The 72089-nt window shown below is 38.9% G+C and overlaps 3 protein-coding genes, 2 long non-coding RNA genes, 1 other non-coding gene and 1 pseudogene across 11 annotated transcripts in view; 5 read left to right on the top strand and 2 right to left on the bottom strand.

Moving 5' to 3' along the window:
- Window positions 1-7648, top strand: part of LOC143879525 (uncharacterized) — an 11260-nt gene extending 3612 nt beyond the window's left edge. Inside the window, exons 2-4 of one of the 3 annotated variants that reach the window (XM_077381957.1) lie at window positions 1-157; window positions 4085-4870; window positions 6384-7648. The exon at window positions 1-157 is cut by the window's left edge and continues 79 nt beyond it. In XM_077381957.1, the coding sequence (XP_077238072.1) occupies window positions 1-157; window positions 4085-4870; window positions 6384-7400 (1960 nt within the window). In that variant the 3' untranslated portion in view covers window positions 7401-7648. The remainder of the gene's footprint in view (window positions 158-4084; window positions 4871-6383) is intronic. The other 2 variants (XM_077381958.1, XM_077381959.1) reach the window with 2 other exon arrangements.
- A 3936-nt stretch (window positions 7649-11584) lies between these two features.
- On the top strand, window positions 11585-33590 carry LOC143879526 (uncharacterized). The gene is made up of 4 exons (XR_013251305.1): window positions 11585-12046; window positions 13311-13506; window positions 21381-21588; window positions 33242-33590. It is a non-coding gene; the product is annotated as an uncharacterized LOC143879526 (long non-coding RNA).
- On the top strand, window positions 23733-29871 carry LOC143878087 (chaperone protein ClpB4, mitochondrial pseudogene; annotated as a pseudogene).
- A 983-nt stretch (window positions 33591-34573) lies between the features above and the next one.
- LOC143879527 (U-box domain-containing protein 45-like) lies at window positions 34574-38596 on the top strand. Its single transcript, XM_077381960.1, has 3 exons — window positions 34574-35298; window positions 35675-36638; window positions 38387-38596. Exons 1-2 carry the CDS (start codon window positions 34751-34753, stop codon window positions 36612-36614), a joined length of 1488 nt encoding a protein of 495 aa, XP_077238075.1. The 5' UTR covers window positions 34574-34750; the 3' UTR covers window positions 36615-36638; window positions 38387-38596.
- A 10806-nt stretch (window positions 38597-49402) lies between these two features.
- On the bottom strand, window positions 49403-60397 carry LOC143879529 (stromal cell-derived factor 2-like protein). The gene is made up of 6 exons (XM_077381961.1): window positions 59959-60397; window positions 59514-59654; window positions 58786-58926; window positions 50116-50165; window positions 49891-50020; window positions 49403-49783 (listed from the first exon to the last, which is right to left on the bottom strand). The coding sequence occupies exons 1-6, from the start codon at window positions 60058-60060 to the stop codon at window positions 49700-49702; spliced, it is 648 nt and encodes a 215-aa protein (XP_077238076.1). The 5' UTR covers window positions 60061-60397; the 3' UTR covers window positions 49403-49699.
- On the bottom strand, window positions 54537-54623 carry LOC143880538 (small nucleolar RNA snoR114). Its single transcript, XR_013251758.1, has one exon. It is a non-coding gene; the product is annotated as a small nucleolar RNA snoR114 (small nucleolar RNA).
- Window positions 60398-66621: 6224 nt separating the features above from the next.
- LOC143878305 (uncharacterized) overlaps window positions 66622-72089 on the top strand; it is a 6252-nt gene continuing 784 nt past the window's right edge. The window contains exons 1-6 of one of the 4 annotated variants that reach the window (XR_013250930.1): window positions 66622-66960; window positions 67277-67330; window positions 67429-67526; window positions 70448-70537; window positions 70643-70743; window positions 72045-72089. The exon at window positions 72045-72089 is cut by the window's right edge and continues 27 nt beyond it. This is a non-coding gene — a long non-coding RNA (uncharacterized LOC143878305). The remainder of the gene's footprint in view (window positions 66961-67276; window positions 67331-67428; window positions 67527-70447; window positions 70538-70642; window positions 70744-72044) is intronic. The other 3 variants (XR_013250929.1, XR_013250928.1, XR_013250927.1) reach the window with 3 other exon arrangements.

Raw genomic sequence — 72089 nt, forward strand, 5'->3', positions numbered from 1 at the left:
AGCCACCGGCCCAAATAACTTAGATGCCAACATGAAAATTGCTAGCAACGTAATATGTATTTTTAGTTTTGAGGAACAACTGCGAAGTCTATCTAAGGAAAACATGGGTCAAATTAGAAATACAATGATGCAACATGAAGAATTATTCAAGGAACAGGTTCGGAGTCCTCTCCCTGAATTATGAGCTATAATTTTTTACATAGAAGAGTTCTTAAAAACTCGTCTTTCTTTGGATTTTCTTTTTTGTTATTGTTAGGCAAGTGAGGCTGATTTGAATTTCTGTCAAGCATTTGTTTGTCAATTCGACTTGACTCTTTGAAAGCTTAACAGATATTTTCATCAACCAGCATAGTTTGATAATTGCTTTTATGGTGTGTGGAAAACCTCAATTTTTGCCATTGGACTGAACTAACAGTTATATTAGGAGAGGAGCAATGCACTCTGCTTTCCAGAAAAGTATCAATATTGCTTGGTCACTTCTCATATTACTCCCATTTTTAGGCAAAAGGTTCTAATGTCTGTATTCTTCCATATCGACGCAGTAGCTTTTTTTTAATTTTGACTGTCGTCACGATGTTTATTGAATTGTTCAGAACTCATCTTCAAAGATTACTACTAGATCTTTACTTTTTCATTATGAATAGTTGAAGTTTTGTAAGGAATCTGTGTATTCATTTAGAGAAAATAAACATAATATATGTGCTCATTGGAAGGAAAACAAGCTATCTCCATTTTAGTAGAACATTACTAGACAATGATGTTGGAGAGCAAAACATGGCCTCAAATCAAACTATTAATGCCCAAGTGTGAGTCCTTGCAGAAGATTCTGCGCTAGTGGTGTGTTTGGAGGATTCAAAAAAAGAGCGGCCTAGTGCACGAGGCTCCCGCCATTGCAGGGTCTGGGGAGGGCTAGATGTACGCAGCCTTACCCTTGCTTTGCAGAGAGGCTGTTACCGTGACTCTAACTGGTGGTCAAAATGGAGCAACCTTAGCGTTTGGAGGATTAACCAATGGCAAATTTTACCATTAAAAAAAACCAATGGCAAATTTTACCAATTTCCTACATGCTCTAGTGGTACAGGCAATGAGTACTCTGTTGCCTTGAGGTGTAGGGTTCACAACTGGTACAAAGAGAATCAAAACCAATGGCAAATTTTCCATTTCAAGTTCTACACGCTTGCACTAGCGACAGCATGAGTTGGTTGGATCAAGAGAAGGTGCGTGCAAGCCGTGGTGGACTGGGAGACGCCACGCACATGGTCTAAGTAACTATTTGGTGGGCATTGTTGCACAAACATGAACCCATACACATCAAGCTGAGCTAGTGGTCTGCTCATATTGACTAGTAATGACATTATATGCACCAATGGTTAAAAACACGGGCTCGAAGAGAATACGATCAAGGTAAAAATGAGTCAACTCCGTAAGTCAATGATGTTAGATGATGTACAATGTCAACTTTTAAATAACTTGTGCGAGTGAAGAAGCTTTTGATTGACTTGTTTGGGTGAAAATTGGACTTGGATAAGAATTCAGCATAGGTAAAAGGGAGTCGACTAGGGCAAGTCAACGATTGACTTGGAGAGTTTTTAATAGCGGCAGGCACCAATAGCTCTCCTGTTTTTAGTACCTATTTATAGTTATACATACTTGAGGACTCTTCAGTCTTTTCTAGATATTATTTATCACCTTTTAGCCTTCATACAATTACAAGAACTGGTAAAGTATATCCTTTGATACACAACAAAAGAAACAAAGAAGAAAGCCATCATAATAAGCATATAAACAATTTATATATAAGAATCATTATGGATAAATTCTTTTATTAGTTTGTTCTCTTATCGTCTAAGTGAGTGGATTGGTTGTCACACCCCAGATTGGAGGTTGTCGAAGATTCTGGCTCCGCCCTGGGTTGTTGCATTTTTTCTAGATGACATGCTTGGATAAGATTCTTACAATTGACCATTTGCGGAATCAAAAAAGGATCATTATTAATATGTGCGGTCTATTTGGTTGGGTGGAGGAGATGGTGGATCATATTTTTATCCACTATAGTTTTGTTGTTAAGGTGTGTTAGGTTTTTCCTTTGCATATTGATGAGTCAATTGGCTCTTGAGAGACAGTAGAAGCCACCAAACGGCAATTGAATTCTCCTTTTATAATACTAGGGAGCTCGATTCTAACCTAAGTTGAATGTTTCTTTCATCCACAAATTTGTGAGCTTGGAGGAGAGCTATCGTTTCAAGGAGAGAGATTGGAGCCGGCTTGACAATATACATGAATGCAAGAGAAGACAGAGATTGTGATACCTATAGAATAGCTAACAAATCCTACAATTCCTCCTTTGTTGTCAACAAGGGAAGCATCTTTATTTACTTTGATCCAATTGGAAAGCTGTCCTATCCAAAGAAATAATTTGAATGTCTTCTCATTAGGGATGAATCCCCCCCCCCCCTGTCTCTCTCTCTCTCTCCTCTTCAATCCCAAGATGAGTGAGAATGACTGCGTTTGTTTCATTATCTTCACCTTCTAAATTTAGGAACCAAATCCCATGGTAGATATCATGGAGAACATAGGACAGGAAAACATCCTCTTGTTTTTTCCTTTCTATTGAAACTCCCAATAATTTCTTTCTATCCAAATGTCAGTGACAAAAAGGTAAATTTTAAACAGTGGAAACTTGACCGACCACCTATTGGGTTGTTGAGAATCAATTTCAAATGCTTAATGATGAGATTTTGGAGGCACATCCCATAGTTCTTCGGCCTTTTATCTTATTATTTTTTGTTTTAGCCTTTCAACATCTAGTTTGGGACAAAGGCTTAGCTGAGTTGAGTTGAGCCTTTCAACAACCAGCCAATTGGATGGTGGCTTTAAGAGGCTTTAACAAAAATGGACCTGCACTTAGGCCTTGCATGAAACCTCAAAAAGTGCAAAATGTGATAAAAGGGAGTTCTAAGTATAAAGGTCAAATGTTTGCCTTACCTGAAACCTCAAGAAGTCAAATATTTTCTAAAGGATTCATTAGCCGACATCAACTAGTTTGGGACAAAGGCTTAGTTGAGTTGAGTTGAGCCTTTCAACATCCAGCCAAGTGGATGGTGGCTTTAAGAGGCTTTAACAAAAATGGACCTGCACTTAGGCCTTGTATGAAACCTCAAAAAGTGCAAAATGTGATAAAAGGGAGTTCTAAGTATAAAGGTCAAATGTTTGCCTTACCTGAAACCTCAAGAAGTCAAATATTTGTGAGTTTGAGTGAAGGATGTATTCATCCGATACCTCATGTCTGCTTTAACCAACTTTGTGGATCGCAATAAAGTTGGATCTAGCTACAATAAAAGGGATAGTACTAAAAACATAGAAGTTTAATATTCCTGGTTTCTGTAATTCCTTTCTCACTATGCACACCATACTTCTATATATATAACGTTCACATTACTTCAAATGAGTATGTTAGTTCTTTTTCCAGTTCCAATTTATAAGGTCTGTCTCCGTATTAACTGGATCCTGTTATTTTCGTACTAAACAACTTCTACTTAATTATTTCTGTCCAGGCTTGTGTGTTCTGCCAGCTTCTGCCAAAAACTAGGTTAACATTGACTGGGCTTTCCAGTGTTGGCATGATCAAATTGTCTTGTTACAAGTTTAAACCTATTTTTTAAAAATGTTTGTGGATGTTTTTGTTTGCAATTATTAGCTTCTTTTGTTTGAGTCTGACAGTTTATAAATTGGTGAAACTCACACATATTGGGTGCATTTGGATTGCTGGAATCAGAAATTGGGGTCGTCGTTCCCTTTCTGATTCTGCTTGAATCAGAATACCGCCTTCTTGGGCGGGAAACAGATCGTGGTGCCATAAATTTCTACCCACCCACCCACTCACCCCCATACACAGGGTTCAATTCCCCCTCCATATTCATTTATTTGAACCAAATGCAGGAATCAGGCAGAATGAGAATATGATGCTGATTCTGATTCCGGCAATCCAAATGCACTTACTTACATTTTCATTAGGCTTTTTATCAAATATTTAATATTCTCTCATATATTCTGACAAGATACATCATACATCTGTCTCCATCAGGTCCAGGCTCTGCACAGACTGTACAATGCCCAAAAGTCAGCAATGCAAGAAATAAGCAAAATGATACGTTGTCCAGGTCAACTTTTGGCATCTAACTTTGGCATCAATGAAGTTTGTGATGGTCAACTTCATAGCTCTTTTGTGGAAAGGAAACCTTTAAAGGCAGATTATTTTACTGCTCAAAATTATTATATGGATAAATCACATCCATATGAAAGCTTTTCCATGCATACCATTTGTGCAGTCAAGGAGTTTACAAGAAAGAGTCCTAAAAGTGCTCATATGGATGACAAAGAACTCAAGACTTTGCCAAATGATCGTAATAAACTGAGGAGAAAAATAGATCTAGAGCGTCCCCCAGAAGAGTATATGGATGAATCTGATTACCAGATGGACACAGACAATTTTGACATATCAGATGCTAAAACCAGTCTGTTGGGAAGAACTCAACACGCAGTCGAGGGTCCACCCTTGGGATGCAATCAATCTGTTGTTCGAATAGGTTCTCCAAGTTTGAAGAGGAGAGATTCAGGACTCAATTTTATAACACTATCTGAAACCCAGGATACTCATCAAGCTTGCCATCAAGATTTAGAAAGTAAGATTGACGCAGATTATGTCAAAAAGTGCACTGCAGGCATTCAGAATCTACAAAAAGCTTTGGAGCACAACATGTTGCAGGATTTTCCATGGAATCATCTTCCTGCAGTTGGAAACTGTTCTGTTTGTGTGGAATCTAAAGCTTCCCCTGACCAGAATGTTGAAAAGCCTTCATGGATGCTTCAGGTTATACCTTATCTCATTTTCGTTTCAGTGTGTCCTCTGAACTAAAAGAATAGTCAATCTAGTTTGCATGAAACTTTCTATTACCACTGAAAGGTACAAGTACTCAATGGTTGCAGGAAATTACCATGTTACACAGAATTATGGAAACACTTTATTTTATTTCTTTTGTTTTCTGCATGGGAAAAGTGGAATCCAACCTGTCTCCATGTTGTGACCCTTAGGGGACAGATCTTGACCCCTAGGGAAACCAGCTACTTTTTGATGGTTTGTTGAAGTTTTCCCACATGCTTTCTGATGTCAGTTTAGAAGCCAATTAAAGGCTTCCCTGGGAGCCTTCGATTCCCGCTTTCGATTCCTGTTTCGATTCCCGCTTTGGAAACCTTGGTTCAGATGCTGTTGTTAATGCTTCTAGCCATTATAGTGTTCTGTGGGCAGTTTAGCCATTTTAAGCAGAAAGGCCATTCTACATGATGCACCTTTTTCTTTCTTTTCTTTTCTTTTCTTTTTTTTTTGAATGATATGATGCACAGTTTTCTTATCCTCTTAAATGGAGTAATAATTTAATTTCTTAATTAATTTAGTAATGACACCAGGGAGCGCTGTTCAAAATAATACCGTTAGGGATGACTTACTGGGATTCTGCAAATTATGGTCTTCTTTTTCACAAGTTATCACGATATCAAAGCGGGAATTCACCCTAGATTTGGTTTTCCAACACTTTTTTCAAATATCAAATCAGAAACGATAGTGAGGAATTCAGAAGCTTCAGTTAAAGACATGATCATTGCAGGACCCACTTTTTGATTTTACATCCAGTCGGTCATATGCCATACCTATCTGAGAATATAATATTATTGAACCCATTTTATCTTTAAAATTTGCTATCTGCTTCAAGTTCAGGTATTTTTATCATTTGCCAGATTGATAAATTCGTTAGATTTAAATTCTATTAGGCCACGGTTGGATACCTCATATTTTTGTATTTGTATTTGGATTTGGATTTGAGTTTTGGATACAAAATACATCAATCATCCTCATGCTCATGTTGTATGAGGGAGGGAGGGAGGGAGGTCTCGCTGCTGCTGCGGCAAGGTCGAGGAGCAGCGAGGGTGAAGGTAATTGCCACAAATATCGATTTCCAAATAATGTCTTGCAGAAAAGATTTGAAAATCCGATTTATTTTTTTTCACTGTTGCAGCTGATTTGGAAATCTGAGGATCTGATCCAGTTCCAAATCTCAACTGCAAATGTGAGAAATCCAAATCTAAATCTTGTGGGTATCCAAACGTGGCCTAAGCTCATTTGGTGGAAGCATTATGCGTTTTCTTTTCTTTTTTGAAATGGTACTTTAAAAAAAAAGTGGCGGTTCAATTGTGTCCAGAACTGAGGGCATGTTGGTGGAAATGTTATGCTAATGCAGATTTTATTGTGTGTTGGTGGAAGCGTTATGCTAATGCAGATTTTATTGTCACTTGTCTTGCAGTCATTAAATTCCTGTTTCTTGCTTCTCTAGGAACTTTCCATACATGCAAATGCTGATGCAAAGTTCATGGCCGGGTTCCTCTTGCAGGGTTCACTACCATTTGCTGCACAAAGGGTGAAGTGCACACATAATTCAGATTTCCTTGATTCTGAGCAACTGCAAGTAAAAGGTAGTCTGTCACCAGAGAATGCCTGCTTTACTAGTTCAACCCACACATACCAGTCTCTAGAAAGCGGCAGTAAGATTTCTGTACCTCATTCGAAATTGGACCAACAGCTACAACAAGATTCAGATGCATTCTTTCCATCCAATGGGGTCTTGTTTTCTACACATCCTGTCATTTTCCCTCAAGCTTCTGCAACCCATAAATCTGTAGAGTCTGATATAAGAAGTATTCCAGGGTTAACTCTTCCAGAAAATAACTCACTTTCAGATAAGCACAGCTCATACTCTTGGGGTTCAAGCTGTCAAACAGGTGAGGCTGACGTCAATGAGAACCCAAATTGCTCAGGTCAGGGAAGCAATAGCCCGACATCCGAAGGTATAAAAGTTTGCAGGGATGTCTGTCTTAGTAGTGACACTGCCAAGAATGTCAAATGTGGTACAAATTGTGGGCCACTCCCGATGAGCCATGGCGAGGGAAAAATGCAATCGGAACATAAAGAAACACCCCAATTTACCGATGTTATTATCAAACCTTCTCCAACTGAGACAAATCAGAAAGAACCTATTGTTGCAGAACTGAATAAAGAAGAGCCCGAAAATGTTTCAACTTTGGACGAAGCTTGTGAGACCATTGCAGCAAAGATATTGCTTAGTTTTGCACCCTGCAGATCACTGAGTGATCCCAAGTGGCGTCGCTTTCAGACTTGGAAAGAGGCAGAGTCAAGCCATTCTAGTAGAGATAGTACAGGCCATGGCAAGAAGCAGAACCAGTGTACAAGAAGAATCCTGAATTTTAGCAATCGGGTTGGTGTAGATGAAGCTGTAAAATGGACAAAATCTGTCCGTGGAAGGAGGAGAAGGAACACAAGACGACAACGTTAAGCACCAAATGCGAGATTCAGCGTGTGTGAGAAGATGGAAAAGAGAATAGCCTGTTAATTGAACAAATGTAGCTTTTTTTCCCTTTCTTGTCTTTTTATTTTGAATGGCAGCTTCTTTTTTTATCTTTTCTTAATCTGAACCAAATGCTTTTTTGTTGAGATCCACTTGAAAGGAGAATTGTGTAAAGTGATAATAACATAAAATTGTAGAAGTTATACTGTAAAGGGTCTGCTGCTGAAGTTTGTTTCCTTTGTGAGTTTTGTTACTTCTTCAGTGTCAAGGGAAGCATTTCAAAGTGAGTGAAACTCTAGCTAAATTCTACCTTTTTCTCTTTATTCATGAGGATTTTTTTTTTGGAAAGGTATTATTCATGAGGATTTAGAAACTGTTGATAATCTGGACAGAATCAAAGGAGACGGGAAGTATTTTAAACTACGTGAATTGGATTGGACAGAATGAGAATTCCTAAATTTTCATATGGATAGTCTGGTAGCTGATCTGAATAATCTACCAGGCCAATATTAACGTCTTGTAAATTGTAATAACGTCAATAAATTCTACATGTCAACAGGTGATACAGCCAAGCATTTAAAAAAATAAATAAAGGTGATACAGCCAACCTTCATTATAGCCTCAACTGATTGACCTCGATTTGCCTTTTTATCTTATAAGGGTCCTTAAAGGAGGTGCCATTAAAAAAAGGGTCCTCAAGGGGGGACAGTATATTGTGTCTCTTACAATGAAATCTCCACATATCAGAGGTACGTGGACTTTTATCAGTGGTTACCAGTATTGTTGGAGGCCCACTTCTTTGATGGTCTAAGTGATCTTTTGCTTGGTCCTGGTGTTAAAAGGCCCAAAAGGCTTCACCGCCGTACGATCCTGGCCCGACAATTTGTGAAGGTTTCCCCTCAAAGATAATCCAATGGAGAAACAGGAGATCAATGGCTCATATAAGCAAATACCCACTTGGCCAAGCAAATTGTTGGGCGAAGAATCTTCCAACCTTTGTGATTTGGGTAGAAAATGACTCCATAAATCTTACCATTTTGGAGGTTGAAATTGATCTCCGTTGTGATTTTACCCCATGTTCCAATATTTGAATTTCGAAGTAATTTCTTTGTATTAGTCTTAGAATTTTAATAGAAGTAACTCCACATGATAAAAACAAAAAAAACAAAAAAGTAGAAAAATCCAGCAACTTATAGAAGCACCATACACCAGCTGCAACTTCTATTGCTGGCCTTTGACATTTAAATACTTCCTACTGGAGGGGAGAGGTTGAGGAGCAAAGCGGGTGAAAGAAACTGCCAGTTCTGTGGATTTCCAATTACTTATTTCCTCATCATGTTTGGAAATTTGATTTTTTTCACTGTCCTGATTTGGAAATCAAAGGATTTGACCCGGATCCAAATCACAACACAAAATGGCTGCAAATGTGAGAAATTCAAATCCAAATCAAAATCTTCTCGGCATCCAAACGGGCTCTAACTTTATTCATGAGATTTTCCATTTTACCAAGTTACTAAACTTTTGAGTTTAGTCATCCTAGTATTCAATGTTAATTAACTTCTATGTGAGGAATATGATAACTTGGAAAGTGACAAGCGGAGCAGTTCATTCTTTTTCTTTTCTTTTTTTGTGTCTAAATTTATGGCTGCTTTATCAACTGGACCACAATTATGGTCAGTTCCTGTAGAACTGGGTTGGACCGGACCGATCCAGTTTGTAGAATATGCTTAATTGAACTATTCGGATATGCCTATCATTTCCCTATTGATTGAGCTATTTTTTTTTTATGGTGACCAATTATAATGGATATCATCTTTACTATAAGTTTGTAGCCGGTGGCCTGCCCCTTATGGATATGAAAGATCTACAAAGAAGAGCTTTGCATTATAAATAGCCCGAAGTGCTATTCAACTTCGGTAGTTCTCTGTTATGGTGGCTTAAACGATTCTTTTTATATTAGTTTTTTAGGCCCCATTCGTTTCAGATTGTGACAATCGATGGTGAGGGCCCCAACCGATTATTGGCCCAAAATTATGTTTGAGCCTGTTCGTTTGAGACTGTGGCAACCAATTGTCACACCCGAATCGGATTATTGGAACCAAACTTAATGAAATTTTGGGTCCAATAATCGGATTGGGGGTGGCAATCGGTTGTCATAATCCCAAATGAACAGGATATTTAATTTTGGGCCAATAATCAGTTGAGGGGTCCTCACCATCGTTTGTCACAATCTGAAAGCTGTGGTCACAGAAATTGTCATATATATGTTACGCCGAAGTATTGTCTTTATTTCCATGATGTCGTTTCTCGATAATTCTTTATTGTTATTTCCTTTGTTACTTTTAGTGTCGCTTTTGCCATGTTAGCTTTTGCCATGTTAACGGAAAGCTGTGGTTACCTTGCAGCTGAAGCGCTCGAAGGAGGAGGGACATAGTGAAATGGATCTCCTGTTCAGAAAGGAGGTTTTTGATGAGCTTTACGAGTGGTGCTCTGAAAGTCAGGATGACTTAACGTGAAAATCACTATATTAACATTTCTGAGGATTAGATGATCAGAGCTTGAATGTTTGACTGTTGCTTTAGCTTTTTTTTTTTTTCTGAAATGGATGCTTTAGCTTTTATCAACCGTCCATTTGTAAGACATTAATGGTTCATTGTCCCCACTAGATGGGCTGCACATTAGACATTCCTAGATCAAATTGTTCAACCAATTTACACGATAGAAGGGTTCTGGATCCCACAAACACCAGGTGAGTAGGCTCAGATAATCATGTTTCTGGGAGCACTGATGAAGGGTATTTTAGTCATTCAATCCGAACTGAGTAGTGCACCAGCCACTGCTGAGTAATATACCTCTCTGACTTCACTTTCATTAAACAAATTCACAGAATCTTTGTAATGTAGTAGAAGGGATTTGCTAGGGACAATCGTAGGGGGGCATTTTGCGACCGGCTGTTGCATGTGAGAGCAGCAGCGTCCGCTTAAGTTAAATGAATGAGACGTAAGCCCTTGTGGCTGTGAAATGCCTTTCTGCGATAGTCCCTAGCAAATTATAAAGGGTCAAGGGGTAGATTCATTATTAGATTATGGTGTCGCCGCAGTAAGACAGTGGGTGTAATCATTTACGCAATGAGATATCATCGCTTAGAGGAGTTCTCATTTGATTTTGTTCAAAGAGAACAAATAAGTGGTGATCACTGTTAACAATTGGCTTTTGGGTGACAAAAAAAAGACTTGTGTGGACAATCAAGACTGCTGATCCTGATGCGGGGAGCTAGTAATTAAATTAAAGCCAAAAAAGTCACGACTAACCAAACCGGATAAGTGAAGTTGATGGGGATGGGTTATAAGGGAGTGGGCACGCTCCCTCTTATCCCTAGCTTTTAGGGGTGAGTTCTACCCGGTTAAATTCCCAACACTCCTGAGGCCAGCGCACATGTATCTGGTGCGTATTGGGTGCGGGTGCGCCCGGTTCACTGGTATGCACCTAAACAACATGTGGAAAATACACGCCCCTGATGCGTACAGGTACGCACCCATTCTCACTTTTCAGTAGATTTTGTCTTATTCAATTAAGGTGGTTGGTCTCTCATGCAAAAGTTGGTTGTGAAATGGCATTTCTGCCAAATTGGCTAGCAAATCCGATCATAAGTTTGAGTCCAATAATTTGTTTGGGGCTCACATCTGTTGGGAGTTGGGACAATCCCAAGCGAATAGGGCCTTAAATTGAAGTCCAATAATAGGTTTAGGGTTAACAATCGGTTGTCGTAATATGAAACAACCAGGTTATGTTATTGTAGAATGGTTTGAAAACAAAGAGGCTATGTCATAATCGGTTTTCACATTTAATTTTTTAACTTTTATAAATATATAATAAAATATAAAATTATATTATATTAAGCCTACCCCCAACCTACCTGTATCTTATTTAGAAAAGAAAAACACGTATCCACACACCAGTATCGTGTCGTACCCGCACATTATACCCGTATTTATGCTTCATTTTAATGGCACATTAGATTAATGATTTTTTTTGGGGCGATGATATTGTCACCCCCCCTAAATTACGCATTCGCTCCCCTTTTGGCTTGATTTGACGTCAAAAAGCTTTAATAAGGGGGGCGAATGCGTACGCAGGGGGGGTGACAATATCATCGCCCATTTTTTTGGGGGAGTGATAAGAGCATCCCAAAATGACATTCATAGGGCCCACCTTAGTGGCTGGGAAAGGCTTAATGGGAGTTTACTATTTAACGAGGAGAAAAGAGGTTCCCAAAATTCTTTCTTGTTCGAGAGATTGAGATGAGGAAGGATTTTTGAATCCGAAAGACAGGGAGATAATTTTTCTAGAGAAGAGAGAGAGAGAGAGAGAGAGAGAGAGAGAGAGAGACTAGGGGAATAACAAAAAAAAAACCCTAATTGCATATTCTTGATTTGAGCAGAGGTTCTTGGTTCTCCTCGAAGTGGAATACGGTCTGTGCAAGTGTTTCCAGGCTTGGTATCTTTCAGTACCTCTGCAGCGTCGTTACATGGAGTGAATTTCAGAAGATCGAAGAAAACATTGACATATCTGCGCCTTCGTCGCCCGTTTTCACGAAATCTGTGTTAGGATTTGTCAATATCTAGCGCTCCTTGGTAAGCCTCTGTTATGCAAAGCACAATAAACGTAGAATTTAGAAAGTGGAATACTGTCTGTGCAAGTGTTTCCTTAGATGAACCATTGATTATTATGGGCAACCTCACACAGGTTTTATCTTGTGGTAGGGCTTTTTAATACCTGTCTCCGCAGTGAAAGACATATTTTACTTTATTTCTCATCACTAATGAGAGATTGTTGTATAGCTTTCACCTATTTCTCTGGAAGCTGTGATGTATACATTCTTCATGAGATGTCGCGTGCTCAAGATGACATCAAAGTCAAATTGCTTACTATCTATGTAGTTGTTCTTGAGGAAATGTTATCCTCTCCTGTTGGTATTTTTCACAGCTGGAATATTTAAAATCTTCATTTCTTTTCCTTACAAGATGGTTTGATGCTTGTCATGTCATATGCATTTGTTTTTCTATTTGGTATATGATTGAACTTATATAAGAAGTGATAACTAAGACAGTCTGGTGTACTCTCCAATGACATTGATTCTTTGTACTAAAAATATGTGGCTGAAGTCTCTAACATGCAAATACTTCCAAGTACAATATCAATCATGATGCTATAATCTATTATGTAATGATGATTTTCTAGCTTTTAAATTCTTTTATCTTCAAATTAGTTTCCTACAAAGGTTTTCAATTGCTGGGGCTTTTACTTTGGCAGCACTACCTATTCTCATTGAAGAGTTTATCTCGAGCTGTTGTTAGTGATTTTTATATTGGTAATAAGGTGAAATTCTTTCATGGGTTCAAATTAGTTTCCTACAAAGTTTTTTCAACTAGTGGGGCTTCTACTCTGGTAGCACTCAGCTATTCTCATTGGATAGTTTATATTGAGCTGTTTTTAGTGATTTTTGTATAGGCAATAAAGTAATAATCTTTCATTGTTGCACATAAGTGTTTCCTTATAATGTATATCTCCTGAAAAACTCCTCCCATAAGTTGCCACATAATTTTGAAAGGTGATTTTATTTGGTTGCTTAGAATGTAAATTCTTTATGGACATGTGTTTCAATTAATCGATTGTATGCTTATAAAGGTAATAAATATCCTTTGCTGATGGCTGAGATAAAAATCTCAATTATTTTTTAGTTCTACCTCTGCTTCTTTTTCAACTCGATAGTACACAAAGGAGAGCTAAGAGCTTTCATTTGCAATGTTGCAAGTTTTTTTTTTCAAGTTCTATTTCTTGAATTGCTTTTGTTAGTTTATCTTGTATCCTTCATGCACTCTACTCTTCTTAATGTAGATTCTGAAGGAAAATATGAAGCACTAAAGAAATATGGAAATGATTTCACAGAACTTGCTAGACAGGGTAAACTTGATCCTGTTATAGGCCGTGAAGATGAGATCGGGCATTGTATCCATATACTATGCAAAACGATAAAAAAAAATCCTTTTGTTACTGGCGAGCCTGGTGTTGGGAAAACGGCAATTGTTGAAGGGTATGTCTTTTGATATTCTTTTGTATTTTCATTGTTTGGAAGGTAGACTTCATTTGTGGTTTTTTTTTTCTTTTTCCATATGCTTCTTTTCAAAACATGCTTGAGAAAACTTACCTTTTGTGCATAGTTTGCATTCTGTATGGGCTTAGAATACAATGTTCAGAGTTTTTGCAACACTGTTAAAAATTTTGAACTGATTTAAGACCTTTTGCGAGGATAGTTTCATGAAGATTTTCTATTTCTTGACCAATTTTCTGTTCACCATGAGTATTTGCTGCAAACTTGATTTCGATACCTAAAAAATAATGCTAGTCTAAACTTCATTGGGATTAGGTGATTTGCAAGGGATCCCCCATATCTTAGATTATCAGCTTTCTATATTGGTTGTTTCATAATTCACCTCTTTGGGTCTTTATTAGCTTGCCTTCCTCTGCCCCTATTTCCTATCTAGCTTCCCGTTTGAATAAATAAAGATGCTTTTCTAGTTCTTGTGAACCGTTCTTATTGATGGGCTTTGTACAATGGACGAACTAAAGTTGATGGCTGGTTAAGAATAAGAGTATGTGTGATTGACTTTCTGCTGGAGAAGAAAGGAGAGGCTACAAGTCCCTAAGTGGGGACCGTTGATTCTCCATTTATGGGTATTTTAGGTATAATTATTGTGCAAGGCTTGTAAGCCCGAGTATGGGCTTTGTCTCTTTGGAGAGAGAGGTGGAAGATGTTTCAACAAGAGGAAAAGGGGATGGAATGTGGTATTATCGAGTAGTTGGAAAAGAAGAAAATCTTGATAAGGGTTGCCAATATAGTGAAGGGGAAAGGGGGCTGAACATAATCACTAGATGGCTTTTGGACAGGACAGCCTAGAAAGAGAAATATGAGCCTTGAAAGTGTGGGTGGATGCCAAATCATTGGCATACAAGAGATGTTTCCTACCAAAATGTTTTGTTGTTCATGTTCGTGACGGTGTTCCGATGACGTTAATAAAGACAATGATCATGCTAGTCTGGAAGAGGACTGCCTCAGTCCCAATCAAGAGGCTAGGAGCGTGTCCAATTCTTTTTGTTTAACTGTTAGAGTCGGAGGTGAACTGTGCTGTTGTAGGTTATATAATGTCCACTTTGTATATTTGGGGAGTTGAAACTTTGATTTCGTTTGATGAATGGAAGGATTTTATGTTAGAAATAGATCGTTGTCTTCTAGTCATTGGTCCTTGGAATTTGATTGCATGAATATTGAAGCAAAAGGTCTTTTAAGCCTGTGTCTTCAATTAAGCTGGTAGTAGACAGTGTTTCTCAATCAGCGTACATGAAAGGAACATGAACTTTCGGTTGCGTCAAGATTGGCTCTTGGGAAGGATTCTAGAAGTGTTTCCAGTGCCATTCTTGAGCATAGCTTGTGATGCAATTGAAGTGGGCCTACGAGCCCCTAAAATCCCTTATATTTCCATGACAAAGAAAAGTTGCTGGATATGGGGTTATTGTTGGCATCACTGTGTTGTCAATAGAGGGCCCAACCATAGTCTGACTTTCCAACTTGAAGAGTGCTATTTAATTTTTAGGAGAATGATAGTGATTTTTGGGGTTCTTTTGATCAATTCTTGTGGGGTCTCTATAGTAGACCACTTTACATGAGTTCCCTTTCCGGATTTACGGTACAAAATCAAGGTGGACGCTATATAATTCAATGCTTCAAGTATGGTGAGCATGGACCTAAGGCTTTGTATTGTTGGAGAATTGAAAACTCACGTGGATAGGGAAAAACAACGGCTAATCGAAGAGAAGTTAGATTACGAGGCCGATCATGATGAGGAACCAGTCTATGATGAGGTTCCTGATGTGGAAGTTGATGTCATTTATGGTCATCGATGAAGCGCTTGTTCTCCGGATGAACATATTTTCACTGAGGCATCCATCCAAAGAGGATTGACTAAGGATGAACGTCTCCCGTACCATGTTGTCAATTGATGGTAAAGTGTGTAAGATGATCATTGAAAGCGGAAGTAAGGAAAATGTCGTTTTGGAAGAAGCCGTTTCCAAACATTAGATTAGCACGGTCCAGCACTCACACCCTTACAAGCTTTCATGGCTCAGGAAAGGAAATGAGATTGTGACACAACCAGTTACTCCAAAAGCTTAAGCTGTTGGAGACGGCGTTATTTAATCTTTTATACTTTAAAACTCCCCCTCACGTGTGGCCCCTCTTTTGAGTTTGGCCTACACGTGGCACATGTGGCTCCTCTTTTAGTTTTGGCCACTGCATGTGTATTTTTGCTATCCAGGAGGTTTGAATTCGGAAGCTTTGCTCTGATACCATGTGAAACAACTAGTTACTCCAAAAGCTTAAGTTGTTGGAGACGGCGTTATTTAATCTTTTATACTTTAACAGAGATAAATGTCTATAAACTTTGCTTGGTTTTCTTTTCCATTGGTAATATGTTTAGGGTTAAGGTGTGGTGTGATGTCGTTGCTATGGACTCATGCCATGTTTTGCGTAAGGTTGTTCTCACCCCATCCAAGGAGTTTGGACCTACATGGAAGCCCGGAGAGGGTACCAACATTCTTACCTTTACGCTTACCGTTGCCATGGTAGAATTATGTCTTATTTATGCTTTAGTGGCCAAAGATGGGGGAAGATTTCAGTTCTGTTCCAAAAGTGCACCAACCACTAGCAGGGGAGTTTTGTGATTTTTTTTCTCAAAGAGCTACCTCCCGGCCTACCTCCCATGCGGAGCATACAACACCATATAGATCTAATGTTGGGAGCGAGTCTATCTAACTGAGCGCATTATAGAATGACTCCAACAGAGCATAAAGATGCATGCAAGTTAATGATCTGCTTGAGAGAGGGTATATCCGTGAGAGCATGATTCCTTGCACGGTTGTAACCATGGTTTTAAATTTCGACCGAAATCCAAATTTTCGGATTTTGGTCAACACCGAAACTGAAACTGCCAATACCCGAAATGGTACCAGATTTCGAGAAATTCAACCCAAAAATCTCAATTTTTTTTAATTATATAGCCATTTTCCTGAACTTTCAATCGAAATTACCGAAATTTCGGTTTCGGTGAGGGCCGAAACGCATTCCAAAACCGAAATTTAAAACCATGGCTACATGATATGTGGTTACATGATCGAAGAAAACAACCACCACGACATTACCGTGAAATTATCTTCCTCCTACTTGTCATATTTCGGATCGTCTGACTTGGACTCATGCGTTCGGCCAATAACATAGCCAAGCTTGCCTCGTTTACTGATTTACATCCGTGCATACTGGGCCCATTCTATATAATTAGTGACATACTATATAATTAGTGGCATATAGTTTTACCATGGTGATTTTCACATTTGGGTTGTCCCCATAGGGACCCGCCGGAGGGCCAAAACTAGTATTTGGATTCCCTACAGCTAAGGAGTTCAGACTTCAGATTCTTCCAAAAACTTTTTTTTCCTAGAGATACCTCAAACCAAATGATCTCAATCCCTAAACGTCGGTACTGTGAAACACACAAATTCTAGAAGAAACAACGCAAGAAATAGAGATTGTCCAAGTTATGCAGCCGTAAAAGTCGATTGAACTCCCTCACACGAGCTCCTATCGAAAAGACGACACCACCGAAGTGTTTCAAATTTCTATGGGATTTTACTCTTAAATACATACATTTATATTTTTTTCATAATTTTTATTTAAAATAGAGGCACGTACATAATTTATGTATGTTCTTTATATATTTTATTTTTAGCATAATTTTTATTTGAATATTTCTTTGTTTTTTATTATTTTTACAATATATGCTATTTTTTTTTCTTATTAATATCTATTCCACAATTTTTCGGTATTCTATTTTTTTTTGCAAAACGATTTTCGTAAATTTCACACATGTTACCCACATGTTTCACATACGTTTTTTTATGAGTTTTCCATAGGTTTCTCACGCATCTCACACATGTTTCACGTAAGTTTCTCATACGTTTCTCACACGTTTCGGAAATGTTTCCCCAATTTTTATCATGTTGTGGAAACGTTTCCGAAATGCATTTTAGGGGAAACAAGTTTCCCACCTGCCCAAGGAGTTTCTAGCTACTATGGCTTCTCCCTTGTTTAAGATTCCTATTATCTTGCTAAATTTGACAAAGTTGAGCAATATTTCTATTTTGTGCATGTCATCTCAACCTGATCCTAGATCACCTTAGTTGTTCTCTAGAATATGATAGTGCTTCTGATATGTGGTTGCATCAAAGAAAGCAACTGCGGCATGACCATGGAATTATCCTTCTCCCACTTGTCATATTTCGGATTGTCTGATTTGGGTTCCTGCACTCGACCAATAACATAGCCAAGGTTGCCTCGTTCACCAATGTACATTCACGCATACTAGGCCCATTCCATATAATTTGTACAATATAGTTTTACCATGGTGATTTTTACATCCCCTTATGGACTCATTGGAGGGCCAAAACCAGTACTTGGAATCCCGACAGTTAAGGAGTTCAGATCCGTCCAAGAGGCTATTTTTTGTTGTTAGATACCTCAAACCAAATGATCTCAACTCCTAAATGTCGGTAGCATGAACATATTCTAGAAGAAACAACCCAAAAAATAGAAAATGCCCAAGTAATGCTCTACCACGAAAGTTGATGGAACTCCCTCACACGTGCTTTGATCGAATAGACGACACCACCATTTTGTTTATGTGCAAAAAACAACCTGAAATGAAGTAATCCCCTTCAAAATAGGTCTCGAGGAGAGAAAACTCCTTACTCCCATCAAGCAAAAAAAAGATGTGTGGATACATCCATTAAAGTCAATAGAACTCCTTCACACAAGCTTCGATCTTAAAATTAACATCACTACTATGTTCCTATGCAAAAATCGGCCCAAAAGGAAGTAACCCCCTTCCAAATAGGCCACGAGATGAGAGAAAACTCCCATCAACCCAAAGAGGACGAGATTTCTGGATTTTCTTCTACAGAAGTCAAAAGGAAAAGTGACACTGATAGTGCGCTTTATTTTTTAATTCAAGTCAGAATTGCATCGTACGAGAAAAATAACGAAAACGCCCTTCAAGGTAGTTTCGTCCCTCTTATTCATCAAGGTAGTTCTTTATGAGAAAAATAATGAAAATGCCCTTCAAGGTAGTTTTGTCCCTCTTCTTCGTTTATGGTAGTTTTCATCTCCACCTCCACAACGACCTGTGCTGCAACTCAGAAGTGGAGGAAGAAGGAAAAAGAAGAATCTACGCCCCCGAAAAATTGGAAAAAGGAGGAAAAGAAGAATCGATGCCGGAGAAATGGAAGGCACTGGAAAAAAACTGAAAGGGAAAGTTGGGTTGAGTAAGAAAAGTTTGTGAGATCTAGGGTCGAAACAGTGAGATTTGGGGGTTGTTAACTTACCAACTTCTCCAAAAGCTTAAGCTGTTGGAGAAAGGCGTTATTTATCTTTTATACTTTATCACTCCCCCGCAAGTGTGACCCACTTGGCAAACACGTGGCACATGTGGTCCCACTTTGGGCCGACCATCGCATGTAGATTTTTGCTATCCGGGTGGTTTGAACTCGAGACCTTTGGCTCTGATACCATGTTAACTCACCAACTTCTCCAAAAGCTTAAGCTGTTGGATAAAGGCGTTATTTATCTTTTATACTTTAACAGGGGTCAACTTGGTAGAATGGGGGTTGACTCGGTAAAATGGTTGGTCAACTCGATAAAACGGGGAAGACCATATTGTATCAACTCGACCCCTCATTTTACCGAGTTGACTCCCAAATCTCACCGTTCGACCCCAAATCTCACCAACTTTTCTTAGTCAATCCCAACTTTCCCTTCTTCCCCCCTTCTTCCTCTTTTTGTTTGATTTTTTCTGACATCTTCTATTTTTCCGGCGTCTTTCCTTCTTTTCTCCTTTTTTCATTTTTCAGGCTTCCATTTTTTCCGGCATCGATTCTTCTTTTTCCGTCTTCCTCCATTCTTTCTCTTAAAAAGCATTTTCATCTTTTCCTCGTACAATGCAATTCTGAAGTGAATTCAAAATAAGCACCAATCTTCTGTCATATCAGAAATAAAATGCATTTTCTATGTCGTTTACCCAAATATGAATTAACACTCAAAAGTTTTCGTAAAATCGCCTTAATAACGAGAATGATATGAGCATCCAAGCCATTTTACCCATGGTACAGTCGTGCGGTTTGATGATGTCACGAATGTGTCAGACCGTCAAGAACATTGATTCTAGTGAAGAAAATGTGAAAAATTCCTTGCTCTGATCCGAAGTTGGATTTGTTGGAGTTCAGAGTAATAGAGGAAATGATGAGAGAAGAGGGGAGAGAGAAGAGATGAAGTGAATAGAATTCCATCTCCCGGCCATTCTTGTATATTAATGATATAAAATCCTGCATGACACAGAAAAGACACAAATACCTTCCAAATATATTCTAATTCTCATACAAGAAATAACCCTTATTTCCTACAAGAACTAAAGACCTGTCTATAAAAATACGATGATTTGCACCCCTAGTGTCCAAGAAGCCGTATATTGATTGAATAAAAAGTTTACACAGGGAAATGAAAAAGAGCTTCCTTGGAGATCATCAATCTTCGGATTAACGCTCTCCTAAAGTTGAGGATTGAAAAGCCAATCAATTTGCGGATTATGACACCAACAATTCTACAAATCATGGCACCATTCCTTTTCGGGAGATTGATTTTATCAAAGGTTCTCTTATCAACATCTGACTTGTTCTGATCGATCTCTAGGCGATCATATCTAAAGAAAGCCAGTCACACTATATATCACTACACCGATCAAGTTTCAATTCATCACATCGTCAAATGAGCGAGTGATCTCTCCAATAGAAGTCTAAATCACTACTCTGATCGGTCTACAGATCAATTGGTGACGCCAATCGATCTCCACATCGTCGTGGCTGTAAATCTCAAATTCTTGAACATGGATTAACAAAGATTTTCCTTAAAAAAGAAATATAAATAGAGATTCTTTCGAGGACTCTACAAAGAGACATAAAAAAAATGACTCAAATGAGATTCTTTCAGGAAAATTTCTTTACAAAAATAAATTTAAAATAGCTAGGCTAAGGATATTGGCACTGCCATGTTTTGATAATTGCACTAATCTTGTCTTTTTAATTGGCCTGTGAGAGCGTTTTGGGATTTGTAAAAACCATTAGCAGCTATTTAAATAATGAAAGACAAGGTGAGTTAGTGCAATTATCAAAACATGGTAAGTGTAAATATCATTAACCAATAGCTGATCCTACTCAAAAGAGATTTTCGTCCATGGGAAATCTCTTATTAAAAGAGTAAAAAAAAAGAAAACATTTTTAAGATCCTCTACAACTCAAAGGGTCTCCTCTCAGAGGAACTTTTTACAAAAAATGAGTTTGTACTTTGTAAGAGAAAATATTTACTTGACAACATGTTAATTTCTTATTTATATTTAGTTAGAGAACCTCTTGATGAATAATCAGAGGTGTTTTCTTTCTTTGAGAAATGTAATAATGCCTATTAGAACAAAAATTTAATAAGGCAACTGATGTTGGCGCTATCATGTTTTGATAATTGCACTAACTCATCTTTTCTTTTATTATTTAAATACCTGTCAAAGGTAACCACAGTTCCCCAAAAGCTCACAGAAGCGAATTAAAAAAGAAAAAACAAGTTGAGTTTGTGTCATTGTTAAAACATGGTAGTGCTAATATCAGCCGCCTTTGCTTAAGTTCAGTTCACTAATCGTATTTCTTAGCTTTTGTTTTTGCATTTAAATTTTCATTTTCTTGTTGCTAGTTTTTGGTACGAAGTGTGCACATATTTGCTCTCTATTGTATTTGTCTTCATCAAGTGGTATTCTTGCGCAGGTGATCTGAATTGACATGGGTCCGCTAATTGCTGGTACTAAGTACCGTGGGCAATTTGAAGAAAAAATTAACACAATTATAGATGAAGTAACAGCTTCACACAGACAGATAATTCTTTTCATTGATGAGATCCACACTCTTGTGGGTACAGCTTCACACAGACAGATAATTCTTTTCATTGATGAGATCCACACTCTTGTGGGTGCAGGTATGCGATGAGTTTATGTTTATTTTCCTTGAATCTCCATCCATTCTCTCTTGATCCCAGGAATATGACATTTTCATTCCTCTGGGCTGTTGTTTAGAGTTAACAAGGTAGTTTTCATAATTGTTTTCATGTGTTTCGATATCTTTGTATCGTGAATTCGTTGAGAATTCAAGACTTAATGTTAGTGGTGCTATTCAAAATGTAGCAAATATTGTCTGTCGTTCACTTGAGAAGTCTTAGAATAATATTTCAACCAAGAATATTGATTCACAATGTAATTGATCCCATGCCATAATGTTGATGCAAACAATCGGTAATCTTATGAGGCAAACTATGTTAGGTGCTTATGGCCATTTGAAACAAAGTAATCAAAGTTCATTTGCAAAACTCAATATTCGTTGACCATTCTATGGCCTAGACACTGCCTTTAGTCATTTCCCACAATATTCTATTTAATTTAATTTAATTAATTCCCACAATGGAAAAAGCACCTAATGGAGTCTGGGAAAATATCTAAGCTGTGATTTATATGGACAATGTAGAGATCGAATGGCATGCCAATCCATATGTTTTTTAAACTCTCCAAGCAGCTCTGCATCAAAGATTCGGGAGCTTTGGTATATTTCTCTGGAATTGAGGTGGATGAAAACAATGAAGGCATAAAACGTTTGTGGCCAATGTATTGGAACTGTGACTCAAAAGCAGGACGAATTGAAAACCAATAAATCTCTGTGAGTTTAACTCTCCAAGAAGCTCTGCATGAGAGATTCGGGAGCTTTGATATATTTCTCTAGAAGTGAGGTGGATGAAAAGTGAAAACAATGAAGGCATAAAACATTTGTGGCCAATGTATTGGAGCTTAAGGTCTCAAACTTCCTCAGAGTCCTCCTCCCCCTGCGGCTAGCATTTCATATGCTTTCTCTTTGTTTTCCCCTTCCTACCTTTTTTAGAAGGATGAAGGGAGTTGTTGAGAGCTACATGCTTATCATAAACTTTATACTTACATATAATGTGTATTTTCTATGTACTATAAATGTGTCATTTTGTTTGGGAATAAAGATAGGGGATTGTTGTTGTGGAGACTGGAGAGGAAGAACTTCTCAAAATTGGGCATTAGAATAAAAAGGTGTGTCAGTGGTTGGGGGGGGGGGGGGGGGATAAGAAATGCATTCCGCAATAATATTACATAAAATAGCTTGCATTAGCATATACTAATTCTAGGAAACTAATATTTACATCTATTTGTTAGAGTGGTATACCCCCTCTAAAAGTTTTTCATTTGCTTCTATTAGCTTTCTAATCCAGGTGGTCTCAGCTACCTTATTTTCTGAGATACACTTTTAAGGAACGTATTAGAATGAGCTGTTGAGAATTTGTTGCCCTGATTATTTTATTTGTTGTTTTGGATTAGGGAAGTGATATATCTGCCCCTTTTTGAGTACTTGGGACACCCAGCAGCAGTGTATCAATGACTGCAGAGGGGCTGATGTACTTCACATAAGAAGGATTCAATGGGCTGACGTACACTGCTGCTGGGTGTCCCAAGTAACCAAAAGGAGCGGATATATCACTTTCCTTGGATTAAGCTGCTACATTTCTTTCTTTTTAATTTTTGAATTGAATTCCCATTTGTTCTTGCCTTTGTTTGTTATATAATATAGCATATTACCATGAGGAAAGTGATTGTGCGCTCGAGCGCATATAGCTTATATGCGCTCGAGTGCACAAAACTCATGTGGGCCCACTTTGTTAGGATGATCCAAAGCATTCATTTGAAAGACCCTTACATAGATGGGGTATAGACCAAAAATCAACTCCATAGGATCATCCTAACCCATCCATTTGTGTAGGCCAAAATGGACAGACAGTGTTTGGCCACAAATATGCCCATTTTGCCCTCCACTTTTAGAGGGGTTAGAATGATCCAATGGACCTGATTTTTGGTACACATCCTATCTATGATGGGGCCTTGCAAATGAATGGTTTGGATCACCACAAAAAATGTGGGACCCATGTGATTTGGCACTCGATCACTTATAAGCTTAAATGAGCTCGAGCGCACAATCACTTTCCTTTATTACCATTTTTTATATTGCATCATGTCTAACTGTTTGTTCATTATGATACTCTTTCTTTTGTCAACAATGGATGCGAGGGCTACAAGTAAATCGCCTTTAGATGCTGCCAACTTGTTAAAACCAATCTTAGGTCCCATCTCCTTTGTATCGGAGCAACTACCGTAACTGAATTTAGTACCCGCACTCGAGTGCCGATTTCAACAAGTTTACTGTCCTCCACTATCTGTTAAAGACACAATTTCGATCCTTTGCTGATTGAGAGAATGGTATGAGTTGCAACATGGGTTCGTCATAGACAATGCACTAGTTGCAGTTGGAGAGCTATCAGATCGGTATATTGCTTGGTGTTTTTTGCCGGACAAAGATATATTAGGATGCTCATACTTTTAAGTTAAGAACCTTTTGTAGAACAAAACTTGATGTTTCTAATTCTTCTACAGGCCCCTTTATGGTTATGAGCTAGAAATTACTGAAATTATCTATGATCAAACAAAATTTGATTCTTGTTATCTGCAGCCCTTGGCCTTGTTGATGAGACGACTGCTAATCTAGCAACGCAGATCACATAAAGCCTACTGAGTTGAATGGGATAGAGAAGTTGAAACCTAAAGATGGAGAAATCGTCAATGAAAAATGACACAGATAGTGTATTCAAAGAACTAGCGAGAAATATGGAAGACAATATAGATTTGCTTACAACAAAGCAATATGATCTTAAAAAATGATGGGATCATGAAAAAACTCTCATGACCCAAGTTAGATCACTCTCCGTTTGGTTGCCAGTAAAATTTGTCCCAGGAAGTTTTAGTAAAATTTTGGTCCCATCCCATGTTTGGTTGCCTTTTAGCACTAGGTTTTTTTTAATTCCACTCTTGTAATGATTGCTTGTGTGGTGAATTTTTTTAATCCTACTTTTGTAATGATTGCCTTTTCATCCCATCCCAAAATAATCCCAGGAACAAAAATAAACCCAGGAACCAAAAATAAGCTTGAGAAGAATTTTTTTCTTCCCAACAGTTCAAGCCAACCAAACATAGTTTTTTTTTTTCCTACCATAGTCCGGTCAACCAAACATGGGATTTTTATTTTACCGGGATACTTCTAGGACTTTTTTCCCACCAATCTCCTGGGATTTTTTTTCTCCCACATAAATCCCAGGAACCAAAAAACACCCGGCAACCAAACAGAGCATTAAGGAACAAGTTGACTTTTTTCTTTTTTTTTTAGGAAATGATATTTCCTCCCCTTGACGGATAAAATCCCCCCTCCCCCCCCCTAACGTTATCCTTTAATTTTCAAAGGTAAGGTAAAACGTTAAAAGGGATGAATTTATCCTCAAGCAGTGAACCATTCTCACGGAAAACGTTAAGGGGGGTGATTTTATCCGTCAAAGGGTGGGGGGCAAATATCATTCCCCTTTTTTTCTTTGTGCAGTTTGATGTTGAATATATTGATGGGATCTTGAAAATACTTTACCCGACCCCAACTAGTTTGGGACAAAGGCTTTAATGAGTTGTTGAGAGTGATCTTGAAAAAACTCTCATGATCCAAGTTAGATCATTTAAGGAACATGTTTTTTTTTCTTTTTGCAGTTTGATGTTGAATATATTGGCATTACTATATTTTTTATTTTTGAATTTTATTATATATTGAATTTCTTCATAGATTGATGAAGTCGACGTAGAGGTGGAGACTGGACAACAGGCGAATGATTGGAAACGTGTTGTTCTCGAGTTAGAAATATTGAGGCATCTTCAAGGACAACTTGGAGAGGCAGAGAAGAATTTGAATGATTTTCGCAAATCTGGACAAGGGCTACTGTGAAAAGAGGTGAATGAAATTGATATTGTAGAAGTAGTAAGCGACTGGACTAGAATCCTAGTATCAAACCTGCAACAGTTAGAGAAGGACCAGTTAATTGTGCTAGAAGATGTCCTCTACTAGAGGGTTGTTGGACACCAATGAAGTCAGGTAAGTGGTCGTTGTCATTCGGCGTTTAAGATTAGAATTATCAGATCCAAACTGCCCCATATCGAGTTTCTTATTTGTGAGCCCAACTGAAGTTGGTAAGACTGAGCTTGCCAAAGTGCTCGCAGGTTGCTTTTTCAACACAGATACTGTATTAGTTAGGATTGACATTAGTGAGTACATGGAAAAGCAGTTCACATTACTATTGATTGGTGCTCTACCATGTTTTCCTGGCTATGACGACGGAGAGCGACAACTGACTGAAATTGTCCGTAAACGACCTTATGTGGTTGTCGTCTTTGATGAAATTAAAAAAGCTCACCCCGCGGTGTTGAACATTTTATTGCAAGTATTGGATGATGGTAGATTCATAGATTCCCATGAAAGAACAATCAACTTTAAAAATTGTGTCATTATTATGACATCCAATATTGGATCACATCTTGTGAATGAATCTGTGAGGCTAGTGTTTGGAAAAACTACGGGATGCGCCTCAAAATGAGAAGACATTCAAATTATTTCTTTGGATAAGACAACCTTCCAATTGGATCAAAGTAAACAAGATCCTTCCCTTGTTGACAAAAAAGGAGGAATTATAAGAATTGTTAGATTCTATAGGTGTGCCTTCTCTTGTATTATCAACACGGATCAAATCTCTCTCCTTGTAACAAGAGCTATCCTCCAAGCTCTCAGATTGGCGGAAGAAAGAAACATTTTGCTTCTTTGGTTAGATTTGAACTCCTTAGTATCCACAACAATTATAAAAGCAGAATTCAACTGAGCATGAAAAATGGAAAATAACTCATCTATGCAGAGAAGCAAATGCGGTTGTGGATTGGCTTCCCAAGCTGGATTTTCCTATCCATTCTTCAAAACTAATGCTTGTTTCTCCCACACTGGCTTCTACATAAGGAGGGATTGAAGAGGATGTTAACCATAGAATAAGAGTAGGTTGGTTGAAGTGGAAGCTTGCCTCAGGAGTTCTGTGCGACCGTAAAATCCCTACCAAGTTGAAGGGAAAGTTTTATAAGACAGTTGTGAGGCCAACCATGTTGTACGGCTCGGAATGTTGGGCCACCAAGAAGCAGCATGTGCATAGGATGAGTGTAGCGGAGATGCGAATGCTTAGTTGGATGTGCGGCCACACAAGGTTAGATAGAATTAAAAATGAAGACATTCGTAAAAAGGTGGGCGTGGCACCAATTGGGGAGAAGATGAGAGAGCACCGCTTAAGATGATTTGGACATGTCCAACGTAGGCCTTTGGATGCTTCGGTGAGAAGAGGCGACTCGTGCCAAATTGATGAAGTAAAAAGAGGTAGGGGCATACTGAAAACAACTTGGGTAGAAACAGTGAGAAAAGACTTGTAGCTAGGAACATAACAGAGAACATGACCTTGGATAAGATAGAATGGAAGAAAATGATCCATGTAGAAGAACCCAGCTAAAGCCAAGATTAGAGCCCACAGATTCATGCACAAGATGTTATTCAATGTTGGATGTCATAATAATGACCCAATGTTTAAAGTTGACTGTTTTTCAATGGGAATCTGTGAGTATACCATCATCCAATACTTAAAATGTTCAACACCGCGGGGTGAGCTTTTTCGATTTCATCAAAGAAGACAACCGCATAAGGTTGTCTACGGACAATTCCAGTCAGTTGTCGCTCTCTGTCGTCATAGCCATAAAAATCTGTTAGGGCACAAATCAAGCGTGATGGGAACTAGTTTTTCATGTACTCATTCATGTCAATCCTAACTAATGCAATATCTGTGTTGGAAAGGCTACCTGCGAGCGCTTTGGCAAGCTAATCTTCCCAACTCCAATTGGGCCCATAAATAAGAAACTCGATATGGGGCGGTTCGGATCTGATAATCCTAACCTTGAACGCCAAATGACGTTACCACTGACCTGACATCCATTTGCTATCCAACAACCCTCTTGTGGAGGACCTCTTTTAGCACAATCAACTGGTCCTTCTCTGACTGTTGTAGGTTTGATATTGGGATTCTCCAATCCAGTCGTTTACTACTTCTGCAATATTAATTTCATTCATCTCTTTTTGAAGTAGTCATTATCCAAATTTGCAAAAATCATTCAAATTCTTCTCCGCCTCTAAAAGTTGTCCTTGAATATGCTTCAATGTTTCTAACTCGAGATCAACACGTTTCCAATCATTCGCCTGTTCTATGAAGAAATTCAATATATTATAAACTTCAGAAATAAAATATATAGTAATGTCAATATATTCAACATCAAACTGCAAAAAGAAAAAAAAAGTCAACCTGTTTCATAAGTGATCTAACTTGGGCCATAAGAGTTTTTTCACGATCCCATCAATATATTCAACATCAAACTACAAAAAGAAAAAAAAGAAAAAAGTCAACTTGTTCCTTAAGTTATCTAACTTTGGTCGTGAGAGTTTTTTCATAATCCCATCGTTTTTAAGATCATATTGCTTTATTGTAAGCAAATCAATATCATCTTCCATCTTCCTCGACTGTTCTTTCACTGCATTATCTGTATAATTTTTCATTGACGATTTCTCAATCTTTAGCCTTTCGACTTCTCTATTTATCTCATTCAACTCAGTGGGCTTGAATGTGATCTCTGTTGCCAGATTAGCAGCCGGCTCATCAACAAGGTCAAGGGCTGGAAATGACAAGAATCAAGTTTTGTTTGATTCATAGATATTATCAGCAATTTCTAGCTCATAACCATAAAGGGATCTGCAAAAGAATAGGAAACAATAAGTTTTTTTTTCTACGAAAGGTTATTAACTTAAAAGTATGAACATCCTAATGGACATTTGTCAAGCAAAAAACGCCCAGCAATATACCGATCTGATAGCTCTGCAGTTGCAACTAGTGCATTGTCGATATGAAGACATCAAGTTGCAACTCATACCGTTCTCTCAATCCACGAAGGATCGAAATTGTGTCTTTAACATATTGTGGAGGATAGTAAACTTGTTGAAATTTGCGCTCGGTGGTTTCGTTTTCGTCTTCCAAACTATCCGCTTCAATCAATTACAACCGTCTCTTTTTGCATCGACGCCCCACCTGAATTGCTTGTCTCAATTCAAGCAAAGCCTCTTGCATCTGTTAGAATATGTGGGATCCAACAGTTGGATTGGGTTAACATCTCACCGTTGGATCATCTTGGAGGTAGATTGGGTAAGTTGGCTAAATGAGGCAACTAGATAAATTAGGCAAGTAGATTAGAAGAGGCAAGCAAGAGAGATTTGATTAGGATTATTTCCACATCATGTTTGGAAATTTGATTTTTTTCAGTCAGTCGCTGATTTGGAAATCAAAGGATTTGACCCGGATCCAAATCACAACACAAAAGGGACTGCAAATGTGAGAAATCCAAATCAAAATCTTCTCGGCATCCAAACGGGCCCTAACTTTATTCATGAGATTTTCCATTTTACCAAGTTACTAAACTTTTGACTTTAGTCGTCCTAGTATTCAATGTTAATTAACTTCTATGTGAGAAATATGATAACTTGGAAAGTGACAAAGCGGAGCAGTTCGTTCTTTTTTTTTTCCTTTTTTTTTTGTAAATTTATGGCTGCTTTATCAAACTGGACCACAATTATGGCCAATTCCGGTAGAACTGGGTTGAACCGGACCCGATCCAGTTTATAAAATATGCTTAATTGAACTATTCGGATATGCCTATCATTTCCCTATTGATTGAGCTATTTTTGTGATGGTGACCAATTATAATGGATATCATCTTTACTATAAGTTTGTTGCCGGTGGCATAGTTGTCAAGCTCTTACGAGTCGTACGAGTCAACTCTCGAGTTGAGTCACCGGGCTTTCGAGTCGAGTCGCCCACGCGAGTCACCTCTATCGAAAACTCTTATGAGTCATCTGGTGACTCTTACGAGTCGCTTCGAGTCGAGTAAAAAAACTATGACTCTTACAAGTCAAATCGAGTCGTTGGGCCTGGGCTTTCTTGCATCTTGCTTTGATGGTTGAAAACTATCCATATACCCGTATCGTGTCGTACCTGCACATCGTACCCGTATTCGTGCTTCATTTTTTTGGCACATTTGATTAATGATTTTTTTTTTGGGAGTGATATTCCCCTTCGCCCCCCTCTTGGGGGATATTTTCCCCCCCTTTAAGAGAAATCGTTAACTTTTATGCTTTTGGAGTTAACGGTTGCTTCTATACCTCTTCATAAGTTAACGAAAACTATTAAAAGGCGCAGCAGGGGGGGGGGGGGGGGGGCGGAATATCCACCAAGCAGGGGAAAATATCATTGCCCTTTTTTTTTGTCGAGAAATTGAGCTTTTTGAATGAAATGATTGTTCATCAATGTTCTCTTTCTCGCTCCCTCTCTACATCATACAAAAAGGCATACTATCAAATGCTACAGAACCAAAGAGTCATTTTGTACCTTCCAAATGCTTCAGAAGGTAATTTTTTATTTTTTTTATGGCATGTACCTTTTCTTCTATCTTCATTCTAATTTTTGTGATTGCCTGGTGTTGTGGTGAACCGAGAAGAGGCATTTTGCCAAGGTTTCAATCATACTTGAACTCAAAAGTAAGTATTATAAAAAAGTTTATTTTGTTTCTTTAAAGTATTGTGTGTTTACTGTATTTTGTTTTAATTTTTATAGTTCCTAGGTGGTTGCACGTGAAGATAGTCTCAGTTCATATGTCTTTTATGGTTTTGAATTCATCTTACATATATTTACCACTTTGTAGCTTAGTGTACACATTTTATGAGTTAATTGTGGAGGAAGAGAGATTTACGCAATAGGGAAGAGATATTTAATTTCTAAAAATTAGGAAAGAGGATTAAAGTAAGAAGGGAAATGATTTCTGCGCTCCAATGTTTTGAATTTTGATAAACATGATGTTTGTGTAGTAGTCAAAGGAATATTACGGTTCTAAAAAAGCTCTTTAAATACTACACGACAAACATCTAGAGCGCATGTTTATCAAAACATTGGAGCGCATAAATCATTTCCCAATAAGAAATGAAAGGGATTTGCTAGTGTATAATTGTCATAATATGAAAATTTTAATTTCCTCAACCCTAACCCAACCCAAAATTAAATCTAGTTGGTCTTTCCCAACCCTAACCCTACCCAACCTGAGGAAATGCCAACTCAAGCAGAGCAAAAATCCCTAAGCCAACCCAACATGGTTTTGATTCGTGCAGATTTTCCCACCAGTAGTATCTTCTGTAAGAGTTCGACATTTGACATTTGACATTTGACATAAACCCTCTTTCTGGTGGCAGTCGTTTGTAGTTTCTGTGTGAGTTCGACGTTTGACAAAGAAGAGAAGAAAAACCCTAGATATTTTGATCGTAATGGTCTTTTACAAGGGACTCGACTGTCATTTTAAATTTCCTACCAAGTAAATGGAGGGTTCGACTGTCTTTTAGTTCTATTTCTTTTCTTGTTTGTAAAAGGTAGGGCCCGCAAGTAACAACAAATGAGGAGGGAGTTTTGAGCTCGAGCGCAGATCAGTGTTCTAAAAAGCGCTGGGCAGAGCTGGGCGGCTAACTGACCTCCCAGCACCTAGGCCGCCCAGGCGTTTTGAGGCGTTTTTTATTTATTTATAGATATTAATATATTTTCATAATATCTTGAATTTTTTTTAATATAAAATATAAATACTTGAATACATAACAATCCAAACCATTTTATGCATAAGCACTAAACATTAAATAATAACAAAAAGTCAAAAACATAATAAGAAATTAAGCATAAAGTACTTATTAATTTAAGGATTTAACAATACAACATAAATCCATGACAAAAAAAAGATTAAAATTCAAGCACTTCTTCAGTCTTCACCAATCATTGTTCTCTCCCTCCAAGACCAAGACTTTATCTTCATCTGAGTCTTCAAACCCGCCCCGCCCCAGGCCCACGCTCAGCTCGCAGGCGCCGCCTCATCGCCTAGGCGGCCGCCTAATAACGCCGAGGCGGTGAGACCGCTTTCTTAAACGCCAAGGGCCTGAGCGGTGTGTTTTTTCTGCCCCCAGCGCCTAGGCAGCCGCCTTTTAGAAGAGAGCCGCAGATAAGCTTATCTGAGATCGAGTTCAAAAACACATGTGGCCCCACACTTTTGGGGGGATCCAAAGCATTCATTTGGAAGGCCCTTCTATGGATAGGGTGTGTACCAAAAATCAGTCCTATAGGATCATCCAAAGGTTATATTTAGCCGACGGTCCGTCCATTAAATAAACTTATCAACCCATCTTCTATATTATCCTTGATCACTATGTAGTTCACCTTGGTCAACAATGAGATATGTATTTGGATCCATAAGTGTGTCAACCGTGTCAACCAGCTTAGTTACCACATACCTGGCTCTAACATGTTAGTTACATACTTCCTTTGAGAGAGGCTCACTCCCTCTTTGGATCTGGCCTCCTCAACACCTAAGAAGTGACTTAGATAATCAAGGTCCTTTGTCTGAAAATGCTTGGACAAGTGACGCTTCAGATATGCCATACCCACTTGATCATTTACTGTGACCATGCATCACAATCACTAAGGCCACCTTTGGATACCTCGTGTATTTATATTTGAGTTTGGATTTGAGTTTTGGATACAAAATACATCAATCATCCTCATGCTCATGTAGTACGAGAGGGGGGGAGGGAGGGAGGTCTCGCAGCTGCTGCAGCAAGGTCGAGGAGCAGCGAGGGTGAAGGTAATTGCCACAAATATTGATTTCCAAATAACGTCATGCAGAATAGATTCGAAAATCAGATTTTTTCACTGTTGTCTCTAATCAAACTATGCTCATGGGGACTGTTTCAGAGCCCAAATAGCCAATTTTAACTTGCACACCTATTCACTCTCTCCTTGAATAACATATCATTGTGGTTGCTCCATATAAATTCTTCTTGCGACTCATCATGTGGGATGGTATTTTTGATATCGAGTTGATTAAGAGGCCAGTGTTGAAACACAACTACTGAAATAATGATCCGTATTGTGTTGAGGTGAGCAATTAGGGAGGTGTCAAAGTAATCTACACCGATTGTTTGGAGATAACACTTGGCTGCAAGTCTAGCCTTCAAATGCTTCATTGTACCATTAAGATGATATTTTTTTAATAAAGATAATGGATTTTATTGATGATATAGGAACCGGATTACAAGGATGGGGACAAGTTATCCCACAAATATAAAACACAGCTACACCAAATGCTACATTGTGAGTACTGATTATACACTCACAACCTCATGTGGAGCTCCAATGTACAAGACCATCAACCCTGCTAGTCTCTCTCCGAGCAGCCAACAACATTCACAGTCAAAGCAGTTTTGGTAATCGATATCCGTGATTTCGCATTGGGACAGCATCGATCTGTGGGGATGATATTTTTAATGGCCTAGACCCAACCCCATCCTACAATGTATTTTCGAGAGAGGGGGGGGGGGGGCGCGCTGGGCTGTTAACTCCCAAGCATCATTGTTATAAAAGACCGCCATTTTACAAATGACCGTCATCACTTAATCCATTGTGTTTTTTGTTATACAAATTTGCTGAATAATAACATGGAAAATCTCTCTCATAACTCTGTATTTTCGTTTTTTCACCATTCTCTTTTCAGTCAACTGCAGTAACAAAATGAGGTGGTGACATCACAGAAGGGCTCTCACGGTAGCATACAAGAATTATTTGCCGCTGGATCTGTGGCGGAAGTAGACCTGAGCAGTATGATAGAAGCAGCAGTTATCTTTGAAGAAAAATCTGGACTAGAATTGTGAGATGTACTTTCCAATGAGAGAGTTTGTTATTGAGGAGCAGGGTGAAGCATCTGATCGAGTCTATTTTTGTTTCTGATTGCTCTACTTTGATAATGGGTTTTGTAAATTGATCCTTCGACTGCGATTAAATGTGATAGTTTTCTTTTTAAGACACCATCGCTGACAAACATGGTATAAACAGAGGTTTTTTTTCTTGTTGCTTTTAGTTCTATTCTATTCTTACCTGCAGTTGCTGCCTTGAAAAAATTAAGATGTGTCACATTTAGAGAAGTTGCTAACTGATGCCATATTGATCGTTAATCTATCAATACCCACTATTATGCCTGGGGTGATGCAATGTTAACATTCATGCCGGATACTTTAATTTGTTGAAATAATTATCATCAATCTAGTATTTGTGTTTATATAGTTGCAATTTAAATTTTGAGTATCTGAGTCTTTTGCCTGCTCGTTTTTTATTGAAATCAAAATTAAAAGCAAATTCCACAGTAGGGCCTACCAAATGAAGGTTCTGGATCTCAATTAACACAATGTCAGATTATCATGTCTGTGGTAGCACCGACAGAAGGGTATTCAAATTTAACTCCCACCTTTGTAATATTTGTAGAGGGGGTGACTTGCTTTTATGAAACAAATTTACAGAATCTTTGTAATATTATAAGTGGGTGTACTGTCCTTCAAGGGGGTGAATTTATTATAAAGGGCTGTGCAACTACTGTGAGTGTCCTAAGACTAGACTTCATTCTGAGACATTGATTCATGATGATCAAAATAGGGGGTAAGACTTAAGAATGATGAAGACGATGGTTTAACTTTGTTTAGTAGAGAACCGGTAAGGAGGCTTGATGGATCATCATCACTGGCAGGATCATCCGATCCCTTGTGGGTCAATGGTGTAAGTAATTGAAAAGTTAAGGAAGAAAAGGAAGTTCCAGAAACTTGAATTTGGTAATTAATCATGTAGTGAAATGGTATTGCCGTAATTTTCTCGCAAAACAATTTCACATTTCATAACCTACTCCCTATTTATAAAAACTTACCGTACCGCCAAAATATAACTCCCGCGAGTCATGAGATTTTTTAATTTCATTACTCCCAAAGCTTCTAAAATTATAAAAATGGGAAGGAGAGAGAGAGAGAGTAAGACACCTCGGGAAACGAGTAAGTATATGAGCTGGAGAACAGAGGTTTTGCACACACCCAAGACGCTCCTCCTTTTTTTTATTTTTTTTTATTTTTTTAAAGGCTTCTTCCGGAAGCTTTTTCTTTCTTCCCCCATAAATAAGAAGAAGACATTTCCATTTCTCTACACATTGCTCTCTGCAATGTAGCCGGCCTGAAAACCGGTCAAAATGGCGAAATATCATCGGAACGACGTCGGATCTCTGGTTCTCAACCGCGCTGGCGGTGGAAATTTCCGCCTATGGCCAGTGTTCTCCGGCTCAGCATTCCGCCGGAAAATCATTGATGCAATGCGATGCGGATTCTCTCAGTACCGCCGGGAAATGGATTCCGGCTTTAGATCGCCGGAAGAGAAAAAGGAGAAGTTGCAGGGGTCGGATTTGAAGAAGAAGAATGGTAGATCGGAGAGATTGTCGGAGCTTTTGAACTTGGAAGGCTGGGAGGAAGGTTCCAAAGATGAAGAGGCGGAAATGAAGAGGAAGGTGGAGGTTTTTGAGGAGCTTTCTGGCGTCGTGAAGCTGTTGCAGTTGAAGGAAGTAGCTCAGAGAGATGCTGCAATGGATGTGAGGAGGCTTGGTAAGGAAGACTCGGAGGCAAGAGTCATGCTCGCTATGCTCGGAGCGATTCCGCCTCTTGTAGGCATGCTTGACTCGTTGGAGCTCGATTTTCAGATCGCTTCACTCTATGCTCTTCTTAATCTAGCGATCGGGAACGATATGTAAGCTTCTTCAACATATTCTGCTTTCAGATTGCCGATATTTTTTTTTCTTCATTCCGATCTGTTTCGGCTGTTTGATTTTCATCCGTTACATAAAAAATTTCGGATCTTATCTTCAATTCTCAGACCGAAACGTTTACTTTCATCTGCTCTGCCGTTTTAGCGCCATTTCTACAAACGCTCTGTGCATTTCGTCATCAGTTATTTTTTTTAAAATATTTTTTTCCAACATTTTACTGTCATTTCTCTGATCTTTCAGATCATCCTCGTTAATTTTTCTCCTCTTTTATCTACATTTTACTTCACATATCCCTCTTTTATTTATTTCCTTTCTGAGATCTAAAACGTCTAAAAGCCTCTGATTTTTTTTTTACAGAAACAAAGCAGCCATTGTAGAAGCAGGAGCAATCCACAAGATGCTGAAGCTCATTGAATCTCCAACCATATCTCCAGCACTCTCCGAAGCAATCGTTGCGAATTTCCTCGGCCTGAGCGCTCTCGACTCGAATAAGCCGATCATCGGAGCCTCAGGCGCAATCCCCTTCCTTACAAAAATCTTCCAAAACTTAGACAACATAAGCAGTTCTCAAGCGAGACAGGATTCTCTCAGAGCTCTCTTCAATCTCTCCATCCCTCCTTCAAACATTCCCCAAATACTCGAATCCGGTCTCATCCCCTTCCTCATCAGCACCATTGGAGACATGCAAGTGAGTGAACGAGTCCTCTCTATCCTCAGCAACGTGGTTTCCACATCCAGAGGGCGTAGAGCCGTAGGCAATTGCAGTGACGCATTCCCGATCCTGGTCGACGTATTGAACTGGACCGACTCGCCGAGTTGCCAGGAGAAAGCTTCCTACGTTCTGATGGTAATGGCGCACAAGGCCTACGGGCATCGGCAGTCCATGATTGAAGCTGGGCTTGTGTCGGCATTGCTCGAATTAACACTGTTAGGGACCACATTGGCTCAAAAGAGGGCTTCTAGGATATTGGAGTGTTTGAGAGTCGATAAAGGGAAGCAGGTTTCAGAGGACTACGGTGGGGGTTCAGGTTTACCTGTTTCAGCGCCGATATGTGGTTCTTCTTCTTCTTCTTCTGCAATTGGTAGAAGAGATTTGAAGGAGGGTGTGGGGGAGGTGGAGGAAGAAGACATGATGATGAGTGCGGAGAGGAGGGCTGTGAAGCAGTTGGTACAGCAGAGCTTGCAGAACAACATGAGGAGGATCGTCAAGAGAGCGAATTTGCCGCAGGATTTTGCACCGTCCGATCATTTCAAATCACTCACGGCGAGTTCTACGTCCAAGAGCTTGCCCTTGTAAGAATGTAGGTGCTGCTGAGGGAAGGTATGGTTTCTCTCTGTCTTCTCCATTTTTTTTTTCTGGTGTTGTCAAAGTCACTGATTTTAGTCAGCATTCTTCAAAATCTTGTAACCACAACGAAGAATGGTCGTCGGTGATCTTGGTTTTCCGAAACATACATCCCCCAATGTGATATAGTCAGACACATATTTTCACAAAAGTAAAAGGCTCTACTGATTTTGGCACTACCATGTTTTAATAATTGCACAAACTTATCTTTTTTAATTGGCTTGCGAGAGATTGTTGGCCGGGGGAACTGTAATAAACTTTGACAGCTAAGGCTAGTGTCCATCACCTTAGCGTCATACTGTGAATAGTGTCCAGCCATTACAGATTCTTTTTTATTATCACTAGGAAGGTGAATCATTCCGATTTCCTAAAAAATGGGTCCCGTTATAATTATTACTTGCTGTTGAATAGAAAAGGTCATTCGCGTAAAGAATCGTTCTGCCTTTGGATGGGAGTGTCATCTTTTTCAAAAGACAGCAAATCTGAGGAACAATTTCCGTCATCTTCCCAAGATTCGTTCCTGCATCTTGTTTTCTGTGGCTTATACTCTTATGTTCTCGATAGTAGGGACTTCGTGCGGAGTCCTTTGAATTTTCGGAGATGGGAGGAAAGGAGAGTGAAAGAACTCTCTTTATTTTTTTGGTTTTATCCAAGCCCCCATATGCAACGAAGATAATTAATAGAGGCGTAGACTGTGAACTTTTAAGTACTCAACCTCGTTTCTCACCTTTAATTAGTTTAGTTTTTATATCTAACTCTTCAATTTTATGTTTTGTACATTCCTAATTTCTGATGGTCCATAGAGTGGGGACCCTGAACATAAAAGAAGAGTAAAATAGGCTACCATGTTCTGATGATGGGAAGACTCACTTTGTTTTACACTTTTATGATGGGCTGGTGACTGGTGAGAATATTTTTTGGGAGATTGTAAGTCCTTTACAGCTGGTTAAAATTGTAAAACAAGGTGAGTTCGTCACATTATCAAAATATGGTCTTTCCAATATAAGTAGATCCAAAATTTTGTCATTGGGATTCAGTCTTCTGTGTAAAGTTTTTTAGTAGACCTTAAGTATCCTACACTCTGTAATCGGGTGAAAGCTTTGTAATTGGTTTTGGCTCTCAGTCAGGCAGTCTGTTTCCATACTGGTTTCCTTACCATAATTCTTTTCTATAAATGATATGGAAACCTAATTATGACTTGTGAGCTTGAGTATTGGACCAGCAATAGCCTCTTAACAGGTTGACAACTACCCTGCCTTTATCTAAAGCCTTTATAAAGTATAGATGATATGGAAAACCAATTGGGAACATTTCTCTGAGTGTGGAACCCGCATTAGCCTCTTAAAACAGTAACATTGACTCCTACTTAAGTTAGTAGGAGTTTCTTTTTCTTTTTTTAATTTTTTGCTTTTTCTTAAAATACCAAAACTACCCCTCCTTATGCATGTGGCGTATAGGCGTTTCCTCGGATTCGCTCTTGGTGTTCATAGTTATAATCATCCCACTTGTTCTTTACCACTGACAATCTAAGGTGTGGCCCACATGTAGTTATAAAACTATAGATGGGCTCCACTATGTAGGGTGCCTTATTGGAATACAATGAGGTCGCATTCCTGTTTTAAGTACTTTATTTTATTTGGCATTCTAGCATTGTCTTCTTTTTTAATCCTTGTGTAACAGTTTACTAAAAGGTACTCCCCTTTTCTTTGATTGTGTTATTACAGGTCGAGTCTTTTCTTCTTTCCCCTGTTTGAAAATTGTTCTCTGCAACTCTCGCCAGGTATATACATATATTTATGGGCAAGTCTCTCTGCTTGTCTCAGAAGTTTCAATCTCTTCCAGCCTTCACAGTTTTCGGTGTATTTCATGTTTGTAAATATTCACCATATCTATGGTATTTTAATTTACTGGGAGCTACTCCCTTGACGTCTTCACTCTTGGGGCTGTGGTTGAAGGAGATCGACATTGCTTACACACAGGGAGGAGAGCGAAAAAATAGAAGAATTCAAATAAATATGTGGAACTTTAGACTATATTTTTTTTGGACTATTTCCCTACGGATGCGCGCAATCACCCGGAAACCACGCGCATCGGGTAAGCAAGGGGGGATTCGAACGCTTGTCACTGGGGAGCAAACCTTAGACTATATATCCCGCTCCTTTGGGTAATTATTGGACAATTTACCACTTAAATTTAAAAAAAATCTTAAAATATGTCATATTTAATTTTTTGTCAACTGGCCATGGAGGTTTTCGTAATGGAAAAATGACAAAACTACCCTTATGAGCAATTTAACATTATATTTTGAATTTGGCTTCTCTCTCTCATGCCTGCATTCTTTTTGCTACTTTTTTCTCATTTGCCTTTCATTTTCTCCAATCTTCATTTTGCTTCCTTTTAAGAATTTTACTATTTTTCTTCTTCTTTTTCATGTCCAGTTTTTCTTCATTGTGCAAATTCGTAAGACTGGTCAAAAAAAACTTATTCAATTTTTTTAAGAGCAGTAAAAAAGTTTAAGAGCAGTAAATTTTTTTATACCTACAGAATTTGTTCAGGACATTTATGAGCAGTGAAGTGGAAATAAGAGTGATATAAAATTTGAAAGGTAACAATATTTTTAATGCGGCAAATCAATTTTTTCTTGGTTTTTCTTCTCCACATCTTGCGTTTTGTTCTTCTTCTTCACCACGCTTGTTTTTTATCTTGCTCTTATCTTCTAGTGTATTTATGACTACTTTTTTTCACCAAAGAGGAGTGACTACTCTTATTCACTGGGAGGGGGGAGGAAGAGGAAGAGGAAGAACAGGATTACGAGACATGTTTTTACAGGTCTATTAACACTCTGTTTGGTTGCCGGGTTTTTTTTGTTCCTCGGAGTTATGTGGGAGAGTAAGTTAAATTTTGGTCCCATCCCATGTTTGGTTGCCTTTTAGGACTAGTTTTTTTTTTTAATCCCACTCTTGTAATGATTACTTGTGGGGTGAATTTTTTAATCCCACTTTTGAATTGATTGCCTTTTCATCCCATCCCAAGATAACCCCAGAAACAAAAATAAACTCAGAAACTAAAAATAAGCTTGAGAAGAATTTTTTTCTACCCAACAGTTCAAGCAACCAAACAAAGGTTTTTTTTTTTTTTTCCCACCATATCTCCCAGGGTATTTTTTTTCTCCCAAATAACCAAACATGGGATTTTTATTTTACCAGGATACTTCTAGGACTTTTTTTTCCCACCTATCTCCCAGGGTATTTTTTTCTCCCACATAATTCCCAGGAACAAAAAAAAAACCCGGCAACCATACAGAGCATAGCTTCGACTTCAACAAGAAGAGGAAGAGGAAGAGGAAGAAAAAAAATGGAAGAGGAAGAATAATGTTGGAAAAAGAAAAGCAAGAGAGAGAGAGAGAGAGTCAAAATTTAATAGTTTTATTTGGGTTAAGGGTTAATGGTATTTGAGTATTTTTCCCCGTGTGACAAACCTCTATCCTTAAATTACAAAAAATTGAACCTGACATATATTTTAAGAAACTTTTTGAATTTAAGTGATAAGTTTGTTTAAGAGTGCTGCTATGGAGACCGAGAGTGGAGCTGTGAGTGTAACCTACCAAATCTCCACATGCCATGGAAAAAAAGCCAAAAATCGAAGGAAAGATTCCTAACGTGTTAGGGATTTGCTAGGGTCCCATCGCATAAGGAATTTCCACCTTGTTAATGGAGACAACAACTTTTGTCTCCATTAACGAGGTGACTAATGCCTTTTGCGATGGATGCTAGCAATTCACAATGTGTTTATTCGATTCCATTCTCGGTCCCAACTCGGTTATATCACTATTCATTTTTTTTAATTATAATTTTTTTTTATATCATTTCGTTAATTCATATAAAGTATTAAATAAGTAGAAGAAAAGGCCAAAAAAGTAAGGGCAAATAATATAGGAAATTGTTTAACCGCTAAATGGGTCTTCCCCAAAAAATCAGCCTTTCACTTTTGAAGTACGTCTTAGATTAAAAGACATATGTTTTGGTGAGATTAATCTCAGCATACAGTCAAAGTAAGAGGTTGATTTTAGGGAGACAACACAGAGAGACATTTATCATCCAAAAGCGAAAAAAGAAACGACAATGACGCATCTACCTCAGGTTCACCCTAAAAGCTAATAGAAGGTGGGGAAAAGAATAATGCCAAGAAGTTGGTGGCTATTAGCCTTCTTCCTATCTTCCTAACAGACACAGATGGGTCGTTGGTTGGTCTTCGTCGGTAAGTCTGGCAAAATGCCAATACCTACAGTTGATGGCATGAGACCAAGACCACGAGGGTTGCCTCAGGAAGTCCTACAAGCTTACCGGTCCTGATTATACAAGACAGTCTCCACGGAGGTGGCCTAGAATTTAACGGTCTTGATTATCCCAACGATTCTAATTGCATTCTCAAACAAAAATCAAATAATAGGTGGGCCCATTGTACAAAAATATATAGCACAGCTATATTAACAACTGGAGGTACTATTGTCGATGGACCCATTGGTGCTCTCATACTATTGCAACAGTATTTTAATAGATGACACTGCCCAAAATCTCATCCTATGGCGTTGGACGAATGGTTAAGGTGTCTAACACTCTGTAATAAAATACAATGAGGCAGGCCCACTATTACAGGTGGGCCTCACCGTTTATTGACCTTGACTTCAAGTCTGATATTTTCCTGATTGGATCTCCCAAGTCCCAATGATCCAAACATATCATACCAAACCCACCGACCATCCTATTATCAAATTAAATGAGCTTTTGGCCATTGAATATGGACGGTCGATATCAATTTTTTGGCACCGATCCACATTGGACAAACGAAAATGCATCTCTATTAGATATTGGGATTATTTGATTGATTTGATTTTTGGGCCACCGTAGATATAACCAAAAGCATGTCAGATGGACTGCTTGGATTGTCCAATAGTGTGCTTTGTTACCCAACGGAGATCCAATGTGGGGCCAATGAGATGAATGATCAGGATCAGCCAAAAGGTGGGACCCACTCTGTTACAGTGGAGCCCACTTTCTGTCTTGTTCGTTTTCATATTTTCGAAGTGAGGGTGTCTCCTTCGTTAGACTAGATGTGGAAATCAGGAGCTACTAATCATAAAAGAAGGGATTGAAACTTTAAATTTGGTATCTAACCCTTTACACGAATTAAACTTTTCTTCGATGATTAATATGTAAACTTCTTCGGCTTTCTCCAAGAAAACAACTTTGTTCTCATTACAAATGTTATTTGATTTGGTTTACCATATAAATGATTAAATCCACTGCCTGCAAAAATTGATACAGTCAGAATCGATTGCTGGCTAGCTTGATTCTCTAGTAGTTAAGGAATAATAGAGGTAAAGTAAATGAGGAATTAATGGGAGGTGGGATGCGTTTCATTTTTCTCTCACCAACTTTTCGGGCATTTCCACCCCTGTTATTTGTCTTTTGCTGAAAATGACTTCATTATTTTCAGGGAAAACTGGAAATACTGCCATATTCGGGAAAAGACAAACAAAAAGGAGTGTATATACTGGAAAGAGGGTGGAAATATCAATTCCTTTTCGCTTTCATTTTATTTTTGGTAAATGTCACTTATCTTCTTTTCTATGTTAGGGAAATATTTCCATAAAAAATACAGTGAGTGAGGCCAACTTCATAGGATGATCGAACCATTCATTTAATTGAGGCCCACTTCATAGGATGATCGAATCATTCATTTATTGAGACCCACTTCATACGGTAAGCGAGGCTCACTCCAAAAATAATCTCCATAGGATGATCTAACCCTCCGATCTATAGATGTTTCTATAATGCTGTGGGCCCCTACTACAGATCAAAGGGTTAGGATTATCCCATGGAGATTATTTTGGAGTACCACCTATTAACGTTGTGGCCCAACAAAATGAAATCCATCTTATGAAGTGGGCCCCAGTGTACTTTTTGAAAACCAATAGACTTCACACGCACACGGCATATAAATTCTAGACAAGGTAGGTTTTGCATGAGTGGGGACAATACCCTTTTAAGAATTGAAATATGGGTATGTGATCCTTGTCAAGATATGCTATTACAAATAGATAGTAGTTGAGGAAATTTATGAGGGTGATTTGGTATTATGGTGGAAATCTATTTGAAGCTTGAAGTGGGCCTAGTCCTTTGGGTGCAACAAAAAGCCCGTTGGGACTGAAGACAAGTTTTTATTAGAGCAGCTACCCGTCCTAATAAATGTCTCGTGCAGTTTGCTTCCACAATCATAATAAATTGCATACCCATTGCGGTCGGTGCTAGTTTGTACTTTGTAGTAGGATTCCGTTTTAGGGGAAAAAACGGGCTTCGACCATTTTAGCCACGTCCGACTAAAGACAAATGTAGTGAACTCAAATCCCCATGAAAGCAATAAATATACATTTAAAAGGGTTAAGTGACTCGAGTGAAGTCAAGGTTCATTTCAGTCCCTTTTTATTTTCCAAACGGAATCCCGTTTTCAAAGTGTTTTCCTTATGTGGCTGCTCTCTCATGCAACAGCCGCCCAGCTAAATGCGTTCTGCAGTGGTCCCTAGCAAATCACTCGGAGGAATGCTCAACCCAAGGTCGCACTTGCATAAATAAGATGAAAGGGTGCCCCCATTGGTTTAAAGAGATAATTTCTTCCTTTGCAAATAATGGTTACAATGGCTTATATATATATATATACACACACACACACTAGTAAAAAACCCCGTGTGATGCACGGGCCGACAAAGAACTGTACGGACCACATCATAGGCTGATCCAAACCGTCCATGTGATGGAACACAACATAAATAAGTTGTGCCCCAAAAATCATTTCCATAGGCTGATCCTAGCCCTCCAATCTATAAAGGTTTCCATAATATGTTGTTCCTCTTAAATCGGATGGTTAAGATCACCCTATAGATTTTTTATTAAAAAAGCATAAAAGAGGGGGATAAGATTGAAATTATGTGGCTTTATAGGTTGATCCAAACCGTCCATGTGATGGAACACAACATCAATCGGTTGTGTCCGTAAAATCATTTCCATAGGTTGATCCTAGCCCTCCAATCGATAGATGTTTACAAGTGTCCTGCATGAGTAATATAATGTAGTTCTTTCGTCATTGTCATATGTCTTTACCTGTTGGTGCGCTTAAGTTCACCAAGCTTATGGTGCGCTTAAGAGCCCAATCACATGGGGGCCCACTTTGTTAGGATGATCCAAAGCATTCATTTGAAAGGCCCTTACATAGATGGGGGGTGTACAAAAAATCAGTTCCATAGAATCATCCTAACCCATCCATTTGTGGAGGTCAAAATGGACAGACCTTGTTTGTCCACAAATCTGCCCATTTTTGTCCTCCACAAATGGAGGGTTAGGATGATCCTATGGAGCTAATTTTTGGTACACCCCCTATCTACGATAGGGCCTTGCAAATGAATGGTTTGGATCACCACAGAAAATGTGGGACCCATGTGATTGGGCGCTTAAACGCACCATAAGCTTGGTGAGCTTAAGCGCACCAACAGTTTCCACACACACACACACACACACACACACACACACACACACATATATATATATATATATATATATATATATATATATATATATATATTTTTTTTTTTTTCCTTTCAGATGGTATAATTAATGACTTCCAAAGAGACGAATGTTCTATTTGCAAATAAGGACCAATTTTGGTATTATCTTAGAGTCCCTAAGAATTTGTTTTAATGAATAGAAAATTTTGTTATTTATTTATTTTTCTTCTGTGTATAATAAATTAATCAGCATTTGTTAAACTCATTTTCCATATATTTTTCTCAATATAAAAATGTTTCCCTTATTTAAAGTAAAATTAAAACTCTACAAGTCTTTGGAATTCTTTTCAAAAGAATTTTATTTTTCATGGAAAAATTGTATAATTTTTTCCATAGATCCAAACACCCATATAGGTTTATTTTGCGACTATGAAGAATTTTTCCTGAATTCTTTTATTTTTTTATTTTTTATTTTTTTTATGAAAAGGGATTTTTCCAACGTTGTTAACCTGGTTAAAACCTTATAAGGTTTTTTGTTGGAAAGTCTTACCTAAAATATTGTTTACCTAAAGGCTATGTTTGGCAATCAGGAATTTTCTTTGTTCATGATAAATTAGTTTCTCCAAGTGGTGAGAGAGGGGTAGGTTGAGTGGGAGATGGAGAGAGACTTGAGAGGGCACGATTGAGTACAGGGTGAGAAGTTGTTAATCCACTTTAGCATAGTTGAAAATCTCATTTCTAGAATGTCATTTGAATTGTTCTTTTAATGAGACCGTTGATGTGTGTATGAGAAAGAGAGGGAGGGGGGGGGGGGGGGGTGTGGTAGTTCTATGATTGGCACCTGGTATCGTCGCTCTCTCCCAGCCATACGACAAAGACGTGTGGATATTTTTGTGCTACGTCTCGTGCATTCAAGGTGGTGCATTTTCCACCTCTTTTTTCTCTCTTAGAAATAATTAACTGTCCCCCATAATTTTCCTGGGCAAATAATAGCAGCATAACTATTGATGGGGACCATTTGCTTAGGCATGAGAAAAGTACGGAATGTGTGTAGTCGTTTCGAGAAATTGTGAATTTTGAGTACTTTTGAAAACAAACATCAAACACGGGTGATTCTACAAAATCGGGTAGAAAAAAGACCCTGATACCCTTCTAACATCAACAGAAAGCTCATTTTTCATTACTGCCTACTAAAATGGTGCGCTTCACAAGGCTTATTTTGGTTCGTCTGAATGTGTAGTATTTGAACCGACATAACCTTGGATTCGTTTCTATCTTGGCCGTTGGAAATAACTAGAGACGGATGGATGCTTGACACGTGTTGAAAAACCTTTTGGAACGCTGGCGCCTCTATACACAGCCGGTTTGGTTTGGATTTGAAATCTTTCTTTGAACCCAGAGTCCCTTGGGTTAGTTTAAATCTTGGCCGTCGCCAATATGCAGACGGTCAGATCCACGATACTTGGACATCAATATGGAATGGTGGCGTCTTCTAATAATACCGCATCTTTGTATTAGATTCCGCCGGCATACCCATTATTTTCGTTTACACCCTATTTTCGGCGGCGTACTCGATACGTTTGGAACACATGTTTGAACCCAGAAAATCTGGCAGCGTACTCGATATTCCGGCGGCGTACTCTAGAATCCGGTGGCATACTTGATATCTTTGAACGATGGGTATTTCTTGAATCTAGTGGCATACTTGATATTTCGGCGGCGTACTCAAGAATCCGGTGGCGTTCTAAGTCAAAAGAGACGTGAGAAATAATAAAATGTTCAATAACATCGTCGTTCTAAGCCAAAAGAGACGTACGTTATTTGATGTGAAAAGTGGGAAACTTTAACGCTTTTGATGATATTTTCAATCCCCGCGTTCTCATCCTTTAAAAATTTTAAAGATAATGATTGACGTTCTCAGGAAGGGCAACATACGAGGACTCTGATCATGTCAGAAGGGTATCAGGGTCTTTTTTCCACTCGATTTTGAAGAATCATCCGTGTTTGATGCTTGTTTTCAAAAGTACCCGAAATCCGTAATTTCTCAAAACTATCACATTCATCCCTACTTTTCTCCTTAGGCAGTGAAAGGGGAAATTATATATTCGCCCCCTTTTCTTTCTCGGACTACCTCTTTCTAGTGTAAAAAGAGTACTAGATATACTCGATAAAAATATTTCTCGACATCATGGTTTGAAATGCCCATATACTCCCAACTGTCACGGGCCTAATGATTGAGTAGCGGAATAACCTGTGTGGCGCCCCAACATGCATGAATGCTAGGGCAAGCCTTCAATCGTGCAAGGCTTTGAAGGCCTAACACGCCAACACCCCTCGATGCTTCAAATGTGCACACAGTCTCTAAGCTGTTCAACAGGCTACTTGGCTCAGATCTTGACATGCGCTTCTAGATACCCACACTCATGATTAGCCTCCATCATGAGTACCTCTAACATCAGGCCTTGGAGTCCAATGCAAAGTCCATCGAGTACGAGGCATGACGATGCCAAGCACCAATCTGCCAAGCGCTGGGACTTGGCCATCCAAGAAGCAAGATGCCTCATGGACTGATTTGCAAGGTGTACACCTCGCGAGGGCAACCGAAGTCGCCCCGGCACGAACTCATGGAAGATCTAGAGATTGGCCTGCCCACAAGACGTACGGCGGTGCAGAAGGGCAAACAATATAGCTAGCCTCCTGCACCGGTTCATATGTGCAATGCATGTTGGAACCCAACCCAACATGCACTGTCTTTGCCCCCATCCTCGACCAAAGAAACTGGAGCATCCCTGTGGATAGCTCGCAGTCCGCACCCAAAGCTCCCTTAGGGCACGCCTACTAGTTGTAGTATGATTTCTTGCCGTGTGCGTCACATGCACAAGCAAGTTCTCTTACAACCCATAAGCAAACCAGCAAGGTTCCGGCCTACACCTGTTAGACTTAACGGGAGAGGAGTCAGCATGTCACGGGTTCGACTCCCCCTATGGAGTTTGGCCTACCAACCCTCTCAACCAGGAGTGCCAACCAAAAGAGCTGTTAGCTACGTACCCTTGAAAATTTCCATGATATTAATGGCCCGAAATGCCAATTGCGTCCCCATGACACGGAGCATGCTGCGAAGGTTATGTTTCCCCGTTACATTTGGTCACCTGATAATGTCGACGTCCTCGTCGACACTGAGCAATCAACGAAACTCAGTTCCACAATAGCAATGACTTCACAATCTCGAAAACAGCTGCCACATGTACTTCGACAATCAGCGCATTCTGACTTCTACTGCATACCATTCTGCCAACCACAGCTTTATAGCTCTGCTAGAGTTATCTTCCAACATCGATGGTTTTCCTATTAGTAAGGCTCGACTCCGATACCCCCGAAAGGAAGGCCTAGTTCCCCCTATCAATGGAATAAGGACGTGTCCCCGATTCACGCTGACTCCATCAAACTAGGTGAAGGTTTTCTGACGGTGCCTACAAACGCTGCGAAAAGTTTTGTGATGATACAACACTGAGAGAGTGCCATCATTGCTGGCACAACGCTTGCCACTGGTTGGCCAAGCACGAATGAGCTCCAGGAATAGCTTATGTTCCTGGGCGAGGAAAATAATGATATGGTAACTGGAAATGGAACCAAGCAAATAGCCTCTTCACACTCATGTGGCATGGAGCCATTTGTTCGGTTCCACTCTCGGTTAGGCAGCATGTCTCCTTATCATCACTCATTCGAATAATCCATTTTACACCATATGAATAATTTATGATCAACAACGTAATGGATTTTTGAGGCACGGTCTATCTATGGTGACAATAAACGAATAAATTTTGATCATTGGAAAAGGGGTCTAAAGGTTTAATTTTCCTTAGAAAAATATGGGTCAGATTCGCACCTCTATAATAGGTGTATGTAGTGAGATTAAATTGAGAGAAAAATTATGAGATTGAGAGAGAGAACCTATTGTGGATTTAGTGGCAAGAGAGTAGGAGGCACGGAGAAAATTGTATAATTGGGCGTAGATTATAGTCTGAGAGCCCATTAGGTATTCTCTGTTTTCTTGCACTCTATAATTTTCTCTTTAAATTGTGTATGTGTTAGTGTGTCTAACTACTTATATTAGTGCTTTCCACTAAGGCATGTTTGGCAACCATGGAAAAAAATCATGGAATATTTGTTCACACGAGGTACGAGACGGATAGAAAGGTATTGGTGGGAGAGAGACTTGAGATGACCTTAAGTGAGGAGAGCATTAGGGTTGGTAAACCCCACCCCTCAAATCTCCTTTTCTCTCCTTATTCCTTGCACCTCATTTACACTAGGTAATCAAATATTCCTTGTTAAACTTGTAGGGGCCGTTTGGATATGTGGATTTTAGATTCTTGGATTTCCTCCAAATTGTAGTTGGGAGATGAGAGAAGGCCAACAACCGTCGTTTTCTGTTTTCTCGATCTTTCCGTCACCAAGAGAGCATGAGATCATCCCATGTTTCCAGGTTTTAGAAATCTCAAGATGTGAGAGAGATTTTTAAAACCTAGATTTCTTACTTAAATTCCAATATTCTAAAGAGAAGTGAAGCAGTCGGTCTCCTTCTCTCGCATCCCAACTACGATTTTGAGGAAATCCAAGATTCTAAAACCGTGTCATGATGTCAATCTGACCTCCCGATAAGTTCCATGAAAAAGGGTTTTGGTTAAGGATTCAAGGTTTTATAGCAACGTATCCTTATGTTTGAAAACCAATGTGAACATGCAGTTGTATTAGTTGAACAAGGACTGTCTATTCCGTGGGCCCAGCTGAGGATGGGCTACATGCTTAAAAGTCAAAATTTAGCAGCAATTCTAGTCATCGTAATGGACTTTTGCTTTGAAAACTGCTCTTGTTTCCGACACATTATTAGATGATCCAAAAAGTGTCATCACTCAATCAGCAAGGACAAAGTCATTCATCAGAAAAATCTTATAGTTTTAAGTCAAAATAACACACCATTTCTGTCCACCACGAAAGAGAAACAGACAAACCAAAGGAAAACCCCTCTTAGCATTTAGAAAGAGGTAGATATAGATGTAGATTGCAACTGATCAAAAGGTCCCCATTTTAACAGTCTGAATACAGGGTTCTACCCTTTCCTGTTGGCAGAAATCAAGAGGATTCACCAATGGACCCCAATCGAGTGGGAACGTGGACAAGGTAATCCAAAGGTATACATTCTTATTTATATGGAGAAGTTTTATAAACCACACAAGGGTGGCAAGCAGATAAGAGATGGATTATAGCTAAATCCCAGTAGAAAAAAAAACCAGTGTTTCTGATGTAAAAATAAAGGGTTAGAGCTCTAATCTTACTTGACCATGGTAACTTAGAAATTTATTTGCCTCTGAAGGAGCGTAAGGTCACAACCTCTGCTGCCTACAACACATTATCAGGCCTCGCCTTTGTGAAATATGTTCTCTACACGTTTGTATTTTTCCTTTGCGAAGTTGACTAACTACTGGCTTCCACTAGGTGGAAGGTAGACCCCCTCAGCTGCCAGCCATACATTATCAGGTCGCTTCTCACGAACACCACAGACCTATAAAGAGTATCAAAACGTACATAGTAAACCATGAATTAGTCAGGGAAAACAAGGAGCACCTCAATCTGAAGCACAAAAAACATTACCCTGCGAGTATTCATTACCTCTTGCTGGCCTCCAGCTATCCGAGTGTATTTCTTGTCATGACTATGTAGGTAACCACCCGTGTCAACATGTAGCAATCTTACCCTTTGATCTTGCCTCCATGGTTTCCCGCTACCCTCAATCTCAAGCCTGTAGAAATTGGCCATAGAAGAGAGCACGAGTCATATAAATTATACCAAATGGATGTTAAAGAAGCTTTGCGGTATGAATAATAAGTCAGTCACCTCCAAAAGTCCCCAGTATCAGAGTTACCATCCCCTCCAAAGCAGCTCACCTACATGGACCAAATTTAGTCCCTCAAACCACAATGGGAAATCAAGTGTGTGTGTGTGTGTGTGTGAATATAAAAACATATAAATATATAAATACATATAATATGTATATAAATAACAATACATAGAGGAGGGTCATTATATTTTTACTATGGGGCTACTCTCCCCATTGATGTGAAGTTGTGAACCTGTAATTTCTTATTTATTCATTGAATATAGTGATATTTTATTCAAAAAAAAAAAAAAAAAAAACTACACAGAAGAGGGTCATTATCAAACAAGGGAATGGAGATATCATTTCTATACCTAAGACAACTATTTCGTACTAAAAGATGGGATTCGAGTTGATGACAAGAAGGCGACTGCTGTACTACAATGTCCTACACTAAGACCATGGCAGAGGTGCATACAGTTGTTTCCATAATTCCACGGAACAGATTTATCAAGATTTCTAGTTCACTCCAATTACAGCTTACTTGAAGGGAGTTTGACTAGGTAGACAAAAAAGAGCAAGTTTCCAATTGGTTAAGATCTTTAAAGCTGATCCAGGTGGATCGGCAAGTTTCAATTTTGAATTTCCTAAAACGATGCCAACTAGATAAAATTAGATTTTCTAGATTCTTACACCATTAGGAGAGTGCTAAAGGCATCGAGATAGTTTAGGATTTTAATTCGGTTGTAAGTAGAGTTGTATTAGGATTTGGTTTTTTCTCTCCTTTTTTAGAAGGCCTTGTAACCCTGGGTAGAAGACCAAGGGCAGTTGTCCACCAGTTTATGTTTTTCTTCAACCAATTTGGAGAGAGGACAAGACTCCCTATTTTCCAATATCGTTTTCTTCTGCTTTTCTTGGGGGGATGATTGGAACATGTGTGAGGTGCCCCTGATTTGTTTTTTGTTTTCTTTTGTTTCCTTCTTGTCACCTCCACTGATCTGTGTTGCTGCCAAAAGGCGGATCCATGATTTAAGCTCTCATGGCTTCCTGCTGTTTGATAGTGTGCTTCCTAGCCCAGTTCTTGCTGCCCAAACCAATCTGTGCATTTGCTATGATGTGCGATCTTATGTGTTCCTCTTAGTTGTCAAAACAAACTAATATCTGCAAGTTATTTTTGGCTGCTAAACTGACCTGTGATCAAGGATCAGTTCCCCCAGCAGTTTGCGATGAAGTCATATACGATTTTTTATTATTTCATAAAAGAACTGGGATAAGTTCCCAAGGAAATTTGAGGTCTGTTCCTAAAGCGGATTTTGTGTTCAGCACACAGAATATCTGTTATCAGATTATAAGCACCTGTGAAATCTGATTATGCCAATATGCAGCTCAAAAACACACATTTTGGCCATACCCTATTCAACAAAGTGTTTGAGGTTGTTTTGATGCCCCCATGTGGACGAAATTTTAAGCCAATGGGGAAATTGGAGGCATGGTTTAGAGAAGGATTGAAATAGACATGATGACGGTATTCTAAGTGCAGGTTTTATGCTATTGGTGGCTGAAAACATATGTTTGAAACCTAGAAACCCAAGATATAAGATATACTGTGGTATATGGGGGTAGTAGAACCAAGCAAGATTCATTGCTAGGAAATGCAAGTTCTATGTAGGTTTTTACGCTAATAACATGCAGATTCTAATCTCATATTATAGGCAAATTGACCAATCAATGTGAAATGTTTATATGAGCGAGAAATGACTTTATGATGTTGATATGAATAGATTAAATTTGAGTCTCCTAATGAAATAATGGTAGCGTTTAGAAAGTTATATCCATAATAAGGGATTCAGCATAACTAACCAATATGTAAATATTCTCAATCATACTATCACAGAACACAGTGAGGGAATGATGGCAAGGCAATCATTTAACTAGAAACAGAACAACGATAGCAAGCCTACACAATATTACAAAACCAAATGAGTGATGATGGCAAGGCAATCGTTTAACTTGAAACAGAATAGTGATAGTTGCACACCCGCCGCGGTACGGAACCTGAACCTGAACCTGAACCTGAAGCTACCGTTAGATTCGATTGGATCCATTCAGATTCCACAGATCCAGCCGATTGGTCTGGTCCTATCTGACCCAAGCCCAAAACTTAGAAAGGGTGGCCTGTTTTGGCCAGTGGAACAGAGAGGGGAGGTTGTGCCCATTCTCTCTCTGGGCACGAGCAGGAGCATCAAAATCTCAGACCGAAAACATGTACATGGCGGAACGACATGTCATAGAATACGTGACCTAATTTGCTAGGCTGCTTGAAGAAATAGTTATTTTCAGCATCACCCAATTTCTTGTATGAAGCGCATGGGGCTTTGATATTAGCTGAACCCCAAAACGATCATAGCCCCGACACTCATCTAATATCAAATCAATCAGTAGATGTCACTTCCCTTCCCACATTCTATAGCTGGAAGGGATAGAGTTAGTGTATCTATAGAAGAGAGCACGGATCCTTACCCTTGATTTAGTTTTTTTTTTTTTTTTGAAAGATGACATTTTATTCCATAGGATGCTAAAGTACAAATAGGAGAGGGACAAGATGTCCCCCCATGGGGTTACAAATAGCATCCACCCACGCCCAGAGAAACAGCAAATATCACAATACAGAAAATTATTTTAAAGCTAATACGGTGTTGTCGAACGATATAGAGATCTCCGTCATCTACACCATTCTTAGCCAAATCATCTACAGCAGTATTTTCCGATCTACGCATATGAGATATGGTGGGTCGTAATATCCGAACCAAATCCCTGATCTCATCAACAATCGCTGCCAGTCTATACAGTCCAGCACAGTTGCCTGAGGCCCATGCAATCACGTTCAGATGTGTTAAGAATGCTTCTTTGACATTAAACAAACTCTTATTCCATAAAAGTAGGCACAACTATAAACATACGGTCTGCTCTTTCGTGACTATAAAGCGGTGAACTCTCTATCAAAGGGAGGTTCACATTTGTCAACTCGAAGGAAGAAGCAGAGCAGACATGGCTTTCCCCTTTGAAAGCCTAACCAAGTTGGATTAATGGTCTCTTTGGTGCCTTGGAAAGATCTACTCCAGACCGACGATTCTTGCTTCTATAAATTTTCCTATTCGATGACCATATGGACCTCAAAATCCGGATTAAAGTCTGGTTGTGCAACTCTGTACGACCCAGGAAACTAGAGTTTATTGTATCGCCTGAACCGGAATCAAAACCTACCTTCCTAAGTTCCAATCTATAGAAACTTAGCTTCGATTCTCTGGTCAAAGTAATCATCCATCTGTCGTAGGAGTTACATCATATCGGCGATTTTCATCTACATCATCTGGTATCATAGCAATTTTCTCTGTGTTAAGTGGTAACAGAGCACCGGTTCATCTTTGGAGGTTGAATATTGGTGTGCTTGTTTAGAGCCATCAAATTCTTCTAAACAATAAGGTAATCCGTGTATCTTTTCATCATCATGGATCATCAACAACGAGATTTGATTCAAGATATTGGAGCACAGTGCATGGACAGTTGGAGGCTATCCTTGACATTGGCCATTTCAAACACATTTTCTACCATGGTAAGCCTACCTACGATGAGCATGATGGCGACTATAGTCTAGTCGACAAAAGAGCCTGAAGTAGTACGTATTTTCCATCTGCCAATCCTTCGTTTTCTCCACCCACCATTCAATCCACTACATTTTTTTAATTGGTAAGCTGGGATCGAACCTGAGACATCAAGATTGAGAAACAATGCCTCAAACATTGAGCTACAGGCCCAACCCCAATTCAATCCACTACATCTCCACCATCACATACATATCATTCACCACAAGATTTTCAGCCCGGTGACATCCCATCTCGTCATCATGCTCTCGCAATCATCATCAACCCAAAACTAAGGTTTTAAATTTCGACATCCCATCTCGTCATCATGTTCTCACAATCATCATCAACCCAAAACTAAGGTTTTAAATTTCAGGTTCAGTTTCGACCACCATGGAAATGGAAACATTTCGGTTTCGGTTGGATATTTCAGCAGACATCACATAAAATCATGAAAACATATGGAAACACATGCAAATGATAGAATTTAATGATGAAACTTCAAGAAGTACTAGAATAAGCACAGCTACACACTTAGAAACTATCACATAAACAAGACAACCGTCTATAATGGTTTAATTTCATCTGCTATTACATACTCTACCCGCTATTTTAGGACAAAAGCACCATACACTCATGGTGCCTCCCAAACAACACCCAAAGTCATCCTAAAAAGCACATCAACACTGTGTAACCCAAGAACCGTGCGAGTTCACATCTCTCTCTCTCTCTCTCTCTCTCCTAATCTCCTTTTTTTTTTTTAAAGTAAAGTAAAAAGGTGACCGAAAAAATACTTAAAAGAGCTCAGATAAGCCTACTTCGTCATTGGTTCAGACATGTGTGATGAAACCTTTACCACATGAGGCGCAAATCATCCCTCACTGCCCTTTTTCTCATGTCTTTATCATGCTTATCTCTCTCACTCACCCTCTAATCACCACGTCTCTCTCTCTCTCTCTCTCTCTCTCTCTCTCTCTCTCTCTCTCTCCTGTAACTCCTTACGCCTTTTCTAATCCCTTGAATACCCAGAAACACAAGTGTCTCTTCCTCTAAACTATAAATACAGTATATCAAAGAAATTGAGATGTGGCCTACCTCCAAATCCAACTGAGTACTTTTCTTTTATTCCTTCTCCTGCCTCTGTTTCTTATGTTCACACTACTAAATACTAATTAATCATGCCATTCAAAACAAAACTACTAATTAATCCTAGTATTGGATGATTTGTTATTAAAGAATTGCAGATGGGGTGGTTGCTGCATTGGGTGTTCTTTTTTTTTCTTTTTTCTTTTTTATAGGTCGCATTGGGTGTTCTTAACGAAAAGAACCTGTGACCTAAAAATATAGGCTTGGTGGGACTCCCATTGTTTTGGGGTTCCTCTTCCATACGAAAGCCTCTTCTTTCTCCTTTCTTTGTGGGAGTGAGACTATGACCTTCGTTTCAAACATGGCGACGCAAAGTTACTACTCATGTTACCTAAAGAAATATTCTGCTAGTGGCTAGAAGGAGCGCCGGAAAATAGCGAACTAATGCCTCTCGTCAGATTTTTCAACCCAACTTTGAAGAAATCCCTCTCCATCGCATGTAACTCTCACTCGCCTGATTGCGGATCCGATTTTTCTGAGCCGAATCTCCGGCCACGTACTACGTCTTCATCGTCGGAGATGCGGTTTTCCAAGACTAGTAGCATAACATCCAAGAAAACCACGGTCTCATCCGTTATTTCGATTTTCAAGTACTTCTGAAGCCAACCCTTCCTCCATGCCGAGAATGAATGTTGGAATCTCTCCCGATTTTGCGGCACGGATCGCTCCGAGCATACGCATTGAGCATACCTGGACGGGCACGGATGTGTCATGTACCCAAACTTGCTCAAATCAACGAAGGAGCGTACCTTCCACGTCAAGTGTGTAGACACCTAGTTTGATACACACTCGATCTGCCCTCAGCTGTTACTAAGCCTTGACTCCGGAAACGTTTACCATAATAAAACAAGAAGAATCCCACTAGCCGAGAAGCGTCATAGCAGTAGGAAAGACAACGAGAACCCTAGCTGATACGAGAGGTCATCCATCAAAATTGGGTACTCCAGGATTTCGGGCAAGCACACTTCGGTCGGGGATTGCAGAATTTTGTGCTGGCACACTTCGGACGAGGAAATCAAGCAATTTAATATGCTTTGTTGTATGTTTCAATGACTCCGAGATACTGAAGGCACTGTCAGCCTGAGGAAAACGGTGGTGGAAAAAGTAAGAGCCTGGTGGTCGAAAACACGAACACTTGCTAACCTAAGTGTCAAGCATTGTTGGCTTCCCAACAAGCTAAAAAAAGAGAGATAGAAAGAAAGAAGAAAAGGAGTGTGGGTGGTCCACGACTGATCCTGTGGGGAGTCTCCAAAGCCTACTTCATGGCGTATCCACAGGTAGCCATCTCTCGTGGAGAGACAATAGCCCGCCTCGTGGGGAGTTCACAACTTGTTTCTTCACCCGTGGGGAGTCCACACCCATCACCGTGGAGAGTTAATAAACTGCCTCGTGGGGAGTTCACAACCTACTTCGTGGAGTATCCATGTCCAGCCCTCTTCCGTAGAGAGTAAACGACCCTTCCCCGTGGAGAGTCTACATCATGTCTCGAGGGGAGGCCACAACCGACTCCATGGGGGCTCCACGACTAGTCCTCCCCCATGGAGAGTCAACAGCTTGTCTCGTGGGGAGTCCATAACCTACCTCATGGAGTGTCCACGGCCAGCCTTGCCCCATGGAGAGTCGACAACCCACCACGTGGGATGTTCATTCTCATCACCGTGGAGAGTCCACAGCCTGCCTCGTGAGTAGTCCTCAACCTACTTCGTGGAGTGTCCATGGCCGACCCTTCCCCCGTGGAGAGCCTACATCCTGTCTTAAGGAGAGTCCACGACCAGACCGACCCCGTGGAGAGTCCACAGCATGCCCCGTGGGGAGTCCACGACCTATTGCTACATGGAGAGTTCACAGCCTGCCTCGTGGGGTCTCCAAGGCCTGATCCGTAGAGAATCCACAACCTTAAGGTGTTCACAACCGGCCCTGCCTCGTAGGGAGTCCAATGCCTATCCTCACCCTTTGGGGGTCCATGGCCTGTACATTAGTTCAATAGGGCGCTAAATCACTACCAAAAGCACACCACTCAAGGTTAAGAACCGTCACCCATACACCTGCAGTGCCCCGGAATGGTAATGCTCCCACCCGTACATCCATCAACAACGAAAATAAGGATGCAAAACAAAAAAGCATTGCATCCTTTGGGGGCATTTGTGGACATAAAAAAATATTTGTCAACGCTAAATGACAATATTAACCCAATTTTCTTAAGTGGAGCATATACCCATAAAAAGGGCTTTACATGCAAATGGTTCCACTTGGGCCCAAATGGGAGGCCCATTAAGAGGCAACCCACAAAAGCCACCAATTCAAGTACAACTCACCACCAATAAACACAAAAGGGGGTAGTGGTACCCACAACCACTTACACCACTATGAAAGTGGTTGGGGACAACTGTTGCATGGAGTATATAAATGCACTTTCCTCTCTTTTCTAAGAGAAGGATAGAGCAAAGAGGAAGAAGGAAAAAGAAGCAAGAAGATAATAAAGACAAGAAAGATATAAAGAGAAAGCCACATCAAGAGAAGAAAAGCTTTCCATTCAAGAAAGCAATCAAGTACTGAAAAAAATCTTCTACGAAGATCAAGCCACCACACAAAAGGCCCTTCAACGGAGGAAATTCACGCATCTTCACAGTCGATAAAGTGTGAAGCTCGGAGTGAAGTACACACATCTTCAAACACTGAGGAACAAGAATCGCGCTGCGAAAGCCCTCGTCTTCACCATAGTGCTCGTTAATCATAGGATTACATAAAGTCGTACCACTTTTCATTAATTACAATTTTCTTTATAATTTGTTTCCAAGTTTTGTGATCTTGATTCGTGAAATTGACAGCTGCCTACCGATCTACAAACACATTCAATATTAGACACCTCTTTCCTTATTCTGAGGAGTACGAAAGTAAGAACTCAAGGGCGAGTTGTTTTCAAGAGGCATGACTGATGAAGTGCAATCTAACATTGAAGTTGAGGAGGAAGTAGAGCGACATGAACAGAGGATGGAACATCCAAAGGTAGTGAAGATATACATGCGAAGAGGAAGAAAAATTGCGCAAGATCCAAGGGAAGAGCCACAACATGAGAATAGAAGGGATGGAAACAATGCAAGATGAGAGAAATCTAACCCATAAAATTGGGGCTAACACCTTATTTCAATAAGGTGACTTTTTTATTTTAAAATAAAAGTTTACTTAAGGGTTTAATTAAGTGATAAGGCCCACTTCTTTTATGTTTATTAGTTGAGTTGATAGTGCTCACATGTTATGTTTTAGTGTCTTTTAAGGTATAAGCCATAGGTAGACTTCCCACTTCATTTTTTTCCCGAATGGCAACAGCCCACTTCATCATGTTTAAGTATTTTCCTTATGCTTAAGTGTTATTTTGTGGGATAGGGTTTTAACAAGGGAGTCAATGTGAAACGAGTATGTATATACATATATATTATTGTAAAGCCCACTTTAGGGCTTTTTTTAAAGGTGGATGAGAATAAAGGGTGTTGGAGTTCTTTTCTTTGTTCTTGTACAGCTCTGCTGTTTTTTTCCTATTGTGGGGTTTTGAAGAAGAGACTTCTAGGCTTGAAGACCCCTTGCTACTGGATCTCTACAAAGCATTAAAGAACCAACATATGGCTGTAATCAACATAGGACAGGTCTTTGCATCTAATTTCTACGCATGGATTTACCTTTTTCTACACAAAAGGTTAGTGGCTGTGATTAATTTTCAGTCATTATTCATCACTACAAAGTCTATTATAGGATCTTGAATCCACGAAAATTTACAGTTGTATACATGTTTTAAAGTGCACAAAATTCTGCTACATACTATTTTTGCAGCCTGTGAGTTTGGGTGATACCGTATATATCAATTAGCATCTACCTAATTGCACTCAAAATGGTGAAAACCTTACTGACCTCCAGGTTACCAGATATTGGGGATGCATGCAGATGGCTGTGTAGCCATTTTCTAGTTCTCATGTGCTGCAGTCGGATAATAGTTCCAGATTTAATGGTATCACCTTGTTTGACAGACATATCTGGTTGAGGCCTCACAATCTGCAGAGTTCCATATCAAATCAAAACCAGACATTAGAACCAAATTTAACCAAGAGACATTAACAGATCCATGAACTCCCATGAGCTACAATATGAAGAGAAAAAAAAAGGAAAAACTAAAATGCATGTACATGTGGTTTCATCCACAGATGATACCAATCGCGTAAATAAAAACACAAGTAATCCTGAAAATGATCTGTCTGAGAATGTTGTATTTTCATAAGATAAAATTACTCTTCCCACATTCTATCCTATCAATAAACAGAAAAACTGGAATTATTTGCAGGCGAAAGGATATTATATTTTCATAAGACACAATTACTCCTCGCCCATTCTATCCTATTAATAAAAAGATCCAAGAAAAACTCGAATTATTTGTAGACGAAAAGACATTAGGCACAGAAATATATACGACATAAACCACATTACAGGCGAATTGTAATAGGCGTTGTTTCGGCTCCTCATAAGGCCCAGCGTGATTCGGGAAAACAAAACTATCCAAAATTACAACAACAAAACACTGAAATTCAACCATACAAAAAAAAAAAAAAAAAAAAAAAAAAAAAAAACTAATACTAGAAACTAACCCAATAACTATTGGAATCGTCAACGTTGGGGAAACCAGTAACGGACTGCTGGCCGCTTCCAGATCCGTAGGGCACATCGTGCGAATGAAGCCGAAATTTCGTCCTCTCGTGCATCAATTTAAGGACAGTCCCGTACGTGATCTGCACGAAAAAAAAAAAGATTGAGATCTCTATCTTCGATTCCGCAAAATTTAAATCGAAACCCTAGGATATAGAAAAACAGAAAGCGAGAGAGAGAAAGAGAAAGAAGAGGATTGAGATCTGTAGCTTCGATTCCCCAAAATTTGAATAAAAACCCTAGGATATAGAATCTTATCAATAAATTTTCACCTTTTCAAAAAAAAAAAACCCTAGGATATATATATATATATATATATATATATATATATATATATATAGAGAGAGAGAGAGAGAGAGAGAGAGAGAGAGAGAGAGAGAGTAATACCTCGATGCCCTCGGGAGCAGCGGAAACAGGGAAAGGAGAGGTTTGTTCGAGATCAAGGCCGAGGTAGAGAAAGAGTGCGAGAGCGAAGAGGGAGATCGCCATGAAGAGGAGAAGGAGGTGGAACCAGGTCTGTTGCCAGAAGGGAAAATCTGGAGGTTCAGATTCTCTGTAGACGATTCGAGTTCGGCCACTTAGGGTTTGGAGAGATGGGGAAGAAGAAAAAGAAGACGATTGTTGTTGGCTTTGTTGTTGTTGCTTTCTACGAGATAGGCCCTGTGGCCCTGAAGGAGCCACGATTCTCCTTCCCTCACTCTCCAGAGCGAAGATCAGAACGAGGCTTTTTCGGACAGACGGAGAAGATTAGGGTTTCTAAAATTTGTTCACTGTTTTTTGCCAGTTTTTTTTTCCTCTGATCTTCTTCTGATCTCTCTCTATTTTTACTCTTTCTAGTGTTCAAAATTTTTGAGGGGCTGCCACGTTGCGGAATGTGTTCGGACGAACTAAGTGTTGACAGGTGGATTACAAGCTGACGTGGTGTAATATGATTGGATGCTGTGCGGCAAAAACGTGAATAAAACTTGTCATTGGTTTTCTTTCACAAACCAGTGCCGTGCTCTCCTCGCACCAGACCAAGGGTATAAATGGATATTCAAAAATTTGATTATTGTCCGCATCCGTTTAAAGTGAATATTATCCAGATCTGTTTTAAGAGGATATTATCTGAATCCATTTATGAGATATCCAGCTCGGATGTGAATCTGATAAATGGTATATCCGATCCGTTTAACATCCGAATCTGAGAAGTAAATCTTTTTTATTTATTATTAATAATATTAATAATATTTATTTTTAGTAATGACACACTATCTTTTGTTTCTAAAACAAAAGTGAATTTTCTTTTTAGAAAAAAAACAAAAACAAAAAATATTTTGGGTAGGAAATGAAGTAATCTCTCATTTTAAGTGCATTCTTAGAGTTTGACATGGCCTCTTTATGAAGCAACAAATGTGGGCTGGAGTATGAAAGAAACAAATGAATGATGGTGATTGAAAGAAGATGTCATAGCTTCTAGAGAATGCTAAAGCAAAAATGCTATCTATGTCATTGATGGTAAATGGACGGCTCAAATCAATTTTTCAACTTTGGGTTATATAAAAACCTAAAATGCAATATAAAGATGGAACTTCTAAGGTTTGTAAGGAGAAGTAAGAGAGAGGAGAAAGGAGGAGGCTGAGATACCATCTCCGGCATTCCTTGGTGCCTCCAACCCCCACCAAAATCCATCGCCGCCCCTTTCCACCATCTCACAGCCACTTCCATCACTGCCAGTCACCTCCATCTCTAACCCAATCCCCATCTCCATCCACATTTCTCTTCATCTTCCACCATCAGCATTCCCACTTCCCATGTTCAAAATAGCCCAAACATATTCCATCATATACAAAAAAAAAAGAAAAAAAAGAAAGAAAGATAAAACCCAAAGACCACTACCAACACCATCATCTATCCAGACCTCCTCTCTCTCTCCGCCTTTGTTTTAAAAGGAAGAAGATGATCTCATATATTTTAGGGTTTGAGAGTTAATTTTGTGAAGAGAAGGTAGATGTCTGATTTTAGGGTTTAGAAAATTCATTCGAGGAGTAAGAAGGAGAAGAAAGATAAAGTGCTGCAATAAAATGTTCGAGTTTACCGGATAAACGCATACGGATAATATCCGAATTCGAACAATATCCGGCGGATACGAATTTGGTAATAGATATTAAATATTCGTTGATTCGAATTCGGATATAGTCATATCCCTTCGAATTTGATCCATTTACACCCCTACATAAGACTGTTTGCCATTAAACCAATGGTTAAAATCATCTAGTCATGGTGGATTGGACTTGACTAGAGGTGGGCCACCACTGGATCAACGGTATTGGTCACAATAGCTGGTCCAACGTAGTTGAAGCGTGAGAACTTCAATGTGGGTCTTTGCCCACTTTCTGTTAACCCTTAATTCATAAACCATTGATTGAATAATCCGACTCGTTCAATGACTGAAATTTAAGGCTATGTCATCTCAACAATTGGGCTCACCAAATGAAGAGACTAGATCATGTGGAAGTCATGTGTTGGGTCCAAATGAAGATTATAATGTGCTTCTCACATCAACACAGCAGCCATTTTGATAGACACGAATATTGGCATTTTCAAGCCGAAGCCAAAATTGTATTTGTTGGCAATCGAGACCCTGTTGAGCTAAAATCAATCAAATCTGCATTAAAACATCCTTTGTGGCTCTTTGTTATGAAGGAATAAATTCATGTATCTCGTCAAAACGAAACATGGGAATTGGTCCAAGTACCTATACTATCAAGATTGTAGGACGCAGACAGGTCTTTAAAATCAAGATTCAGTTAGATGGGTCATCGGAATGTCTTAACGGAATAACTGGTAGCATTGTTCTATAATCAAGAAGTAGGAATTGACTTTCTGAAACCTCTTTCCCGTCATTAAACCAATGACCATACGCATTGTAGTCATACTTCCATTAGCTCACAATTGGGATATTCGGTAGTTGTACGTCAAAAATGATTTTCTCCATGGCCTCTTAGCGAACCAGTCCATATAAAACAAGTTGGTTTCAAAAAACAAAGTTAGCTGAATCATGTTTGCGGAATCAAGGGAGCCCTATATGAGATTCGTCAAGCCCTATGTGGCTGAAGTACCTTTATTTCATAGAAAACACCTAAAATTCCAGGAGGAAGTCTAAACTGAAGGGAGCCCTTGCAAAAAAGAGGTGAAAGGGCTCCCCCTTCATGCATTAATATCGGCTGAAAAGTCAAACATGATGGTGATGTGCAGCCAATGGGGGAGCCCTTTCACCTCGTTTTTGCAAGGGCTCTCTTCAGTCTATAATTCCTTAAATTCCAGTTATCTCAGAAACTTAACAAAAATGCCCTTATTTCATTAAAATGACCAAAACATGGGATATGTGTATTTTGGTCATTAAATTGAGGTACGAGTACTTTGATAATTTCCTATTAGATATGGGTAGTCTCCCTTAAAACCAGCAGACTTACGCTACTGATTCTGGAACAAAAATATGTATGCTTGCGAAGACCATTTATGGTTTATCTGTGTTAATGAAATCCATCCCTTGTATCTCATTTTCAATTCAAACATGGGTTTGGTTCACACTCCATGTTCTGAGAAATATTTACCATCCAGAAAGAGGAAAAACAGAGTCTTTGTTTGTTTATTCTCATGATCGTCTCGATCATGTTTCAACTTTATTAATATAGCTCAACCATTTTAAAAAAGGGGGAATTTTTCTTTTTTGTTTACTAGATATAGGTACTTTGACCATTTTCATATCATTTTTAGGATTTTTATCATTTTTCCATTTCAAGAAAAAATAATCATTTATTTCAGTCATAAATACTACCATGAATTATAAATAATGCAATGACATAGACCGAGTAGTAGAGTGCTCTTAGGTCGATGACCCAAACCACTTTGAAAAGAAGTACTTCCCTCGGACATTGTTTAACTCAAAAGCAGCTTACCTCTAAAAAATAAGCTCGAGGCCCATCAAATGGATTGATTGGATCATCCTATGGAGATGAATTTTTGGTACCCATCTAAAGTTAAAACTAAGAACGTGGGCAGAATTTTGTTTCTAAATACACTGTAGGTACCTATGAAGCTAGTGCTTGTTGTATCGGTCTTGAGAATGAATTCTGGGCAGATTCTGAGGTAACGGCACCTCAACATGACCAACGGTCGGGCAATTCACTCGGCTTTTCTTGAAGAAGAGATGTGTGCATCGGTTCTTAGCACAGAACTGTGACGACTTTGGTTTTGCAAGTTCCTTCTCCCTTCTCTTGCTTGAGTCATAGTCCGTCGTGTCCTTGTCTTTTAATGAGGGCTCTAACTCTGTTTATAGTAGGGGTGCAACTCGGTCAGGTTGTATCAGGTTCAAGCCAACCCTAGCCCAACCCAAGATAGCATTCCCTCAACCCTAAACCTGAGCCTCGGGTCGAGGATGGTCAACCCTAACCCGACCCACCTCTAAATCTCAATCCTAACCCAATTCGTCTAACCTGCTTTTTCCAAATCGGGTTAGGTTGGGTTCTGGTTAACCTAGGGCCGAACAGAAAAATACAAAAAAAAAAAAAAAAACAGAGAGAGAGAGAAAAAAAAACACACATAGCCTAAAAAATAACTATAAAATTAGAAGATGAAGGTCGGAGCCCTAAGAGATGCCAACCCAACCCGAACCAAAATCAAATTGAAACTGCCGGGTTCGGGTTGAGCCCAACCCAAGTTGCACCCTTAGTTTATAGATCATGTGCCTCAAGACTATGCTTATATATAGTTATCAGTAAACTACTAAAGCCCTAATAATTTTGAATTTTGAGGATTGATATCGGGTCCAAAACTAATCTTTGGACTAAAATTGCCTTTAATTTTGAGTCCACTAATTAGTTTTGGACTCAATCAATGCTAAATGTCTAAAACGAACAGGGCCTAAGTAATGACAGCAATGAGGATGTACACATACATTGGGAAATGATATTTCCACCCCCCTTTTCAGCATTTCCAATCCGTTTGGCAGGGGTGTCAATGGACCCAAACGGTCCATGGTCCGATGGATTTAAAGGATCCTCATGTGAATGGATAGGATTTTGGGCACATCATCTGGGTGCGACAGTGTCATTTGGATCCATATCCTAAGGTCCAGAATTTTTTGCATTATGACCCGGGTATAGCCACAAAATTGGACAGGGCTGTTGGGGTTCCACACAAAAGCAAATAGTCCCACATCGGATAAGTGAAATGGATGGGGGTGGGTTATAAGGGAATGGACACCCTCCCTCTAATGGCTAGCTTTTAGAGGTGAGTTCTACCTGGTTAAATTCCGTACAAATGGTATCAGAGCAGATCTCTGAAACCCCGGTGTAGGATCTCGTGGTTCCCACGTTGCCACCGTGTGGAGGGGCGAGATTGTTGGGGTTCCACACAAAAGCAAATAGTCCCACATCGAGTAAGTGAAATGGATGGGGATGGGTTATAAGGGAATGAGCACGGCGTGAGTTCTACTTGGTTAAATTCCCTACAGGAGCATCGTAGATTCAAATTGAGGGCGCCAATGTACAAAAATACTATATTTTGGCACATTTATTTCTGCTCATGAGGGATATTTTTGTAATTGTAATATTTAAAAACCCTACTCAGAGCCACAATCAACATTTCATTTTCTCCCTTACGTTTCAAGGATGATTTTCCTCTTTCTAGAGTTTCTCCCCTCTTCCCTTCCCTAACCCAAAACCTTAATTAAGTGTGTACAACTTAAGTAGGACCTAGAACACTCATATTCGAAATAGATCACATTCCAAATATAGAAAGTAAGATCTGAATAGCACTCTGAAAAGTATTTGACACCTCTATAGTTTTATTTGTCTTTTCCTATACTACCTGCCCATATCATATTGGGAACTAGCTAGTACGTCAAACTGGTTTGTAATATGGTTCGTCATAATATTTCGAAACTCACAAATTAGACAACAACATGAAAAATACGACACCTGTTCTCACATATGTTTGAATTACTTCTATTTAGATTTTCTGGTATGAAAGATATCTCTCTCTCCTAAGTTTTTAGAAGAAGAATGGAATCTAGTCCTAGTATGAGTGTTCAAATTCGTGATGTTGGAAACCAGATTTATGTAATTTATTATTAAAGAGCAGGTACGTACAAAGCCTCCTGTTGTTTACGTAAGGAAACTTACATCATCATGCAACTAAGCTAACCCTTCTTCTTCTTTTAATGGTCCCAAACGTGTTGTAAGGGGGGTCGAGAGGATGGTTCTCTTATCGGGAGGGTTCTCAAGTCGTAGTCTTTGGCATTACTCGAGTGAGAAGAACCTTTTGAACGATTATTGTTATGTGTACAGTGGGATCTGTTCTCATTTGTACGGTGATGAGCCCGTGCAATATTATTGGCCATTATAAGTCTGGCTTATTGCCCTTGGTAGCACGCTACCACCATCGAATGATTCTAGACCTAAGATCTCTTTTAGCCTTTATTTTCAGTGCGCCCCTTTGGTGCCAGATCTGGACCCACTACTAGGTCACCACCCTGTGAGGGCCCATTAGGTCAACGGCCACGATCACCAACCACATATGCCCACGTTCCCTGAGTCATGATCATTTTTGTTGTTGGAAAATGGAAAGAGGAATACATCCCTGCTCCCATTTTTATGGGTCCCATCCCTTCACAGAACCAAGTTAAAAGACCACAAAATCTCTAAACTCACTAGTAAACCATGTGTCTTTGTGTTAATTTGTAGTTAATTAAGTATTTATTCAAGCAAAAATCCCTATCCCTACTATTCTAAAAGCCTAAAGCCTGAAAGTGAAAGTTCGTCAACCAACTTCTCTAAAAACTCCAGCTGTGTCATGCTCCAATGACCTTAGATTCTCCCCTTATTTCTTAAGATCAATCTCGTGCGTCTAAACTCTAACCCATTTTGGTCATTTCCTCTCCTCAATTACCCTCGTAGAACTGTCCAAATATCATCGTCCGTCTCTACCAATGCGTATTTGTCTCCTGACACTGCCGCTGTTCTCAGCCAATGAACTTTTAAAATCTTTATCACGGTTTCCTCTGCGTCTGCCGGGTTCTTCTCTCCTCAGTACTACACCTTTAGTCAAAATTCCCTACCCTTCCTTCCTCATTTCTTCCAGCTACGTCCAATATCGTCAGGGTATTTATGCCATTTCCTTGCTGCCTTGCCTCTGAAGATAAGTACAAAAAAACACGCCATCTGTAATCCATATCCTTTCTTTCCCATTCCACCGCTTTCACTCCCTCCCACAAAGCAACAAATGTAGCTTTTTAATTGTCGAAATCGCAGCACTTGGCCTCGACGCTCTTTCCTTCCGTCTAAAGCATCCAAGATTTTTAGGTTTCTGGGACATACAGAATATGGTTGGCTTCGACTAAGTTCTGTGAGCTTATTTTTATTTCATTTTATTTTGTAGGATTATTATTGTTTCATTTTCTTTTCTTGCTTCATTTGTCTTTGGTTTTGCGTAAATGCCTGGAACTAGGCTTTGTTCTCTTGTTTTCCAAACCATTCTCTCTATTCAGTTTAGAAAATGTTATTATTCTTTCTTTCTCTTTCCCGAATCGATTTGTGCTATGTTTTGAGTTCCATGTTTTTTCTGGGTTTTTCGTCCTATTATTTGTATGAAATGAGTATTATCTGTTCCCATTGCTTTCCCTATATAATATTCATCTTGTAAATGAATTTTTCTTATTCAGGGTGTTCTTGGAATCTGATTTGAGGATAACCAGGCAGTTCTGGAGGATTTAATGGTGAGTTTTTTTTGTTATTGAACAATGGAGGCTTACCTTTTATTTACCATTTAACATGTCAATAGATTTCTTAGATACCCCCACTTTAATTAATCTAGAGACATGCAGCAACACCCTTTACAGTGGCCCCAGGGCTGTGGAACAAAGGATTATCTCGGATCTCTTTAGAAGACATTTTGAGACAGTATAAGGGTTGGTGAGTCCATCTTACAAACTAGGGCCTCCTAATTGCCTCGAAGAGAATTATACTGATGTGAGATGCATGCGTAATACTAACAATTTGCCATGCATTGAATTATGCATGGGTACTTTAACTAAATGTATTATGCAAGCAGTCATTGTGGGTCACGTGACCCACAGTGCCTGCATTGACTAAATGTATTATACACCCCCCAAAAAGGGGAAAAGAGAAGCATATAACACATTTAGCACCTCATTCAAAAAAATTCATGCATTTATCTGCATTGGTTCTATTTAGCATATATGTATGATCAGCACTTTATTTTTGCACATAAATATCATGATTTCTCCCAGAGTTCTTAGTTTGGCATTTTGGTCCTTTTATTTGGAAATATTCTTCAAGCGGGTTCAAAGGGATGTTGTTCAAAGAAAAGGGATCATGGGCTGATGTGGAAAAAGCATACTCACCCTGAGGATACTCCACTTGATCAAGTAAATCAAACATTTTCCAACCCTCTTAACTTAATATAATTAGGAAATGAACTAACCTTTATAAAGAAAAATGGACATGGGAAGAGACTCTCAAGGAGTTAAATTTCTCAAAACGATGTTTCATGTAGTTTATTGAAGGATCAGGAGACGTAATTTCCACATCTTTAACTCTTTTTAGATTCTTTTTCTTTGTCTACTTGCTTGGCTAAAGGCTATAAACATATCTCCTGTGCAGGAAATATGGGAAGGGGCTGATGCAAGCATAAAAACATTGATTTTGTATGGATAACAATTGAAAAACACCAATATGATATTAGTTACTTTATAGCAAAATGTTGCTTCAACTTCCACCAAGAAGAAAACAAATGATACAAGTATGCAAAATGTATTTAGTAATTTAGCTCAAAACGCGGAAGAGTATTACCATTTCAAAGATAAAAACATGGAAGAATAGTGTGGCTAAAAGCATGGAATAGTGTTACCTTTTTGTCAAATTTAGGTTGGCTTACAGACAATGGTATCTTCCCACCAGGGTGGAAAGGTGACAATAAAAAATGAAAAGAAAAAAGATGAATCAAGGCCTGTCTCTGCTGATAAGGTTCTGTAAGTATCAGTTTTCTGATCTGCATATGTATATAATATACATAAATATTATAAACTGAAATGATCTCCCTATGAAGGTATCTTTCCTCTATGCCCAATTAACACTTTTGAGTGCGGTGGTTAAGATTTTGGTACACTTTTGAGTGCGGTTCTTAAGATTTGCCGCATGTGTTGAGGGAAAAATCATGATGAATGGGTTTTCTTTTGAACTTTAAACATGTTGTAAATCTCCTTTCTGTTCGCGATTCAGATGTGGAATTTGAATCGGTGACCTTTATATATATATATATATATATTTTTTTTTTTGAATGGTCTAAATTTCATTCATATATTGGACCGAGAAGGTCAAAGAAGTACATTATGTACAAGTGAAGAAAAAAAGTACAGTAGACGAGGCAGAACAATCAAGGAAGAAGAAAATCACATTGCTCCAAGGCTTCCAGATGAACACCCCTTCTAGCAAGATGGTCGGTCACCCCATTGGCCGGTCTCCTAACACAGCGAAAAGAAATACCAGAGGACCCTATATATAATATAGGTGAACTTTACATGGTTTTCTTTTTAATAGAAAACAATAAAACAAAATTTCAACTGTCCAAGAATAGGCAATGATGTGTGCAAACTTCGCTTCTCGCTAAGTGCCTACCAAGGCTGTTGACTCACGATTTGCAGAGCATTTCCACCCTTTCCAGAGCATCTTCCTTCTCTAGCCGTTGAGATTCTCTCTTCAAAAGTATAATCTACCTGTCCAATTTGCAACTTTATGCTATTTTTTTTTTTTTTTGGAAAATGGTGGCGAATATATTAGAAAGAAGAAAAGGCCAAGATGGTAAGTACAAGGGACTACTTTGGAGAGTACATTAAAGCTAACTTGGCCAAAATAGAGGAAAGTCAAAGCGCTATGAGTAAAGTTAACTTGACGCTATTAGTAGTGACATGCTTTATGTTCTATATTGATAATTTTGACAGTGGTTCTTAGGAATTGCTACATGATTTGAGGGGAAGATCATGGTAAATGATCATGATAAATGGGTTTTCTTTGGAACTATGAATATGTTGAAAATATCTTTTATGTCTAGCATTCAAATTCCATATGAGATGGGATGCAAATTTGTTAAGAAATAATGATTTAATCTTCTTTCCATTGATGACTCGAAGATGGTCATGGTAGGGGTTGGACTTGTAGCACAATGGTTGATGCTTTGTTTCTCAGCCTTTGAGGTTGCAATCCTAGCTTACTTACCAAAAAAAAGATGGGTCCACATGTGTCACATGGATATAACCGGATTTCATCCTATCATTGAAGACAAAACAAGGCTGTATATTGTATGTTTAACATGGCTTGATGCCGGTTGGATTGCTAATGAAATTGAATTGCAAAATTCAACAAGTGGCAGCAGGAATAGGAAGAAAATCCAAATCTCCTCTTGAACCTCTCTTACAAAAGAAAAATTCCTCGTGCATTAAAAAATGAATATCATACTGTAGTGTCCAATTTATACGAAACTTCCGTTCAATGGCCCTTGCCTTCTAACTTCAACTTGCACTCAAAGTCAAACTTTATACTGATTTTCTAGCTTCGAGGCAACTTCTAAACTATATTCTTGCTATTAACAAAACAAACACAAAGAAACACTGTAAATGAGTAAACTTTCTTGCCTAAACCTCCCTTTGAAACACTACTTTTCTGGACTTCTAGAAAAATAAAATAGAAAACACCATTAGTACCAAAAACCCAATACAATCATGCTTAATTTTCTGATACAGCTATGTTTTCTTGATGTTCTTATTTCATGAAATTTTGTGAATGTGAATGGACGTTCTAAGGCCTTTCTCTTTCAGGTAATCGACAAGAGGAAGGTTGTGATGGCAAAAGAACATGGCAATATTTCAGCTGCCATTGAATGGCTGGATTGATATCTTGAAATTATAGTGAGTCGAATTTAGATACTATAACTTTAGGATAAATGTTTAGGTTTGTTTTTGCTGTGTTGTGTACTTTACAAACATTGCTGAGATGGTTGAATTTTATTTCAGATTTATGGCAGCTCACAATGCATGGAGAGAACTTGATGAAGTATATGTTCCCCACAAATGTGAGACATATTTCCCGTCTATGCAATATGAAGGTCCTTCATGTATGTTGTTTCTTCTTGTAATCAAGTAGAAGCATGCAACTTTTTGTTATGAGGAGCTAATATTATGTAAACCAACAGTACTCCTATATCACTTAGCTTACGCTGTGGCAAGTAGCTTTTGTATAGCTATTTATGTGATTAATCTACTGTTCTCTCTAACATCATATGTTTAAATCCTATCTGCACATCATGCCATGTTATGAATTGTTCTTCTACTGTCTTTATTGGGTGCCAAACAAAATAAGACAATTCAATACTCCTAAATTAACCTGCTTTGGATCTCCACCATCCATCATAGGCTAATATCATTCATTAAACAAGACCCTAGAAGACTTTCCTAATAATTTATGACTTCCAAAATAGAAGTAACACCAAAATTCATCTCACGTTTTTTTTTTTTTTTTCATTTTTTCTTTTTAAATACAATATAGAAATTTATTAAAGGAATGAAATGATAAACTGGGTCAGTACTTATTCTACTTTCCTCTCATTTCCCATGGGTACCCAACATGTTGATAGCTATCCTAGCCTCCTAGGGGGGGCATGAAGAAAGAAACGTGAGCTAATGTCCAGGGACCAACAATCTCACTAACAACGGGAGCTAATGTCCAGGGACCAACATTGTTCCTTGCAGCCCATCTCATACCATTTTCTAAATTCCCAATTTAAATTTGAATTGATATTATGAGATCCCATTATCGTGATTGAGCTAGCATCACCCATCTAATGAGTGAAAAAAAGGATATCTGGAGAGGGAAAAGAAGATTTGGGAGGTCCATATGTTATTCAAGACCATAATGTTAATTTGCATCCCTTGTAACACATAAAGCCAAAATTTTTGGAAAGTGGATAGTAAATTCATTATCTTGTAATTCATGTTGCAGGTTCAACAATGTTTTTCTTGAGTAGTAAAGATAAATGAAGCACAGGAATAAATATGTTGTAATGGTTGATTGAATTAGTAGTGTTAAAGTATAAAAGATAAATAACGCCTTTCTCCAACAGCTTAAGCTTTTGGAGAAGTTGGTAAGTTAACATGGTATCAGAGTCAAAGGTCTCGAGTTCAAACCTCCCTGATAGCAAAAATCCACATGTGATGGTCGGCCCAAAGTGGGACCACATGTGCCACGTGTTTGCCAAGTGGGCCACACGTGCGGGGGAGTGTTAAAGTATAAAGATAAATAACGCCTTTCTCCAACAGCTTAAGCTTTTGGAGAAGTTGGTAAGTTAACAAGTAGTTCTTTGATAACCCACCTTTTTCAAAATCTAATATTGTTTTTTGGGCTTTATTCTGGTGCAAGGTTTGCCAAGATCCACAACTTCTGAATAGACTTCGGCAAGTATAT

This window comes from Tasmannia lanceolata, unplaced genomic scaffold (genome assembly GCF_043159265.1).
Source record: "Tasmannia lanceolata isolate RefF3 unplaced genomic scaffold, GAP_Taslan_0.1 ptg000006l, whole genome shotgun sequence".
In the NCBI taxonomy this organism is placed as follows: domain Eukaryota; kingdom Viridiplantae; phylum Streptophyta; class Magnoliopsida; order Canellales; family Winteraceae; genus Tasmannia; species Tasmannia lanceolata.

Coding starts and splice junctions, on each gene's coding strand:
- LOC143879527 (XM_077381960.1), top strand. CDS start 34,751: ATGGCGAAATATCATCGGAACGACGTCGGATCTCTGGTTCTCAACCGC. Junction 35,299..35,674: donor CTAGCGATCGGGAACGATAT/GTAAGCTTCTTC, acceptor TTTTTTTTACAG/AAACAAAGCAGCCATTGTAG.
- LOC143879529 (XM_077381961.1), bottom strand. CDS start 60,060: ATGGCGATCTCCCTCTTCGCTCTCGCACTCTTTCTCTACCTCGGCCTT. Junction 59,655..59,958: donor CTGCTCCCGAGGGCATCGAG/GTATTACTCTCT, acceptor TTTTTCGTGCAG/ATCACGTACGGGACTGTCCT. Junction 50,021..50,115: donor GATACTGGGGACTTTTGGAG/GTGACTGACTTA, acceptor CAATTTCTACAG/GCTTGAGATTGAGGGTAGCG.